Below are 72,089 nucleotides of genomic sequence, written 5' to 3'. Positions count from 1 at the left end.
ATGTCCCATTTTTATGTCTTTTATTTGTCATGTCCCCGGCGTATAGGCGCCTTTACACAGTGTATGAGGAAGCATTGAACAAGCAGCCACGAGGAAAAGTGCATGAAGTCCTTATACGTCACCAAATCTTTCTTCCATCCAGGGCCTGTTCTTTGCTGCCTGTCTCTCCTGTTCTCACAGTCTTTCTGCTGCTGCTTGCTGCTTGTATTATTCATTTGAAAATAAACTAAACATCTTCAAATCTGCAGCAGTACATATGAAAAATATCCCTTCACATTTGCAGAATGCACGTTACCATGGTTTTCTAACACTAATACTATTGTCTGCTCCACCTTTCAGAAAATGTGTGCTCACATAGGCCAATTGGAGAATTGAAAAAAAATGTACTGGTGTATCCCTCACAACCATAAAGGACTATCACAGTGAATATTTTGCTGGCATTCTCTGGAGAGTTGAGACCAGGTTTGGCAGCTCAGACCCAGGATCTTCTCCCATGGTAAATATCCCTCAACCTCCCACAGCCATCTCGTAAACTACAGTGAATTTCACAAAGTTAAATGCCAAGGTATCTTATAAATATAACAAGTAATAGAATTAGTGATTAGTTCACTGCCTGTAGTATCTCCAAGAAATAGATATTCTCAGCTTCTGTGGGCTTGGTTGCACAGTTTCCACAGCAGCACCTGTCCACAAAATAGAGAAAAAAGTTAACATTCACCAAGATATAAAGCTTATGAAATTTAAACACTGAGAGACAGTGGACAAGCCGGGGCAGATACAAAATATTAAACACACATAACATAGGTAATTTATAACACATCACTTGACTGAAAGACTGAGAACAGTGTAGTGAAAACTGTGCACAGACTCGTCTTTTAAATAATTACTGGTGTTGATAGACATAAATATGTTTCTGCTGATGTACAGCAGTTTAGGTTCAACATGATGCAAATATTTCAGAATGTTCAGAAGAGATGTGGCTCATGACAAATGTGTCCAATATTTACTTCAGTGACTATGGGGTGAGAGAATCAACCATAATCTCACGTTCACTTCTCCCATTGGATTCAATGGACTCAAGACCTCCTAAAGGGGCGGGAAAACTGACTCGTCATGGGGCATCTTGTTTCTAGACAATCTCTTTGCTGTAAAGTTAGTGTGACAGTTGAGGGTCCTGTCACTAGCCTCCAACTGATCATGTGCCCTGACTACTTGTCCACAGGGATGTCCCTTTGGTCGAATGGTCAGCATGCATGACTCTTACCTGGGAGACCACGGTTCAAACCCCATCCGGGCCCTTCTTTGTCCTGCCACATTCAATTTTCAATTTTAATTTATTTAAAAGGGACAATGTACAGTTAAAACATAAATGTTGCCATTTGATGCACTATACCAGATTATAGCTTTAAGCTAATTTGCATCTGCAGTCCCTTGGCAGGTCACAAAAATACAACACAGTACAAGACAAATTAAACAGTATACAGGGATAAAACACCACAACAACATGGCTACACACGTCTGCGTGCAACCCCCCCCCCCCCCCCCCCCCCCCCCCTCTCATCCCACCCACGCCCACACCCATACCCACACACACAGAAAAAGAAGTCTAAGGACCAACTTAGTGGTTGCAGAGCTGAGCAGCTTTTAACAGATTTTTTAGGTTAGATTTGAAGACTCTGAGAGAGCTACTGCTCCTGACAGCTTCAGGTAAGGTATTCCACTGGTTTGTGGCTCTTACAGAAAAAGCAGATTGCCCAGCTACAGTGCGGCGAAATGGTATGGTACAATCTCGTATGGAGGATATTCTAGTGGATCTGATGGAATTTGACGAGCGAGCGTGGACAAAAGCACATAATGGCTGTGGGGCCAAACCATTTAAAATTTTATAGACCATACACAAATTGGCGAATAACCTAAAATTCTCAAAGCTCAATAACTCATGTTTCTCAAGTATCCTACAATGATGATAACGAATTGGCTTTTTGTCCAGTGTTTTTAAAGTTTGTTTGTATAAAGACTCCAGAGGTCTCAAAGTAGATTCACCAGCCTGCCCCCAGCAGGTGATACAATATGACATGCGGGACAGAATCATGGCATGCATAAATATCTTGGCTGCATCCAGAGAGAGACAATTTCTGATGTGTTTAAAATTAACTAAATTGTATTTTATGGTTTTAACCATTTTTTTGACATGTTTCTTAAAATTTAAATTTGGGTCCAGAAACACGCCAAGATATTTATATTCAGTAACTATATCAATTCGTTCACCTTTAATGTGAATCTCAACATCAGGGATTTGTACCATGGTTTTAGAAAAAAACATACATTTTGTTTTGTTTACATTTAAACTCAAACATGATTGATCAAGCCAAAGAGTGATTCTTTCCAGTGCAGTTGTTAACTTAGCAGCTGCTAAGTCAGCTGTTCTAGCATGTACATATACAACAGTGTCATCTGCGTACATCTGCAGATCGACATCAGCACACTGTTCAGCAAGATCATTAATATAAAGACTAAATAATAAAGGACCTAATACTGATCCTTGTGGGACTCCCATAGTACATGTCCTGTAACTGGACTGTGCATCACAGACTTTGACACATTGCCTCCTGTTTGATAAATATGACGACATCCAAGCCAGAGCTCTAGGCGAAAAATTAAATTTAGAGAGTTTTGATATTAAGACACTGTGGTTAACTGTATCAAATGCTTTACGCAGGTCTAAAAATACAGCACCAACTACTCCTCCTTTATCGAGCCGTGATTTAATTTGCTCTATTAAATATAAGGAGGCAGTCTCGGTAGAATGGTTCGCTCTGAAACCAAATTGCATACAATGTAGACCAAAATTGCTGGTGTTAAGAAATGAGGTCAGTTGTTCAGTGACAACCTTCTCAGCAATTTTTGAGAATACTGGCAGTATGCTTATAGGTCGATAGTTACTAGCTTCAAGGCGGTCTCCAGATTTAAAAACAGGTGTGACAATGGCACATTTCCAGTCCTCAGGAAAAAGACTACGTTTAAAAGAGAGATTTATTAGATGAGTGACAGGACAGGATAAAATATCCTTATGTGACTTAACAAACTTGGTGTCAAAGTGAAAAGCGTCTCTAGATTTGGAGCTTTTCAGAGAGCTGATGATTTTTTGTACTTGTGACACATTTGTTTCTACCAGTTCGAAGACCGGTGCTGTTATATCTAGTGGAGCAATATCCAGTTTTCTTGTTGGAAATTTTTTCCCAAGTTCACATACAGATTCAATAAAAAAATTATTAAGAGCAGAAGCAACAACATGATTATCTTCGATTAACTCTCCCTGTACTTTTAATATAAGATCTCCTGTAGATTTAGGGTTCCTCCTTGTGAGATTATCTATATTTTCCCATATCAATTTAATGTTGCCTCTTGCCTCATTTAAAATATTGACATAAAAACGGGATTTAGCTGATCTTAGTTCTTGGATAACTTTATTCCTCAAACCTTTATAAACCCGCATATCAGTTTCTCTTCTAGTTTTAATTGCCTTCTTCAGTGCAGCATCTCTAGTTTTCATCAGCTTCCATAAATTCTCATTGAACCAAGGTAGATTATTTTTATTTTTAAATTGTGTCTTAACACTCACACTAAATCTCTCTTTCACAGAATTTATTTTGTTAGTGAAAGTGTTACACCCACAATTCAGATCATCAGAGGATAATACATCATCCCAATTCAAACTGTTAATTTCACTTGCAAATTCTTCTTGTTTAGCTTTCGGTATGCACTTGCAGATTTTTGTCTTATTTGCTGTGTTCCTAAATCTATTTTTAGACAGTTTTCTAGCACACAGAGTTAAATTATGGTCGGATAGGCCGGTAATTAAATTATAACTTTTCGTTATTCTTTCTGCTCTGTTAGTAAATATCAAGTCAATTTGTGTACTTGAGCATTTAGCAATCCTAGTTGGGCCTTTTACTAGTTGTTCTAAGTGGAATTTTTCGGTAATCATCTTTAGTTTTTTCCTTTTGGATTTATCCTCCCAATTCACATTAAAATCACCCATAAGCAGTAGTTCTTTGTTGTGATTGCACTCTTTCAAAACTTCCGCAAGTTGATCATAAAAAGTGTCATCTGCAGAGGGAGGCCTATAGACACCTATAATGTTAAAAGACATTTGTTTAGACAAAATAATTTTTATCCCAACATATTCCAAAGTGTTACCCGCTTTATAAATCTCGCGCTCACATTTAATGCCTTCTCTTACATAAAAAAGCACCCCCCCCCCCCCCCCCCCCCCCCTTCCATCAGGTCTGTCTCGTCTAAAACATTGATATCCAGGCACTGTAAATACACTTGAGGGAGTAGACTGTTTCAACCACGTCTCGGTCAGACAAAGAAAGTCCATATTTGAGTCAGACAGAAGATGAATTAGCTGATTGCTTTTTGGAGTAATGCTCCTGATGTTAAATTGTCCGCCGAATAACCCCCTTGGTTTCAGCTTCGGATCCCACAAAACTTTCGCATGATTGACAGTTTGAAAAGTTTTGAATAACCTCTGTCTCTTCACTGCGGGGTTACAACGCGCAGCGGTATCGTCGGTAGATTTAGTAGGACAGACAGTGGACCTATCAAGGTCTCCACAGTCCAGGGACGATAAGTTATTCATTAAGTCACCATGTCCGAGATTTAAATTATAAGTGGAGAAGCCCGACTCAGGGGGTTCATGCTCACTCACCACCGGTAGCACCGAGTGAATTGCGGACACGGGGACTGCGCCGGAGCACTGCAGCTCTCCAGTAGTCACTGGCCCAGGATTTAGCTGAACATCTCCGGCCAGCAGGAGCAGCGTGAGGAGGAGACCTGCCATTCTCCGGAGCGGTGTAATGGATGAGCGACCCGCTGGGACAGCAATGCGCTCCGGCAGTTGGGCTTGCCCGAGCCGCAGGACAGATGAATAGATCGCATAATATCCCAGTAAATTGCAATGCAAACTCACTGGAGAAACGTCGCTTGGCCACGAACCGGCGCCTGCTCCAGGTTCAGACGCCGGGAGCGCACGGTGGCACAGGTGGATTCCATCAGCGTTGATTGCTCTGGCCAGGTAGATACGCACAGGTGATGCGACAGTGAGTAGCAACAGTAGCCCAAAAAGCACTCCATAAAACACATCCCAGGCCTTTTTGCTGTCAAAAGACTGCTTTGCCCTCAGTACAGCTTTTAATTGGCATGTTCTGCGGCATAAACGGCCTCCTTGATGGAAAAGGACGCGCGGGGTCGTAGGACCTGCCACACCGCAACTCCGCGCTGCCGCCATGATGCACACACCTAGGTTTTGGACTGTTGAGTGCAAACCAAGCAGTACGGATGTTCTCCGGAGCAAGAGTGGAATGAAAAGATTAAGTATTAGCTACTTAGCTACATGTTGAAAAAAAACTAAGGAACCAACTGTAGTAGGGGTGTACAGCCAGTGCACTATTTTACTATCTTTTAGGGCTGTCAAAATTGCTCCAAAATGACGTTTGAATATAAGTTCTAAAAAATAACACATAATTCGAACATATTCGAATATGGTGCAAATGCCACCAGATGCGCATTTCTCCGTGCCGCGCCTCGGCCCCTCAGCTGTGTGTCTATGGGCTGTGTGAATGTGTGTATTAATTTAGTCTAAAAGAATGAATCAGAAGATTTTCTTTGTATTGTTTCCTGTTCTGCAGTAGTTCTGTCTGTCCCTGCATCGCCATGGCATCGCTCTTGGCTAGCTAGAACGGGAATAAAATAATTTAATCGTGTGGCTCTCCTAGACTTTCCAAACGTAATCAGACTGAATGGATCAAATTCTGGTAGTGAAACGAGTCGTTTTGCGGGGGCTGTGACACAAAATGCTAAGTTGTTGAACAGTGACCCTGGAAGTATCGGTGAGCACTTCCTGTCTACTGTAATGATAGATAGATAGATAGATAGTACTTTATTGATCCCTTTGGAGGTTACCCTCAGGGAAATTGAAGTTCCAGCAGCAGCACAGCACCGATCATACATTAAAAAGGCACAGATAGATATAGAATATAAAAGTAAATATAAAAAATATAAAATATAAAGTGCAGTCAGGGCTAGAACAACAGTAATAAATACATATATATAAATACATCAATCTTAATCTAAATCACTCTAAAATTTTCCTAAATGTTTTCCCCACCACCCCTCCCTCTTCCCCCCAGTGCAGAGTTATAGAGCTTGATTGCTCGGGGGACAAAAGAGTCCTTTAGTCTGTTTGTTTTGGTTCTGGGGAGAAGCAGCCTTCCACTGAACCGGCTTCTCTGTGAGCTGATGACAGTGTGCAGAGGGTGGCTGGCATCATCCATGATAGCCAGCAGTTTGTTCAGAGTTCTCCTCTCAGCAACTGTCACCAGGGAGTCCAGTTTGCTGCCGACCACAGAGCCAGCCCGCCAGATCAGCTTTTCCAGCCTGTTGGAATTCCTCTTTGATGCCCCCCCCCCCCAGCACACCACAGCATAGAAGAGAACACTGGCAACCACAGTCTGATAAAACATGCCCAGGAGTTTCCTGCAGATGTTAAAAGAACGCAGCCTTCTCAGAAAGTACAGCTTGCTCTGGCCCCTTTTGTACAGGTGGTCTATGTTGCATGACCAGTCCAGCTTATTGTCCAGCCACACCCCGAGGTACTTGTAGTTGCCTACAATCTCCACCTCGTCGTCCCCGATCGACACTGGACGTGGACGTGGTCTGGACTTCCCAAAGTCTATGACCAGCTCCTTGGTCTTCGAGGTGTTGAGCTGTAGATGGTTTCTTCCGCTCCAGGCAACAAAGTCACTTATCAGGCTCCTGTACTCATCCTCTCCATCATCCCTAATACATCCCACAATGGCCGTGTCGTCGGCAAACTTCTGGATGTGACACAGCTCCGAGCTGTAGCCGAAGTCTGAGGTGTATAGGGTGTAGAGGAGAGGGGCCAGCACTGTCCCCTGTGGTGCTCCTGTGCTGCTGACCACAGTGTCAGATGTGATGTCCTTCAGTCTGACATACTGCGGTCTGTTGGTGAGGTAGTCGGAGATCCAGGATACCAGGCAGGTGTCCACTTGCATCCTTGTCAGCTTGTCCTGCAGCATAAGGGGCTGGATGGTGTTAAAAGCACTTGAGAAATCCAGAAAAAGGATCCTCACTGAGCCACTTCCCTTATCCAGGTGGGAATAGGTGCGGTGTAGAAGATACAGGATGGCATCCTCCACACCAACAGCTGTCCGGTAGGCAAACTGTAAGGGGTCCTGGGCATGCTGCACTTGGGGTCTGAGGAGACTGAGGAGGAGCCGTTCCAGTGTTTTCATCAGCTGTGAAGTGAGTGCTATTGGTCTGTAATCGTTCAGCTCGCTGGGCCGGTTCTTTTTTGGAACTGGAACGATACAGGATGTTTTCCATAATGTAGGCACTTTACCTTGCTGAAGACTGAGGTTGAAGACATGCTGGAGTGGCTCACCCAGTTCAGCAGCACAGGCCTTAAGCAGCCGAGGGGACACCTTGTCTGGGCCTGCAGCTTTCCCTGGGCGAAGCTTCCTCAGTTCCCCCCTGACCTGGTCTGAGGTTATGCAGGGAGAGAGCTGTGGGGAAGGAGGGTGGGGGCAAGGGGGGACAGAAAGCTGTGGAGAAGGAATGGGGGGGGGGGAGGGGACAGCATGGTTGTCGGGGTAAGGGCACATTGGGGGGAGGGGGGGCGGCGGCAGTGAGGGTGGGGGGATCGTGGGCTGGTCAAACCGATTAAAAAAGATGTTAAGTCTGTTTGCCTCCTCCACTGTCCCCCCTGCTGTTGTTACAGACCTCGTCTTGTGGCCCGTGATGGTATTAACACCATCCCAGACCTCCCTCATCTGACCCGCACTCAGCTTCTGCTCCACCTTCCTCCTGTAGATGTCCTTTGCCTCCTTTAGACATTGTTTCACCTCCCGCTGTGCTGTTTTTATTGCCTCCCTGTCCTTGCTCCTAAAAGCCACCTTCTTCCTGTTAAGAACAGCTTTAACCTCTTGAGTAACCCAAGGTTTGTTGTTTGGGTAGCAGTGTACAGTCTTGGCAGGGGCAACCACGTCCAAGCAGAAATTTAAATAATCTGTCAGACAGTGTGTCTGCCCCTCCAGGTCCTCACCGTGAGATTTCAGCAGCACATCCCAGTCCGTGGCTTCAAAGCAGTCTCTCAGGGCGTCTTCCACTTCAGGTGACCACTTCCTGATGGTGCGTGTTGAAGTGGACTGTCTTTGTACCAGGGGAATGTACTGTGGCTGTAGGTGGACCAGGTTATGATCAGACTTCCCAAGAGGAGGGAGAGGGGTGGCTCTGTATGCATCCCTCATGTTGGTGTACAGTAGATCAATCGTCCTGTTGTTCCTCGTGGGACAGTCCACAGCCTGATGGAAAGCAGCCAAGGTGGAGTCCAGGGTCGCATGATTAAAGTCCCCAGAAATGATGATGAACGCCTCTGGGTACTGTGTCTGCAGCCTTGCTGTCACTGTATGGATCTTCTCACAGGCAGTGGGTGCATCGGCGCTTGGGGGGATGTAAACACAGAGCGCAATCACGTGACTGAACTCCCTCGGTAGATAATATGGCCGCAGGCTAACAGCTAACAGTTCCAAATCCTTGCAACACAAGACGTTTTTCACAGTGACATGTCCTGGGCTACACCAGCGGTTGTTGACATAAATGATGAGCCCCCCACCTTTGCGTTTACCGCAAGCGTTTGCGTCTCTGTCGGCTCTTACCGCAGTAAAACCCGGCAAGTCCACGTTAGCGTCCGGTATCAGGTGAGTTAGCCACGTCTCTGTGAAGATGTACAAACAGCTCTCTCGGTAGATCCGCTGGTTGTTGAGTGCAGACAGCTCGTCGATCTTGTTTGGCAGCGAGTTGACATTCCCCATTGTGATGGTGGGGATCGATGGTTTAAACCGCCTCCGGTTGTTCGCTAGCCTAGCCTTTAGCTTAGCACCAGCCTGACAGCCTCTGTACCTCCTCTTCAGTTCTGCCGGTATGTGGAGTCGGACTCCGTCTTTTGCCATTGTCTTTAGAGCCAGCAATTCCTCTCCAGCATAAACAAAACGACGACTTCTTGATGTAAAGTTAGAAATATCCATGTCGAGGAAGGAAAACAATGCAATGCATGCAGGGAGTTGCTGTTTCTTAGCAATCCTAACGTGAACTAGACACAAATGAAACAGGGGCTGTGTTGGAAACCGCATACTTCTCCTACTACTCACACTAACTCTTTGAGTATGTAGTGTGTTTACACTGCGCAGTATGCGATTTAGAGTATGCGAGCAGAAGAGATTAGATTTGATCATAGCACAGGAAGCACATCATATTTTACAGTGCCAGTATTACATCTACACCTTCCAGAAACTTAAAAACAGTATGGGGATGTGGAAGTTGGAGCATTCACAGCTTTGGATAGCCATGACCAGGATGAATAATAACCTTCACAGACAGATTAATAGCAAATGCAATATTAGTTTTAGAAATTGTTTTATTGCACGTTTACCAGAGCCCCGTTAGCCAGCGTGTTTCTAGGTAGACCCAGACAGGCCTTCTTGGTTACTGTATCAGCCAGGATGACTGAACCACCCACCATATTCCGCTCTGTCTGGCAATCCTGTACTTTACCTGTTTCCACCTCTTACGACTTGGACGTGGGGTTGGATTTCTAAGAGGCACTTAACTATGTACAACAGGGTTTAATACAATGATAACATGAACTTGAAACTGAACTCCCTGTGTATTTACAAATTAACAATAGTCATGTTCTTGCAGAACTGTGCCTTCAGTAAAATGGAGCACCACCTGGTCTCGAGGACTCCAAACGCCCACTCCACCACACACCGTGCCCTGGACAGCCTGCCGTTGTACCTCCCCTCCACTGCACTGCGGACAGGCTCCCTGAAGGGCGTCAGCAGGCAGATCGGCTCAGCCAGGCACGGGTATCCGCCAGGCACGGGTATCCGCCATCCCCGATCAGGTACCTTCCAGGAGGTGGGTACAGCTGGTGTACATAGAAGGGGCTGCTCTTCAGGAACCTGGCATCATGGACACAGCCAGGGAAGCCCACCACCACATCCAGGAAACGTCACAGATGGCCTGGAACTGGACAGAGTGGAACAGCTTCCGGTTGAAGTAGTCCGCTGCAAATTGCCCGGGTGGGACAATGCGGACATGGCATGGCTTGGTCATGTTCCACAGGCCAACCAGAACAAAAACACCAGGACCTCAAAGAATTTGCCCAGCCATGGTCCTTGTCTGCCAGGAGCTGGATGAGGCTCTCCAGGGACTCTCTGGACACACGAAAGTCCTTCCTGGTGTCACCTCCATTAAAATAGAGGCGCAACAGTGGGACATGGGGATTAACCCGGCAGTATGGCCCTGTTGAAGCCACCTGTAATATATAAAATGAATGAACAATATGATTTTTACAGACAATTGCCTATATGAAATAATGAATGCTATGAAATAACTATATATATTTTTTAAATTGGATGTATTTAACTTATTTATTTATTAATTATTTATTTAATTAATTTATTAAACTTTGAAATAATTCACAACGACTTTGTTGCTCAATGATGTACATTTTTCCCTCCAATTTTCAGGCAGCAGGGTATGCTATATTATATTGCGTTGTTCCATTAAGTTAGCTCTCTTTAGATTTATAGGGGAAAAAAGTAAACTTACATCTTGAGAGCAATCCCCAGTCGATAGCGAGCATGATGTACCGAAGACGGCGGGCCGATCTTCGTCTCCGAGCTGACAAGACTCTCCGGTAAGGCATTTTGAACGGTCAAATTCCGTTAACGGGACGCGAGCAGTCAAAACGGTGGTTCCAAGCTAGCTACAGCGAGGGTAGGTTCACTTCCTGTTTACAAAGTAAAAGCACCAATTGTATCATAATGGCTTTCCTTACGATAAAAGGCAACGGGTATTTTATTTTGTGAAAATAACCAGAAGTGCGTTGCTCACTACGGCTAGCTTTAGTAACGCCGACTTTGTCGGAACAAATTGTAAACAGCTGGTATTTAGTCAGATTTTCAACACGTTGGGGATCTAAACGACTAATTTCTTGCCTGAAAATGTTTCAAATGTTGCTAAAGTTATATATTTACAGAGTTTAGAGCTTAAGCGAAATCAGCTTCAGGCCGGCTGATTTTGGCTCGGGCAGGAGCGAAATGCATTGTGGGTTATCATAGTATGCGGCAGTGTAAACGCTCTGCATACTGTCTGATCGATGAGTATGGAAGTATATAGTATGTAGTATACGGTTTCGAACACAGCCAGGGTGACTCCCATTGCAGCAGCCTACAGTGTTGCCTCTTCGTGTTTGGCTCTACTCGTGTTGTGCTTCTATGGCGGCGCACCAACGTTAAGGTGCATTAGCGCCACCTACTGTGTTGGAGTGTGAACCAGAACCACCTGGTTATGTGATGTTGCTTTTTCTTTAGAAAAAAAACTCCTGAATAATGAGGAGAAACTTTGGACCGCAAAACTATTCGGGATCAAAGCATTATTTGTGTACTTCCGAATACGGGTTCGGGTACACCCCTAAACTGTAGACACATGGCAATCCAGGATATTCTTTTTCTGAAGTTTATTTTTAATTGCTTATGCTTTTATTTTTTTCCTATGTATAATTATACATTGCCCCCCCAAAAAATGAAATGGTTGAAATGTCTTGCTGGAACAGTAGGGTTTGGAACATTTTTCCAGAATCCAGAGGGGCTCATTTGCATTGAAACCTACAGACACAGGAACAGTCTGTTCTGCTTAGGGCTGAAACAGAGGGGTTTGTAGTCAGGCTAGAACACAGGATACAAGTAGACTTTGGCGAGAAGCTTCAAAGACATGCTTTAGGGACCTCTGAGACTTATTTAAACTTGTTGAAAAATGAGTATAGTATTTGATCTTTAACTGGCCATTATACACTCCTAACTACACTGTTGTTAACATCTCCTGGCTCACCGTCAGGATTGTATAGTTCAGGCACAGGGCACTGCTACGTTCACAGCTACTTTGCTAACTAATTAGCTAACTCTCTCTTGCCAAATACTCACACATGGATCTATTCCTGAATGGAGCAGTTCGACCCTTGTGACAATATTCTGTCTTAAATTTAAGTGTTGAAAATATTCTGTATGATTGATAAATGGCTAGAAGCAAAATAAATGAATAAAATAAAACACCCTCCTAATGCCATGAAACCAGTGATTTACTTGCTGGCTGTCACCTCTCCTGAGATCTGCTCTGAGCTACTCTCCACAGGAAAAAAAAAAAAAAAAAAAGTGGATAAATTTGCATTTTGTCTGTTTAATTAAAGATTTGTCAAGCTCAAACAGAATCATGAAGGTGCATTTGTAATTAAACAGCCGTCTTGTAGATTCTGCAGTGGATGGCAAACAAATACTGTACATGCAAATACTTGGGCAAATGTCATTATTTTCCTCAAGTGGTGTGCTGTTTGACACCTCCCTTCTTTTATTGGCAACAGGATTACTCCCACAGTTGCATTGCATGTGATGTACTGTATACACTGCTGGCCACAGATGGCTTCCCAAGCTGGTGTGGGGAATGGTAATTCTGGAGAGCGACATCCCAGGGGCCAGGCATGTGGGAAAAATGCTTATTTACATATTTTAGTTATGTAATGAAGCGATGCAAAAAAAAAAAAAAAAAAAAAAAAAGCCACTATAAAATATAAACTGATGAGTGGCTACAGGGATGGAAATGACATCCAGAGATTGCAACAACTCCCTCTGATTTAAACAAATACTGATAATACAATGTATATAAAGTATAGTAAACCCAAATTAAATGAAACAGTAGCCTATACATTAAACCTAAACCACACTTAGATATTGATTTTCCGTTTGTTCACCTACACCTTTATCAGTTATTCCATCCATCGATTCAGAATACATCTGCACTCTCAGCTCTCAGTTAGAAGAAAAAGCTAAATTCTCATGTAATACTGTGTTGATTCCATTCAAACTGTTATTTATTCTATTATCTGTTCATCCTTGAGTCCAAGCAAATGCTTGTGCCAACTTTGTAAATGTCCTCTGACGGTGTTACTGAGATATCAAGTTCACAGTTATCGCTCACGTTTATTTTGCCAGTTCAATGTGGAGAAACCTGACTGGTCCCCCACCTGACATGTTTACTTACCACATATGGGCATGCATATACATGAGCCAAGTGGCGTGTTCATCACAACCTGCAGACTGTAATACTGTAGTAAAGATGACAACGACAGCATAAAACACAATTTACTATGGATGACTTTAGTGTGATCCACTAGATAGTGTAATCTACTCTGTGTTTGGTTTGGTTTATTAAGATCCCCAGCAGCTTTTGCAAAGCAGCAGCTTTTCTTCCTGGGGTCTTTCATTTTCATAAGTGACCATACAAACCAACTATAAACGACACATATTTTATAAAAAAAAACCAAAACACATACAAAAGGTACATGCTTAATACATACAAATACACACAAAATATTGAATCATTATCATTACAAAACATTTACTGTGTTTCCTGTCACACATACAGTAAATGCCATGACCCAAAACTGAAACAATTTTGAAGTAATGGTCAAACTTATAATCATTTAATTTTGTTTTAAAACTTACCACATTTCTTTGTTGTGTAACATAATTAGGAAGAGCATTCCATTCCTTCATAGCTCTATATAATACTGTACGTTGAGATAGTGTCCTGGGTAAAATAAAATAACCTCCAACAGCATGTCGAGTTGAGTAATTATGTTTCTCAGAACTAAAAGATAATTTTCCATAAAAAAAAATATGTGGCATCTTTGTCATTATATAAATACCATCAACAAATATGACAATCTGTTCTTAACATCCAGCCAGCAGAGACTGGCTTGCATTTGACAAATGTTTGACCTCATTCCACAAGAAAGTGCAACAAGTGCTGCTTTGTTGTTGATTTTATTTTTGCTCTTTTTTTTTTTCAAGAACAAAGTTACAGTAACAAACTGACACAACATAATCAATTCAGGGGAAAATTCACTGTCCACAAGGTGGCAAAGTAAAAAATTAAATGAACTCACAGTGACAGAAAATTCAGTGTCCACAAGGTGGCAAAGTAAAAATAAAATGAACTCACAGTTACAGGACAATAGAAAGTGGAAAAATAAATAGAAAAAAAAAAAATAATGACAGAAATAAATGAATAAATAAATATAGTGCATTATACGATAATCAAAGATACTGAAAGAGACATGGGGTAGCATCACTATTCATAGTTCATACCAAGTCAAGCTCCAATACAGATATATTAGTCTACCTGGTGTGCTGGTAGATTTTTCATATAAATTAAAAATGGTTGCTATATGTTGTAAAAGGTCTTACTTCTTTTATGCATCCAATAAGTTATTTTCTCTAGGGGCACACAGCTATTTATTTCACCAAGTCACATTTTCAGATTTCCACTTTATTGCTATACATTTCTTAGCAATTGTCAAATGGATTTTTGTAAGTTTTTTTTTGCATAATCTGTTTTAAGATTGGAATTAGTAAAGTGCCCTAGTAAACAAATTTCAGGGTCCGGTGGAAATTTAACCCCATGGATGTTAGAGTTTCACATACCCCCTGCCAAAACCCCTGCAGTTTAGAACCAGGGCCGTTGTATAGGAGAGAAAGGTGATGATAATTGTAAGGGGCCCAACACCCAGTAATGCCCACAAAAAAACCCAGTAGTCTAATCTTAGTATGACTGAATTATTCTGCTTAGACCCCTGACTAATACTTATAGTAATGCTGCATTAGCATCAAAACAAAGTAGGCTAAATCAGAAATGATAATACATACGTAGTCTGAGAAAAAAATTGGAAAATCAGGGGCCCACTTTAGTATTCTTTCAGGGGGCCCAGAATTGACCTTTCGCAAAAGCCCCGCCCCCCTTAGTTACCGTTGCTAGCCCGACAAGCTTCTCGACGCTGCCTGAGTGTCAACAGTGTTTTTATATTGAGCGTCTTGCTCAGAGGCATAATGAGCGCTATATTATGAATATTAATAATCACTAAACATTGTGACACCACTACAAAATTGCGTGGTCACAATGTAAACATAATGGTGATCAAAGTACGGCTTTTATCGATTCATAAATTGCATCATGTAGCGCATCTGCAAGTCTGGTCACTTCCCTGCTGCTTCCCAGAGCTTCTTCTTTTCTTTTTTTCTCCCCACCGAGAGGAGAGCTGTGACACCATTCAATCTGTGGAAGTGCACTATAGTACAGTGTTTCCTCATACGTACAGCTCCTTCTATTTTTTTTTTTAAATTGTCGCAAATACACCGCTGCATGTCTTCCGTTCATTCATCTCCTCATAGCGTTGTTTGTTATTGGCATTCACACACACAGAGAGAGAGAGAGAGAGAAGCGCACATGCTGCAGCAGTGCGTGGTGAAAGTGAAAGTTGTAAGGTCCTAGAGGAAACACTGTAGTAGTGAGCGATTTGGGATACAGCCCTAGTCCTGCTAGCTTACCTTGGAGCAGATGTAGCCTATATATGCTTGTTTATTTTCATGACATTTAGCTGGGAGTGGGGGTGAAGGGTCTGGCTGCGGGGTGGGTGGGAGGTGGGTCTTCCACACGGTTTGACCCATTGTAGGCACCTCTCCTGTTGTGTTTTCAGCTTTGGGAAAGGAAAGAACACGACTCCCCCAGCCAAACTCTTTGGGTAACTACTGTCCGACAATACACTTTGCTTGTCGGAGGTCCGAAGCTTGATGGACCTTGTTTACATAGAGTAGAGTAGAGTAGAGTAGAGTAGAGAATACTTTATTCATCCCTAGGAGGGAAATTCAAATTAGTCCAGTAGCTCACACGACAATGATACAAAAAATAAAGAAAGATGGAGCAGGGCCGCCGGATGGAGCAGGGCCGCCAGATGGAGCAGGACCGCCAGGTGGAGCAGGGCCGCCAGGTGGAGCAGGGCCGCCGGATGGAGCAGGAATCGCCAGGTGGAGCAGGGCCGCCAGGTGGAGCAGGAATCGCCAGGTGGAGCAGGGCCGCCAGGTGGAGCAGGAATCGCCAGGTGGAGCAGGGCCGCCGGATGGAGCAGGACCGATGGTGAAGGGGCAGCTGGGTGGATCAGGATCATTGGTGGAGGGGCCAAATCATTTTGCTTATCTGCCCCACTACTACATTCCTCCATCTTGCAGCACGGAGAGAGGAGCCGTCCACCACCGCTGCTTTCCTGGTCAGTCAAGGTGCCATGAAGTGGATGATCCAGGCCGTCCAGAATGGCCTCCTCCTTCTTCAGTGCTCTAGTGCCTCAGGACGTTTAGTCTGTATCCTAGCAACAACTTCATGGAGAACTTCAGATGGAACTTAAGCAGCTGCCATTGGGTGGGATGTACACAAGTGTTGCTAGGATTCGAAAAAATAAAAGAAATGTCTACTTTCTGAGTCTTCACCAATATCTCCAGCTCTTCATCACTCTTGTTGGGCAGAGAGTTGATATTTCCAATGATGACTGACCTCAGAAAGGACTGATAGGACATCTCCACCTCCCAGCCTATTATTTTGCACCAGCAGTAGCAGCATGACAACCACCACAAAAGCACCTCTTCATCTCATCTGGGACATGATGGTGTCCTCCAGATCTGTCCATTTTCAATGAAAGAAGCTCATCTCTGAAGAATCTCTTCTCTCCACAGAAGCATCCATCAGTAGATGACAAAAAACACAACAAAAATAAAGCAAATGTTGAGTAAAAACTCATAAACTCAGAGCTACCAGACCTTGCTGCTCCCAGTTGAAGCGCATGTTCATAGTTACATTCTATGTAACATTCATTGTTACATAGTAACGGTTGCTAGGATGTCTGATTGGACAATGACCGTTCTGGGGCGGGGTTTTGCGAAAGGTCAATTCCTAGCAACGGCCCTGTTTAGAACACTGCATCAGTCTGTGCCAAGCATTTACGTGCTGCTTTGTTTTGTGTAAGTTCTTTATTCATACATTTTTATGGGTCCATGCCTTATGTTCCCACAGTTCTAGGGGTGTAACGGTACACAAAAGTCACGGTTCGGTACGTACCTCGGTTCAGGGGTCACGGTTCGGTACGGTTTCGGTACAACAGACGCTATTGAATGTAAAACTAAAATCTGTCTTGTGTTATGTAAGTAAAAAAAAAAAAAAAAGAATATAAAATTAAACAAGTGCATTAGGAGTGTTATCATGCCATTCATTAATTCTAGAGGAAAAAAACTTGCACTTGACAACTGACAGCTATTATTTAAACAAACAAACAAGAAACTAACATGTTGGTATATACAGTTAAAGCAGAAGTAAGTGATATATTTGTGTTAATATAAGGGGCCGTTTACACGGAGACGCTTGCGAGTAAAGACGATAAAATAGTTTATCGGAAGTGCCTTTCGTTTATATGGTGACGGCGTTTTTGGGGCTTGAAGACGCAAAAATCTCAAACCACCCCTGAAAGTGGAAAAGTTGAATACGCTCCAGCGCAGCGTCTCCGTCTAAACAGGCCAAGACGCAAAACTGGCTCAGATCTGCTGTACTACTCACGTCAAGTCGGCGTGTTGACGTCAGGTCGGCGTGTTGACGTCAAGTTGGCGTGTTGACGTCACGATACAACCAAACATGTCGGATTACATCCACCCTTCAGAGAGAGTGGTCTGGAGCAATAGCTCGACCTCTTCATCGGACAGTTCTTCTTGTTGTTAGCTGTAGCCATGTTTTCCTTTACTGATTTCCCGGCACAGTGACGAGAAGAAGGAAGGTTCTACGGATGCGCGTAGGCATCGCGGCGTTTGTGACAGCACCACCTAGTGGTCTGGCGTGCATTAGCAATGGATTTGTACACACTTTTGCGTCCCCGTATGCACACAGATTTCCTCCCGAGAACGCCCGTGTAGACGCAAAATAAAAAGTGAAGACGCGACGCCACTTTTGCGTCTTCTGTTCACACCGTCTTCGTGTAAACCTGGCCTAAGTCTTAAATAGTTATATCTTCCGACAGCAATCACTTACATAGAGTGTTTGGTCTGAAACACGGGTCTGTCAGTCCCTCTGCTCTGCTCTGAGCCCAGGAGAAAACATTTATCGTATCCTACAGTTTTTATCCAATGAGGAGAGAGAACGGCATGCAGGGCTGTGTGTGCAGCCAAGGAACGCCGTGAATGTGGTGACGTAGCGACGAGGACTGTTATGGTGCGTTCAAGGAAACTCGTATTTTTCCGACCGTGAAGTGGTACCAGTTCGATCTGGTACGAGTTCACCGGTCGGAAGTTACGAGTGGCCGTTATAGTGACTTTCACCGGTAAAACAGGTCGGAAAAACACGAGTGGGTTGCCTGAAACGCTACAAAGTCGTAAGTTGTGACTTGAAGCTGTAATTTACGATTTCAAAAGCCTGCCTGGAACGCAGCATTAGCGAAAACGACCGGACCACTTACTTCTGCTTTAATTTAGACTAGATGCCAGTTGCTTTGGTGATGTTTCTGGTCCTGTCTGTGTTCATGTCAAGAGGCTTAAAAGCAGCCGGAGAAGTTGTTACACACCACTTCTCTTTTCTTGCACCAGTGATTGACATGTGGGAGGGGGGGGGGGGGGGGGTGAACATGCGCTACGTGTGTGATGCGTTTCTAGCGACGCTGGACCGGTCGCGAGCTGCTTACACAGTCTATGGTCGCGAGCCGTTGCCGCCGCCGTTGTGTTTCACTGAGAAGCCACATGGTGACATGAATGAAGCAGGCAGCTCTCCTCCTCTAACTTAACACTCTCATCACGTCTCTTCTTCGTCTGTTATGACGGTTGCTGCAGCTTCGAGGCTCATTACCGCCACCTGGATTGGAGTGAGGACTCGACTTTTTTTTTTTTTTTTAATATTCATTCAGACGTATTCGTCGTGTGACTGTGTGCACCGAACCGTGACCCCCGTACCGTGACAGCACGGGCAGATACATATACCGTTACACCCCTACACAGTTCTAAGATTTTTCTCAAAATTAGGCCCTATGTTCCCTCTGGACTCTCTCTACCTATCTGGACTCTGTCTATCTGGCCTGTCTAGCCTCTACCTGGTCTTTTTACTAAACTTAACCAACTCCTTTCTTCATTGCCTAAACCCAACCAATGGTGGGACCAAAGGGCTGTGGGAATATAGGGCCTAATTTTCAGTGACAACAAAAGTTAGAAATGTGGGAACATAAGGCTGTGGGAACATAGGGCTGTGGGAACATAGGAATGACCCCCATTTTTATATGTTACACACAAAGCAAGGATGTTTTTCGGTGGAGCAAGTTATGGTAGAAAATAAATATGAGGGAGGAACAGCATCATATATTGTAAGGGTGAAATGTTCCTCCCCCTGTCTCTCATCAGTTACAGTCCACACTGGCACATGTTGTGATACATTAGCCTATTAGAGATATAATTGCTCTGCTGATTCTGAACCTCCTGCTTCTTTCCTATGAGCTCAGAGTACAGCACGATTGTCCTCTCTGTCCTCTTCCTTCACCTCTCTACTATTAGTCAAATGTATGAAGTTGCCAACTACTCATCTGGACATTAGCACTAATTGGTCATAATGATCTCAATAACTTCCCTTTTAGTAATACGCTAATGGACATCAGTCTCTTTGTGGAGGGATCAGCGCTCATTATTCCATAAAGGAGGTCAATTCATTTGGATTGCAGGTGACTGTAATCTACGACGCTCTTTCTTCCTCTCTAACGCTGGGTAATTGTCTCCTACCAGGCGCTAATGAACAGAGAGTTATTTTTTAGGAGCAGGAGTGTTAATGTGTTAAGTGAGACACAGACACGTTTCTGCATGTGCGCGTGCGCGTCGGTCTGAGCGCCACGGTCCAGATGAAAAATGAGCAAACATGGCTGCAGGTGTTGTCTCTGTAACAGTGTCATGTCGGTGCAGACACAGCTCAGTCTGCAGGATTTCATTAGCGCTCATTAATTGGATAACAGGAGCTAATTAAGCTATTAATCATTAGCTTATGTAGACATGCAGCCCACCGTCGGCTCTGCTTTCTCTTTCATGCTGCCTCCTCTCCCACTTTTGCACATTATCTTTCTTCTTTTGCATTTATGAAAACGGGGAAATTTAACTGCAATTATATCATTTCCCTCACTTCCTCCCACTCTACTTTTATGTTTTTGCAGACCTCTCTTCACTTCTCTCTTGCATCTTGTCCCTTTTTTCTCTCTCTCCCTCTACCGCATTATTTCACTGAAGCCTGCTACAAATGTGAAAACACTCATGGGACCAATTCTGGAATTTGTATAGGAGATGTTAAAAACTATTTCACCGAATTGTCCAGATACTTCCAGGACCAGAAATTATTTTTACATCCATTCCATCTCTTCCTACCTTTTTTTTTTTATTGAAATGTTCTAATATTCTGAAAATCAGACTGTGGTGCATTCACGGGCAGTAGGACATTTCTAGAAACAACATGCAGTAAAACTAAAAACACATGGGTAAATCAAATTATTAACACACAATCATGAATAAAAACACACAAGAATGAAACTCTAAAAATATGGGCGCATGACGTCTGTCCGACTACCCATTTCTCCGACCATACATTTCTTTATTTTTGCATCCATTAGTCCGACCTCCCACTTCTCCGACTTAAGTAGCCCTAACCCTTTTATTATTATTATTATAACCTTTATTTAACCAGGTTTGTCCCATTGAGATCCAAGATCTCTTTTGCAAGAGAGACCTGGCCAAGAATGACAGCACAGTTTCAACACATAGTCACATTAATTAAAAACATAAAACAAACAAACAAAACAAAAAACAAAATTGAATTAAAAAAAAAAATTAGTTAAAATAATTTACAAGATTAGTCAAACATTTGCACTCAATTAAAACATTTGCACTCCTGAAGCCTGGATGTGATGGAATTTATCATGGACTTGAATACATTCAGAGATACCAGACTTTGGAGTTTGAGCTCTGACTGCAAACTGTTCCATGTACTCGGAGCAGAGAATCTAAAAGCTTTCTTCCCCATTTCTGTTCTCACCTTAGGAACAGTAAAATGACAATGACAAAATGACAATGACCCTTAACCTTACCCTAAACCTAACCTTAACACTGTAGAATGGGTAGTCGGAGAAATGAGCCGTCGGACTTTTGGGCAGTCGGACTGATGTATGCTCCCCTAAAAATATACCACAATAAAACCAGTCCTACTGCCGTGAGACATCTATCTTTGTGATTTGTGTAACCTTATTTTATTCTTCTTGTGCAAAATAAACCATTAAACCATAAAGTCACTGAAGGCTTTAATCAGATCTCTATATCCGGATTCCTGTCCGTTCCTTATACACGCCACAATTAGTTTAGTTTAGTTTATTTATTTCATTCATTTATCGAGCATATAAACAAAAAGATAAAACTCTTGAATGAAAGGGGGCAGAAAGAAGCTAACTTATTTTGTCTACCCCTTGTTACAAAGAATTAATTCACAAATTAGATAATAGCCTATAGAAAGAAGAAATGGAAGTAGAAGAAGAAAAACATAAACAAACAACAACGTCTACAACAAAAAGTGGCATAAAATAAGTTGAAGTAACGGCTGCAGCCCAGACATATACTCATCATCTTAGTACATTTCTAGGTACGAAGTGTTGACATGATACCTGCCGTATACACACATATAAATGTACCATCACATGTGCACATTTACACATATAAATACATAAACACCTATATCTGTATATAAACCCATACAAACGTCCCCGGATAGCTCTGCAGATTTCCTGAGTCCCTTGAACCCTAAAATTCAATCCGCTGTTAACACCTTGGTGTTGTCTTCGACAGCCAATTCAAACTAGCCAAACAGGTCAGTGCTGTCGTTAAAACTAGCTTCTTCCAGCTGCGTCTTTTAGCCAAGACCAAGTCTTATTTCTCTGCCGCAGACGTTGAAAGGGTGATCCACGCCTTCATAACTAGACTAGATTACTGTAATTCACTGTATGTTGGTCTGGATCAGTCCTCCCTCAATCGTCTGCAGCTTGTCCAGAACGCCGCCGCCCGCCTTCTCACTGGCAAGAAAGAACGAGACCACATCACGCCAGTCCTAGCTTCCCTCCACTGGCTCCCGGTCCGTTTCGTATCGATTCTAAACTTCTTTTAACTCATTGAGTGCCAACCACGTCATTTCTCGTTTTTCGTTCCCATGCGTTGAGTGCCAAAAACGAGATTTCTCGTTTTTTTGGAGTTGGCGCCCCCCCGCCCCCGCTGGTGGTTTTGTGAATAGAACAACAATTGTTGTATATACAGGTAATACTCAGAAAATTAGAATATCGTGAAAACGTTCATTCATTTAAGTAATTCAACTTAAAAGGTGAAATGAATATATTATTTAGACTCATAACAGGCATTGCAAGATATTTCAAGCTTTTATTTGTTAGAATTTTGATTATTATGGCTTACAGCTTATGAAAACCCCAAAATCAGAATCTCAAAAAATTTGAATATCGTGAAAAAGTTCAATGTCGTAGCTCAAATTGTCAGCCAATTAATCCAAAACACCTGCAAAGGGTTCCTGAGCCTTTAAAAGCTCTCTGTCTGGTTCAGTACAGTTCGCAATCATGGGGAAGTGAATGAACTTTTTCACGATATTCTAATTTTCTGAGTATTACCTGTATTTATCTTACACGAGCCCTTTGATCCAGAAATGCGAGTGTGGTGAAACCCAGCCATGTTTAGCTTGAGTTTTCTCAGGAACAGAGGCACGTAGAAACAAACGGTTTGTGGTCATTTGAAGCATTAAGGTAAACCTTTCAATTGAGCTACAGTATGTGTTGGTGGCAATAATATAGAATACACTATGGCTCTACATAAAAAGTCAAAAATGGTCTAAATTGCCGGTACACTTGACTAAAACTTTGGAAAGGAGCGCGGCACTCAATGAGTTAATTGTCTTTAAAGCACTTAACAGTCTGGCCCCACTGTACCTCTCCGAGCTCCTTGTGCGCCACACCCCAACCAGAACCCTAAGGTCGTCTGACCAGCTACTTCTGGTGGTGCCAAAAACCAGACTTCAGGTTTTTCTCTCCTTTTTATCTTTTTATCTGTTTCATGATTACCTGCACTGTTTGCCTTGTCGTACTTTGTTTTACATCTATTGTATTAGTTGCTATTGATGTTATTAACCTATTATTGTTGCTGCTGCACTAACTTATTATTGCTGTTTTATTTAACTGTTTACCCTCCTATGTGCAGCACTTTGGTCGACTGCTGTCGTTTTAAATGTGCTATACAAATAAATGCTGACTTGACTTGACTTGACAAACAAGTAGCAGTGTCATCCGAGTATTTCTGGATGTGGCAGGACTCAGAGTTGTGTTTCAAGTCTGCTGTATACAAAGTGAACAGGAATGGAGCCAGGACAGTCCCCTGTGGAGCCCCTGTGCTGCTCATTAACGTCCCAGAAACAATATTCTCTCATAGGGGGGAAATAAATCCCATGGTTCACAGTTTGATGTGTTTCAATTTGTGTCTTTGACATGCAAAAGGTTTGACTGCTAATTGTCAAAGTAACAATGGTTTAACTCTCAACTGGGGAATGATTAAGAATGAACTGTGCACTGTGCTGCTAATTCCAATGAGCAACATCCAATTAAATATAAATATGAATGATGACTAGAGTCATTTAAATTGCCAAAATCAAAATGTATGTATGCTAAGTCTTTAATTAGCTATTTTTAGATTCCACCCTCCTGTTGTCCTCCTGGGTCAAGGAAGAAAGGAAGGACGAATGGAAAGAAAGAAGGAAGGAAGGAAGGAAGGAAGGAAGGAAGGAAGGAAGGAAGGAAGGAAGGAAGGAAGGAAGGAAGGAAGGAAGGAAGGAAGGAAGGAAGGAAGGAAGGAATGATGAAGGGAAAGAGAGGAGGAGGGAGGGAACAGACTGGGTCAATTGGGTCAAAAAAGGAAGGGAGGGGAAAATGATTGTGGAAAGAAGGAAGGGGAAAAGGAAGGTAAGAAAGATGGAGGGAGGGAACAGATTCATTCAAGGAAGGAAAAGGGGAGGAAAGAAAGATGGAGGGAGGGAACAGATTAATTCAAGGAAGGAAGAAGAAGGAAGGAAAAGGGAAGGAAAGAAAGATGGGGGGATAGGGAACAGAGCAGGTCAATTGGATCAAAAAAGGAAGGAAGGAAAGAAGGAAGGGGAAAGGATTGTGGAAAGAAGGAAGGGGGAAAGGAAGGATGGAGGAAGGGAACAGATTTGCTGACCCAGAAGGACAACAGGAGGGTTACAGAAAATTATATTCCAAATGTCCAAATGTCTCATTCATTAGATTTTCTTTTCTTTCAATTTTCTTGGTAAAGTGAGCAAACACTGTATGAATTTAGCAGGTTTTTGACCAGATGTTTGGGCCTCACGACTCATTTCAGAATCAGGCTGAATTTCCTCTGGAGCTGTTTGTTGTGCAGCGTTACAGGGGGGAGTGAGGACCAATCATCTGCTCCCAAAACGTCAGACAGTTGGATGAATTAATGACATGTCAGACATTTGGGTCGGTCAGCCGGCGTCAGGCTCTCGCACAACTGATGCAGAGCCACAAGCCAATTACATCATGTCAGCTCCTCTTTCTTTTTGTCAATTTTTTTCTCTCACTGCAGCTGCTGAAGGGACAAACATGACATCTGAAAATGCCATGATGGCACGGACGGAAATATGGAGACCAAGTTGGTGGAGCCGTGGCAACAGCATGCGTCCAGCTTCTCCAATCAGTGGTGGACGCTTTTTTTTTTTTCTCTCACACAGGACTGCACAAACGGTCCAGGCAGTAGCTTCTTATCCATGTTTTTAGCATTGCTGTTAAAGGGATAGTTCAACATTTTCTGCAAATTGGCCCATTGCCATAATCCCTATAGTCATAGCAGTAGGTTCGTTACCTTTAATTGTCGGTGCAAGCTATTTTTAGAACGGCGGAGCAGAGCCGTGAGCTGCTCAGAGCTACGCTACGGAGGCTCATTATGGGATTTCTTGGTTTCCCTCATCAAACTCATCAAATACACAATCCAACAACTCCACAACGCTCTGGTGGACAAGTTGTGACCTGCACATTCACCACGCTATGAGATAATAACACAACGTTACGAAACGGAGCCGTTTTCAAGGTAAATACAGAGTCTTCTTGCTGAAAAACTGTCCCTGAAGGCAACGTGCATCAGTGGTTTTGCATGAATTTCCCTCTAAAACAACTCTGTGTGGTAACGTTGTGTTATTATCTCATAGCGTGGTGAATGTGCAGCTCACAACTTGTCCACCAGAGCGTTGAGGAGTTGTTGGATTGTGTATTTGATGAGTTTGATGAGGGAAACCAAGAAATCCCATAATGAGCCTCCGTAGTGTAGCTCTGAGCAGCTCACGGCTCTGCTCCACCGTTCTAAAAACAGCTTGCACCGACAATTAAAGGTAACAAACTTACTGCTATGACTATAGGGATTATGGCAATGGGCCAATTTGCCAAAATGTTGAAATATCCCTTTAAAGAAATGTTTTATTGTTAACTGTCAATAACTGATTTATGACTTTGTCTGTATAGTTGATTAAAATGAATCAAATTCAATAAATCCTAAACCCTTGGTTGTTATATGTACGACTACATGGACACATGGTTGTAAATAATGGTGCACACAGCCTCCTTGACATCACCCACAGGTTTATGAAGAGCAGCTTTGAAGCTCACAGTTAGGCCTGTCACAATTATTATATAATTGCCTGATACCCCACACATTATTTTACATAATGGTTAAAATGGTTCCCATTCATCTGTATAAAAACAGCTGGATGAAACTAACAGAAATGTCCTATTTCATTACCATCTCCTCCTGATTTTCTACCATTTGAGGTTTGACTGGTCTAGTATATTTTTGGGGCTTTTTGCCTTTAATTGATAGTACAGTCGAGAGAGACAGGAAAAGGGGAGGCAGAGGGAGGGGGAATGACACGCAGCAAAGGGCCACCCGAGTCGGGATTCGATCTGGAGCCGACTGCAGCGAGGACTGTAGCCTCTGCATATGGGACACTTCTCTACTCAGTACTCACTGAGCTAAATGGTGGCCAACTGGTCTTCTTTATATGACATCATCACATTGCGCCCCCTTCTTACTGTATGCTGTGGTTTAATGACACATAAGTGGAGCGCCACAAACTGTTTATCTCGAGGAGCTTCATTTTTAATATTCAACGACCACATTTCGATGAGCATCTATCGACATTAGCATCATGGATTTAGTTGCAAAGCCAATAAATGTCACTTATTCTTCATAAGGTGTCTGTGAATGAATGAATGAATGAATTTATATTTATTTACGTGTCGTGCACCAATTAAGGCGCCCAGCCTAAGGGCACATTATCATCATATTTAGACACCAAACAAAATCATCAGAGCACAGACAAAACCAAACAAAAACAAAAACCACATGGAATTCACATAAATAATTCACTTTTTCTTTTTGACCAGGCACTTTTTATGAAAGTAGCTCTAGTAAAGACTTATTTTCTTTCCTGAAGAACCATTCCAACTTTACCTCGTCATCAACCCAAAACAACTCAGGTTTCACATTTTGCATTTACTGAAACAAAAACTGCCTGTTCTGGCTTCGTCATATAACGGACAATGAAACACAAAATGCAGTTCATCCTCAATTACATTTAGATTACATAATGTGCATAGTCTTTCATCCTCAGGTACTGAGTTAAACCTACCAACTTCTATGTATGTCTGTGTATTGTTAAACTAAGTTTAGGCTTATACTATAATAGTGGCATAAAATGGTAAGAAAAAGACAATTACATTTTTAATCGTAATTACTTGTCTGGCAATTAATCATCAACTAAACATTAATGATTGTGCCAGCCCTACTCCTGACATAGAGGTGGAGGTGGGGGAGGTGGGGTCAACCACGGAGACTTTGGTGTGTGCTGCCTTTGATTGGTTTCAGTTCCTTTTCCTTCTTCATCACTTTGTAAACCTACATACATTTTGAGTAATATTTAATATTGTATTCTATAGAGTTATTACAGATATGGAAAGCCGCAGGTGCTAGCTCAGGTGGTATTCAATTTAGCTCAATGTAGCCAGCTAATAGCTCCCAGTTTTTGGACTGACCTATGCTTGTAGCTGCATTGTGTGTTATTAACACCGAAAGGCCGTTTGTCCTGTTTGTCCCGCCTCCTTCCACGAGTTTCCGCATGAGTTTACACGAGCAAGGAAAACTAATTTGATTGGCCGTTATTGAGCGGGCGGGATATTCAGTGTTTGGGGCGGGACTGGGCGGGACACAGTGTTTCGAAGGAATTTGATTGGATGTTGTCCAGCTCGGTGTGTGTATGTGTGTGTGCACGTGCGAGTGTGTTTAGCTAATGTAGCTAACTGTTAGCTACTAGGCTAGCTACGTTATAGCTTGCAAACTTAGCTAGCTAGGCTAATTGTTGCACCTGCTCCTACTCGCTGTCAAAGCTTCCTGTTCTTTCTCAGACATTTGATTGACAGATGACAGATGACAGATCCTGATATCATTGGCTGATGAATCGTGAGCAATGTGACGCATAATTTGTGCTCCTGCATTACCCTATGCGGGGAAAAAAAAAACACCCCACTTTCACGCCGGATTTACCCCAAAAATAGAATTTTGCACAAAGTCTGGGCTACATCGTCTGATAGATGCGTGATTACACTAATTTTAAGACCCATAGTGGGATCAGATTCTTTTCTTTTTTCTGAACACCTTTAATGTTGGTAATGTGTTGCTCCTGTCCGTCCTCTGCAGCCTCAAAACAGCCTGAATAGCTTTTATTTATGGATTTCTAAACACTTTGTTTTATTATTAAATGACTGTGACTCATTCATATAGGTGGGGGTTTCATAAGTCTTTTTTTTCTCTTCACCTGTCTGTTTACATATAAACACCTGAAGTGAGAAATGTAGGCTAATTCCAAGGTTGGAGGGAAGGGAGCAGCAGTCAGCTGTGCTCTGGTCTGCAGGCTCCTTTTACTGTTTACAGGGTGTGACATTACCAGCAGCCACTTCTGATAAAGTCAGATCACAGAGAATAAGTCTGACTGCTGTAACATAAAGTCAGCACCGGTTCCATCCACAGCATTCAAGACTGTTACCATAGCAGGCTGCACAACAGTGTCACACTGACTCAGTCTGGCTACTCATTTAATGCTTTTCTGCAAACCACAACAGGATCACTTTAGGTTTACAGCAGATAATTATACTAAATTCAGTTTAAGTCATTGGCTGCTATTAATGAGTCCATTTTAAATGGGGGGCATGGCTCATTCATTTACATATAGTTTGTCATAACAGTCAGATTAACGGTCACGATCAAATTTGAATTTTCAACACTGGAATTATACTTTTGAACCGGCCCCCAGAGAAGAAGCAGCTTGTGTAACTACGACCCTGTATTCAGAGTCCTATTAGTGAATTGTTGGTTATTTGGCAGCTTCTCCTGGTGTGACTGATGTTTACTAATTGCATTAGTGGACAGAGGTGCACCATTTGTTTGATTCCCTGCTCCTCTGGGGAGAGCAGTGGTCAAACTAACAACTGGCCCCTAACAGTAGTGCAGGCCTCAGTGAGCAGAAGCCTGCACTAACCAGGAAGCCACTAGACTGTTGATGCCAAACTGAGATGCTGTTTATGCGAGGACTGTGTGCTAGTGTATGCTCAATGCACTGATGCCAGTGCACCTTTTATTTATTTATTCATTTTTATTTTCATGGTAACCGTGTAAGCTTTGAATAGCTTCATCAAACATTTAAAGGAACTTCTTAAAGGATCAAGAAATAAGACTCATTAGTGACACGATGGCTGTTGTGGCTGTTAGGGTAACTGCAGCCATCAGCCAAGCAATCAAAACACATCACCGTCAAAACGTAGTTGCCCCCGCGGCGATTTTTTTCCAGCCGGGTTTAGTAGAGATTTATCTCCAATTAGACGGACCAGGTCAGGTCCAGGTTTTAATGTTCAGGTTTCTAACTGTAGCAGCAGCAGCAGAGAGATGGAGCAGCTCCTGTATGGGGAGCCTGGCTCTGACTTAGCTCCTGTCCAGCTGAACAGCGGAGTGATAATGTCTGTAAAAAGTCGCAGTGCTGTTATACTGTATATCAGCACTCATGGAACGTCTCTTGTCCAATCAAATTGCTCGGTTGGGACCGGTCGGAACTAACTGTTGTATAATGCAGCATGTAGTATGCAGAATGCAAACAAAAGCACAATCTGCAGTATGCCAAAAATTCCCGGATGTTGTACTGACTCTGAAAAAACCATCAATGTGCATCTGACCAGTCTACATTGTGTAATCTATCCCACAATGCAATGCCTCCCTGACCTCTAACCCTAACCAAAGATGGTTTAGATTAGTGAAATATCTTTGCCGTGTACTGTAACCATATTCTATTACTTAATAAAATAAAATGTAATGTAGACTGATCGGTTCATTGTCCAACATTTATTTATTGATTGATGTAAATGTTTCTGTACCTAGGCTACAGAGCCCTGAGGCAGCACTGCTCTTGTGTCTAATGCAACTGCCAGTTGTTAGATTTCATCAATGAGACCAACATTTATCTCCTGAAAAGAATTTAACCAACCTCTAAAAACCTGGGGATAAGTTACTTGGCCCGTTTTTCCCCCGGGATGATAACGCAGGTTGACCGGCTGATGAGCTCAGCAGACCGGCTGCTGCCTCTGTGACGAGTCGCTGGTCCTGGTCGCTGCTCTAGGCGTTATTTGGATAAACTGATGGCAAATTAGGAATCTAATTATCCCTTTCCCACTGGCCAAAAAAACCCGTTTAAACCCGCTAACAATCGGCTTTTGGCGACAGTGGGAAAGGCGCACCGACCCGCGTCAAACGACTCGGCAAGCGACCCGGGTTAAAATCGCCTTCAATCGGCTCAGCTCGAGTTATGTCTGTCCCTCTGTCTGTCTGTCTGTCTGTCCCTCATTTTGGTCAATTGTTAACGGGTCGACCCGCATTTAAAAAACCTGCATCGACCCGCTCATTTTAGTGGGAAAACAGCTTTAGATTAATGACCAAATATCTGTCATCTGTATTTACCGCGAGCAGCAAACATGCTAAACGAGGATGGTGAACAAGGTGAACATATTCATCCTGTTAGCTTTCTGTGCTCTGGGCCCATCCTGGCTGTGCTGTGGTTCTCTATTCTTCATTACCTCTTCAATCAAGTGGAAAAAAGCCCTCTGCCCCCCCGAGAGCAGATGTGGGAGAAAGTGGTCTTAAATGGTGAAACTTTGCAACACGTTCTCTGTCACATTCCTCTCTCCACAGTAAACAATGATAAAAGGAAAGCAACACTTTAAGGGGAAGTTCCCAGTGGACACAGCCTGACTTATCTTGTTGCCGCTTTCTTGGCCAGCTCTCCTTTCAAAGGAGTGAGTCTTAATCTCAGCGGAGCCCACTGGCTAAATAAGTAAATAAATGTCATTTCTCTTGTCTGTCCCCTTTTCTTCTAACCCCATCCCCGTCCTAAGTGTTTCTGTTCTGTCTTTACTTTTCCTTAAATCCATTGTTACTTCCCATTTCTTAGCCTATTATTTACCATTTTTGTACATTATTGTGCTGTCACAATTATTCAATGCGTGCCCTTAAATTGGGCACAGAAGCCAGGCAGGCAAAAAAAAAGAAGAAAAAAAAGATTTTAGAGGAGGAAAAGGACGGCAACAGCAGCAACAACAACAAGACCCACGGTGTCAATATAAAAACAAGCAGATTTCAGGAGAGGCAGCTCTGCACCCAGCCATCCAGGCCACAGCTGTGAAACTCACATGTCATTACTTTTACATTGGCACTGTTATGACAAAACCTGAGAGCTTTGTTGTTTGAGAGTTTTCACAGCAATAGAATATGTATGATATACACAATAGGGGTGTACCCGAACCCGAACACGTATTCGGAAGTACACGAATAAAGCTTTGATCCCGAATAGTTTTGCTGTCCGAAGTTTCTCCTCATTATTCGGGAGTTTTTTTCTAAAGAAAAAGCAACATCACATAACCAGGTGATTCTGGTTCACACTCCAACACAGTAGGTGGCGCTACTGCACCTTAACGTTGGTGCGCCGCCATAGAAGCACAACACGAGTAGAGCCAAACACCAGCAGGCAACACTTCAATTTCAACTTGAACTTGTATTCATTATGTCCCCCGGGGAGGCAATTTGTTTTGCACTGCCGGCTGCCACGACGGGAGTCAGCCTGTTTCATTTGTGTCTAGTTCACGTTAGGGTTGCTAAGAAACAGCAACTCCCTGCATGCATTGCATTGCAGTAGACAGGAAGTGCTCACCGATACTTCCAGGGTCTCCGTTCAACAACTTAGCATTTTTCTCATAGACAATAATGGGAAAAGAAGCTAGCGGCTATAAAACGATGGATAATTTTTTGAGTGTCACAACCCCCGAGAAACGACTCGTTTCACTACCAGAATTTGATCCATTCAGTCCGATTACGTTTGAAAAGTCTAGAAGAGCCACATGATTAAATTATTTTATTCCCGTTCTAGTTAGCCCAGAGCTAAAGCGGAAGTTAGCCGGCCAGCTCGGCGTAGAACTAGCTCGGCTGAAGTCAGTGCGCCCACTTCCAGTTTCTTCCCGAATACGAATCTGAAGTTTTTTTAAAAGCCCGAATCCAAATACCAAAAGTGCACTGGCTGTACACCCCTAATACACAATATCAGGGTTTTTTTTTAAATGCATTTATCACATATTGTGTCTCCTTCACCATTGATGTCTTTTTTTAATGCAATTCATCCTTTTTTTACATTTCATTTCTGTTTTTTTAAACACAACAATGACAAACATTTAAAAAAAATTATAATAATGACAATGACAGTGACAACAAAATAGATAAAAACACAATCTACAGAGCCATACATAAACCTCCACCCCCCCCAAAACTATATCATTAAATTACACTGCAGAGATTAGATCTGGTGGACAAACATAATAATATTTTCTGCTGTGCACCATGGATGCAAGACACAGACATCTCGAAATGTAGCTAGTCCACTTCTAAGGTCACTAAGGTTGTAGGATAGAATCTGTGGGGCCTTCCATCATGCGTGATAACAAGGTGCAGACATTTTAGATAAGCATTTACAAATGTATGATACATTTCTCATCTCAAATCAGGTTCAAGTCTCTAATGTATTTTTTTAAATTTTAATAAAAACACTCGTATGCATTGAAAAAGGTTTAGATGACTTTTGACATCTTCTTTTAAACTTTTTGTTTCAGACATTTTACAGGCATCAACAGACGACACTGCCATGGTGCTTTTGGGGACAGGTGGAATATGCCTGAAATCAATGCATGGGTTTGTTGTTTGTGACATGTGTAGCTGTAGGAATGTCTTCTCACGTCAGCCAGTGTCGCCCACAACACGACTGTGACAAATTCCATTTTCGTCTCAATGTCTGACAGTGAAGGCTGCCTGTAACATTTCTTGCTAATCTACACAGGAATGCAAGAATGCAATGGATGATGGTGCAATTCCGACATCCCACCAGTCCGACATAGGCCTCTACTGTAATTGTCTAAATGGCAACACTTAATTTTCTGTCATTCTGGCAATTCTTGCCTCCTATGGTCGGAATGACGGTGTTTTTTTTCTTTTTTTAAACATCCTGCTTTTCCGACAATTCCTTTGTCTGTCTATGGCTGAGGTGTATTGGTTTTTTTTTGTCATTGTGGCCATCAAGGCATTTATGGCGCAGCTACAGTGTCCAAGACAAATTTTCCTGAATGGGACAATAAAGTTTATCGTATCATATCGTATCCTTTAATAGCGTATTTTTTTCCCCAAAAAACATTTACCACTGGTTGGCAGGGCCGTTGCTAGGAATTCTGGGCCCCCTTAAAGAATACTAAAGTGGGCCCCTCCCCCTAACTTTTCCTTTTTTTTTCTTAGACTACATATGTATTATCGTTTTTTATTTAGCCTTCTTTGTTTTGATGCTAATGCAGCATTACACTGCAAAAACTCAAGTATCTTAGCAAGAATATTTGTCTTATTTCTAGTCAAAATGTCATTTCTAGTCAAAACAAATCTCATTCTACTTAAAATAAGACTCATCATATTAAAAGCAACTTGTTTTTAGACACTTTTTACTTCTTTCAAGCAGATTTTCACTTGGAATAAGTAGAAAAAATCTGATAGTGGAGCAAGTTTTTCTTCCTTATTACAAGCACAAAAAACTTACTTTCACGGGCAGATTTTTCTATTTATTGTGAATTTAATTGAAAATGATCTAAAAACAAGTTAATTTTTAGGTAATGAGTCTTATTTTAAGTGGAAAGAGATTAGTTTTGACTAGAAATGAGACATTTGGACAAGAAATAAGACAAATATTCTTGGAAAGATGTTGCGTTTTTACAGCGTACTATGAGTATTAGTCAGGGTCTTAGGCAGAATAAATCAGTCATACAAAGATTAGACTACTGGGGTTTTTTATGGGCCCCACTGGGCGCTGGGCCCCTAGAGTTATCATCACCTTTCTCCCCTATACAACGGCCCTGCTGGTTGGGTTTAGGCAATGATGAAAGGAGTTGGTTAAGTTTAGTAAAAAGAGCAGGTAGAGGCTAGACAGGTCAGATAGATAAAGAGAGTCCAGAAGTAGAGAGGGAGTCACCTGCTGAGTAACACACATTTCCTTTTATTGAAAGCCTTGTCGGAATTGTGGGACGATTGCATGTCGGAATACCAATATGTCGTAATGTTGGTTATGTCGTAATGACAGCATGTAACCACGATTGAGAAGGTCATGAGGAAGTCTTGGAATGTGAAATGTTTTTCTGTTGTCTTTATTTTTCCTGTGCTGGAAATTCGGAACATTATATTCCATTGTCCATCATCAAGCCAGTTATTCTACCTGAGTGACAAAATCAGGTTGTTGTTCAGTGAGGTTTAAAAATCCTACTGCGAGTCACGGTTACAGTGTGTCACAATATTAAGTTCTCACATGTGGAAAAAATGGAAAGCAGTGTGATTACAAAAAAGGAGAAAAGGAGGTAAATGGTTGCTGTTTACAAAATGTGAGACTTTGACTCATTTTTGCCTGAACCTGAACAGAATGAAAAAATAAAATAAAATGCATGATGATACTGAGACAGTCACCTACTTCAGATCTTGTCATCTCCAGCTCTCTGGGTGTTTTCATGGCAAACACAAACATTTCACTCAGTGGAAGTCTGTTCCTTCTAACTGCAGTAGCTGCTGATCATCAACAAAGCAGCTGCCAAATCCACTAAAGAGGAAGAAAACAGCTGCAACTTTCTTCCAAGTATTTCCTCCAAATAGCATCTGTTTATTCCCTAAGCAGGAGCGTGACAGGCGGCAGCACCCTGATATTTTGTGATTTTTCAAAATGGTGAAATTTGTTTTCTTTGCATCCAAGCATGACCAATTTCTACTTCTCCAAAAAAAAAAAAAAAGTTTGCAAAAATAAATTTGACATCCCAGTCGGTGATTAGTTTTAGGCGGGGTTCAGAAGAGGAGAGTCATGAGGGCCAGGGTCACCATCATTAGATTACTGCAGGGAGTTAACCGTTAGGTCATGCAGAGTCAATGTTAAAGCCCCAGTGTGTAACTTATTTGGCTTTTTATTAGCAAAAATCAAATATGTCTTTCATAAATACGTATTTCACTGAAGTGGAATCACACCCACATACAAATGAAAGGCAACCATCGCTGGTAAACCAACCGGATGTCAGTTTACTCCACCAGAGAAAGACGGTAAAACGTGGGTCAGGTAAACAATACCACATCACCATGACAACATGTTGTCAGGCCTGTATTGTTTTGCCTCGTGCTGGCGAACCACTTGTTTATCCTGTTACATGCAGCGTCTGTTGTCTGTCTGACGTCTGCCCCATTTCACGTGAATGCAACATCAAGAATACGTTCTGATATGCAACCGCACCGCTAGATGGGGGGAATTCCTACATATTATACCTTTAAAGTAACATTCCGTAATCAAAAAATAGCAAAAGAAAATAATTCCTGAAAATGAAAGTCACTGCTGTCACCACTAACGAAATCAGCCCACGAAATGAATACAAATCATACAAATGTCCCACAGACTTAAAGCAGATATCAGTGGAATGTTTTTGTTAATATAAGTCCTAAATAGTCCTATTTTCCGTCAGCAATCACTTACATGAAGTATTTCAGCCTAAACACGAGTCTCTCCGTCACTCTGCTCTGCTGTAACCCGAGGAGAAATTTTTCCTTGTGGGATACAAGTGTTATCCAATGAGGAGAGAGAACGGCATGAAGGGCTGTGTGTGCAGCCAAGGGATGCGCGTGAATGTGGTGACGTAGCACGAGGACCAATTGATGCCTGACAAGGGCGGGGGCTGCTAACTCATGGTGCGTTCAAAGAAACTCGTACTTTGTGTTTTTCCTTCCTGTGAACTCATACCAGTTCGATCTGGTACGAGTTCACGGGTCGGAAGTTACGAGTGGCCGTTATAGGGAACTTTCACAGACAACAGGATGGTAAAAACACGAGCTACGGGTTACCTGGAACGCTACCAAGTCGTAGTTGTGACTTGAAGCTGTAACTTACGGTTTCAAAAGCCTGCCTTGAACGCAGCATTAGCCGAAACGGCCGTGAAGCTGATATCTGCTTTAATAGGAAACAGAACATCTAATTCAGTTGCTTGTTTGTTGTGTTTATGAAAAAGCCTTCCAATAACTTCCCACAAATATAATATGAAAAGGAAAAATGATCTTTGTTTGTCTATTTATACACCTGCCAATGGGTTCAAGTCAGCTCATCAGAAAAAATCACAGGTTGTCGCGAGCGAAAACATGAAGATGTTTCAAAGCAACGCTGAGGAAGTTATAAATACCCAACATTACATGAGGCAGAGGGAAGTTAGTAGGTTCATTCAGCTCCATGGCAGGTCGATGTAACAGTTACAACATTTGCTGTAGATGATGATGTTACTTGTACAGTAGGCTTAGCAAGTGGGGGATAATTACATTAAAGGGATAGTTCAACATTTTGGCAAATTGGCCCATTGCCATAATCGCTATAGTCATAGCAGTAGGTTCGTTACCTTTAATTGTCGGTGCAAGCTGTTTTTAGAACGGTGGAGCAGAGCCGTGAGCTGCTCAGGGCTATGCTATGGAGGCTAAGGGAATTTCTTGGTTTCCCTCATCAAACTCATCAAATACACAACCCAACAACTCCACAACGCTCTGGTGGACAAGTTGTGACCTGCACATTCACCACGCTATGAGATAATAACACAACATTACGAGACAGAGTCGTTTTAGAGGGAAATTCATGCAAAACCGCTGATGCGTGTTGCGTTCAGGGACAGTTTTTCAGCAAGCAGATTCTGTATTTACCCTGTATTTACTTCGAAAACGGCTCCGTTTCGTAACGTTCCATTATTATCTCATAGCGTGGTGAATGTGCAGGTCACAACTTGTCCACCAGAGCGTTTTGGAGTTTTGGGATTTTGTATTTGATGAGTTTGATGAGGGAAACCAAGAAATCCCATAATGAGCCTCCGTAGCGTAGCTCTGAGCAGCTCACGGCTCTGCTCCGCCGTTCTAGAAACAGCTTGCACCGACAATTAAAGGTAACGAACCTACTGCTATGACTATAGGGATTATGGCAATGGGCCAATTTGCCAAAATGTTGAACTATCCCTTTAAAGACGTTTGTGCATGTTTAGGTGTACAGTCGCTTCTGCATGGCTCAGTTCCTTCTGCCCTTCATCTCTGGACAGTGTTGTGATGTAATTTGTGTGGACTCTCTGGAAGGCTCTCTGGTCGCCAAAAAGGTTCTTTTTTTTTTTACCAAATGGACGGAAGTGTGCGTTATATGGGAAATTACTGTAGGGGGTTGTTGTTTTTTTATCCTGATACTGTATATACACATTTGTGTCATTGTTTTCTCTTTTTCCTTAGATGTTTTTTTTTTTCTAAAATGAAAAATGTAATAAAGATATTCTTACAGTTTTTCTCAGTTGGTTTGGCTCATTTCTCTAAACATAAATTACATTCTCAAAACTCTAAGATCATTTGGCAAAACAGTCTTACAGTTCAGCACAACATCATAGATCACTTGCAAAAGTGCACTTCTCAAAACAGTTCACTCATGTGTCAAAACTAGATTTCCTTCTCATATAAATAGTCAGTTTCCCCCAAATGCATCGTCCCTTTGGCATCCTGTGAGCACTGCAGCTCAACATGTTTAGATGCTTTATCACTGTGGCAGAGGACCATTGAAATATCCCTCATGTCCACCACTCAGTCTGAGCCCAGTCCTTCACTGACAATACTTACTGTACTAGTCTTTTATGTTTTGTTTTGTCCAGCTAACAGAATACAACTGTGTATAAAACTGAAGAAGAAAAAAACTGGATTTTAGGGTAAGAGTAGTCTATAAGGTTTGACATCAAACATTGCACTCATACTATCAAGGAAAGGTATTCACACGTAAAGTAACTTCCATTCATCAGAGTAAAAGGAAAATGTATACAATATACAGTATACTGTAATATAAACACATAAACAAAAACAAGGACAATTATAAGTAGCACATAGTGCTGTAAATACAGTAAATAAATGGTATTCATGGTATTATGTTCTTGACTCATTTTGACAGTTGAACAGACTATTGTGCATGTGATGACTTGATGGCTGACATGTTTTGGAGAGAACAACCAGTAGACTGAGAATCAACAATCACTTTAGATGAATAAGATCTGCAGCTACCTGTACTAACTGTAATCATATGCAAAGATGTACAAAGACATTTGCAATTTGATGAAATTAATGAGAAATTCAAATCTGTTGTGAACATTTTCCAACTGGTTTGGAGGTTTGTCCATGTTGTTTTGAGAATGTAATTTCTGTTTTGAAAAATGAGCCAAACCAATGGAGACTGTAAACTGTAAAAAAAAAAAAAAAAAAAAAAAAAAAAAAAAATATATATATATATATATATATATATATATATATATATATATATATATATATATATATATATATATATAAAGGTGCAAATTTATATAACGTTTGCTTTTTCCTACTTGACATTGAAGTTTTTAAGTAGAACGCAGACAGTAACACTTTAGAAACTGGCACTTTATACCAGGCACTTTACAGATCACATGCACTTTATGTCTAGGTATGAATGTGTATATGATTGTGAACCACTGTATAATTCATGTGTATTTCTGTCTGTTTGTTTATTACCTGCAAAGGGACTACGGATGCAAATGAGGAAGTTGCTAACTCTGACGCATTTACATTTGTGCAGCCGTACGAATGTTCATTAATGTGTACTGTCCCTTTTAAATAAATAAATAAATAAAATAAAATAACAGTGTTATGATTGTAGGCCTGAGCAACCAAATCAAGAAGTGCAGAGCTCCATCTCTCCTCCTTCAGTGTCTGCAGGTTGGAGGCAGGCTGATTGTGCTCCATTCATTATCGCCCCATAAGTCAGCGAGACAGCGAGACAGCGAGAGCTAGTGGAGCGTCGGTACACGAATCAGCCAAGAGTCAACTTCTATTCACTTGAGGCATTGAAAGTGAACTCCTCGACTCTGTGTGTGTGTGTGTGTGTGTGTGTGTGTGTGTGTGTGTGTGTGTGTGTGTGTGTGTGTGTGTGTGTGTGTGTGTGTGTGTGTGTGTGTGTGATTGTGTACTTATATCTCTGTGAGGACTGTGAGTGTTAAACCGTAAGCGTGAATGCATTTTTTTGGAAAGTGAGGACATTTTTGTTTGGTCGTCTTCACTTCTTACTAATGAATGTGTTTCATGGGAATATTGTACGGTGGCCCTGAGGTGCAAATCAGAAAACACAACAACTAAAGAGAAAACACAACAGCAAATCAGAAAACACGACGTTGTGTTTAGTAATTTGTCGTTGTGTTTTCTGATTTGCTGTTGTGATTTGCACCTCAGGGCCACCGTAATATAGTTTTTGCCCGTCCTCAATCCTTTAGAATGGAGCTTTGGCAAAATTATCACTTTTTTGTACAGAGAGGGGAAATCTTCACACCGCCTGACTTCCTCAGATGGATGGATGGAAAGATAGACTTTACTGTCATTGTCATACAGTGTCAAACAGTTTAGCAACAACTCATGGCAGTGTAAAAACATCAAGCATCCAGGATAAATTACTGTAAATGATTAACGATTATGAATGAATGAATGGATTTATTTATTTAAAACAGGGACAATGCACAAAAACATTAATCTTGTCAAACAAGAAGAGATGCTTTGAGCCAGGTTAGAGCAACAATTGCTAATTTCCGCCTGTAGTCCCTGGGCAGGTAAAGTGGGAACAGATACAATATTAAGATTAAAGCAGATATCAGTGGAATGTTTTTGTTAATATAAGTCCTAAATAGTCCTATTTTCCGTCAGCAATCACTTACATGAAGTATTTCAGCCTAAACACGAGTCTCTCCGTCACTCTGCTCTGCTGTAACCCGAGGAGAAAATTTTCCTTGTGGGATACAAGTGTTATCCAATGAGGAGAGAGAACGGCATGAAGGGCTGTGTGTGCAGCCAAGGGATGCGCGTGAATGTGGTGACGTAGCACGAGGACCAATTGATGCCTGACAAGGGCGGGGGCTGCTAACTCATGGTGCGTTCAAAGAAACTCGTACTTTGTGTTTTTCCTTCCTGTGAAGTCATACCAGTTCGATCTGGTACGAGTTCACGGGTCGGAAGTTACGAGTGGCCGTTATAGGGAACTTTCACAGACAACAGGATGGTAAAAACACGAGCTACGGGTTACCTGGAACGCTACCAAGTCGTTGTTGTGACTTGAAGCTGTAACTTACGGTTTCAAAAGCCTGCCTTGAACGCAGCATTAGCCGAAACGGCCGTGAAGCTGATATCTGCTTTAATTGAAATAGGACATAAGTGACATACAGTAATAACCATAATATATTTTTTTTTTTAAATTGACAGAATGCACTAATAAAAGCAGGGAAACAGGAGCGCCAAATCATAGTAAAAAAGAAAAAACAAACGAAAATATTATGATATGATCTGCACACTACCTACTGCTGTAACATGTTATGTCAAATGTCATAAGTAAAAGAATGTTATATCAAAATGTAAAAAAGCAAAAACTAAAGAAAAAGATTATGATATGATCTGATTATGAAAAAGATTTTATTCTGTGGGTAATGGGGGCGGGACTAGATAAGCTTTTGCTTCTCCCGCTTTTCCTTTCGGCCATGTGTATTGTATTACTCGAACTAAGATGAAGTGTGATGATGATGATTTAAATTGACATGCCCGAAATAAACAAATTGATTGATTGATTGATAAAGTGCACAATAGGGACTAACAGCACATGTGGTTTTGTAACTGTTTTACATGCCTGAGACCAGGATGTAACACAGTACAAAAAATGGGGCTTAATCATTGCATTTAGATATGTACTTGAGAGAATTCCTTGTGTGTCTGTAATTAGCTGTAATTAACATGAAAGATCAAGGGATAAAGGTGCAGTGCTCATCAGTGTTCACAAACAAATGCAGAAAATGACATTTCTGCAAATGTGTTGAGAGGACAGTGGAGCAGGAGGAGCAGGCCAGTGGCATTATGTTGGACAGCCAGGACATCGGGCCGGTTGGGCCTATAACCTGTTCAAAGGGGAATGTTTTGGAGAGATAAGGTATGCTCTTTTTCTTTTTGGAGAGTAAAAATACGTCTTGGCAGGGCATGAATTCTTCAAAGGACATTTTTGAGAAGTGAGGGTAGCGTGCACATAATTCAAACAATGGATCTGGGAGAGTCAGAGGACGTCTTGGCTTCAAAAGACATTTTCTGGAGAGGTGTGGACGACGGTGGTGGTTCACAGAGTAGAATGTGTTATTTCAGTGAGAGGCGTCGCAGGCGTAGAAGTACAGATGTGATGTGTGTGATACAAACATCTGGTGGTGTCTGGGACCGGTGGGGGGTGACGTAAAGATTTGTTTGTTCTGAGGAAATCTTGAGCGCGCTCACCATCCCCTGCAAAAAATAGTCATTGTCTGGCGTCATCTGTAATAACGAATTAAATATTCATAAAATGAAAAATGCTTATTGTCTTACAGTAATAGAGCTTTACTGGACTTTACTTTTATGCAATATTGCCACATCATCCCTTTGTATTATTTATTTATTAGATGATTTTATTTATCTTTATTTTATCCTATGCCATTTACTTACTTTTATCCACTGAAAATTGCAAATTGTGGATGTCAGATAGCGTTTGTATTAATTCCTCAATGTTTTCATTTTACTTGTCATGTCATTTTTTGTTTATTATTTCATCATGTAAAGCACTTTGGGCTGTTTTTCTTTTATATTAAAAGTGCTCTAGAAATAAAGTTTGATTGATTGATAATAAATTGTATTTATAATGCATTTTACATTTAAAAGCAAACATCAAAGTGCTGCAGGAAAAAAAGAGCATAGAAAAGGGAATAAACGCAGTGATTAAAGGTTAAACACATTCAAAACAATTAGCCGTAGGCTTTAGTAAAAAGGTGGGTGTTGAGACAGCATTTTAAACAGTCCACATTATATTATAAGTCTGTAATACTTCTGTGACTTTAAACAATATTAATGATTTGCAAAGGTCAGTCATGTTCAGATATGTTGAGGACATGCAGAACTCAAAAACAAACAGAAGACGAACCAGGGAGGAAACGGGGTGAATCGCTCCAAAAATGTAGAAAACCACAGAGTCGCAGCTTTAATCTGCAATGTTACCCAGATGTAGCCTATAGCCTGAAACCGCTGCACTGATGATAAACAACTTGAGACTCCTCTTGTGAAGTCTGCAGAGTGTGTTTTCATTTACACACTCAACCAGTCTGGGTTGCTATAGGCTCCCAAGCAGAAAGGGAGCGCTTGTTGTCAGGGAATGGTGCTGGATGTTCACCCAGCCTCCCCCCTTTTTTAATCCCATTTCCCTATTTTGTTTCATTTAGCCTCTATGAATAATGCAGATATGCTTTGACTTTTTAATAAGGCACACTTTATAAAGGATTTATAAGTTGAAACTTGCAGCTTTCTAGTTAATAAAACATGTGATAATACATTATGGTATTAATAAGGACAGCGTTTGGGGTTGCCAGGGTTGTCTAACATCTACTGATGACACAACAGATGACCCAGAGACATGACATGTCGTTTCCTCTCCCCCTCAGCAAGAATATACCTTGCTGACAATCCCATGCATTGAGAAAGTAACTGGTCTATATTCAATTTATATCTAAACAGCCACAATTACACTTAGAAGGTGGTAAGTGCATTTATCTAGGTTAAATGTGAAGTAAAGCTCGCCTGGAACATTTTATATAGAACCTGCATTGTCCAAAATATATTTCACAGTGGATTATTCTGTATGTGTAGCCTATACTAAATAATATATCACTGGCTGTCCCATTGTTTAGCTTTTTCCTGTTCCTGTGTGTGTGTGAGTCCCAGTAGAGGTGTGGTCTGGACAGAAGATCACCACCACACCTGCACTCTATTACTCACTGTCTGCAACACATCCACCCCACTCATTCATCCATTCATGGACAGACTGCTCCACTCTGCACCGGGGCAGTTACTCTCAGCTGCTTTCAACACTTTCTGTGACTTATAGAGTGAACTAATGTTTCAGTGAACTCCCTGGGCCCAGTTGTTCAAAAGGTTTAATCTGGATCAAAATGAGAAAACTCCTGCACACTGTCAGCACTTGCATCAGATTTATTGAGGTTCAATCAATCAGTTTATTATTTAAAGTGCCAAATCACCATGGTACATGGTCTCAATACACCTTACAATAAAAACAAGTATAGTAATAACAAACAAATAATAAAAAATAATAAAAATGTCTCAAAGGGCTTTACATGGCATCTTAGTGGGCTACGTGGGCCTATCAGAACACAACTCAAGATGACATCATAGAAACACGTAACAATATACAAAAAATACAACATGACCCTTGGTAAGCTTCGTGAATAAACAGTGAGTCCATCAATATATCTATCAATATAGGACATGTATATTTACAAAGCAAATAAGCTACAAAAGCAGGAGTAAGGAAGTTATTTTTTAAGATAAGACCCTGAGACAAACCCAAGGAGAGGGAGAGTAAGCTAAATAACAAGAACACATAGAAAAAAATCTCAATAACTACAATATAACTCAAAGCAGACAGTATGACAGATAACATATCACAACCAAACATTAAAGCAGATATCAGTGGAATGTTTTTGTTAATATAAGTCCTAAATAGTCCTATTTTCCGTCAGCAATCACTTACATGAAGTATTTCAGCCTAAACACGAGTCTCTCCGTCACTCTGCTCTGCTGTAACCCGAGGAGAAAATTTTCCTTGTGGGATACAAGTGTTATCCAATGAGGAGAGAGAACGGCATGAAGGGCTGTGTGTGCAGCCAAGGGATGCGCGTGAATGTGGTGACGTAGCACGAGGACCAATTGATGCCTGACAAGGGCGGGGGCTGCTAACTCATGGTGCGTTCAAAGAAACTCGTACTTTGTGTTTTTCCTTCCTGTGAAGTCATACCAGTTCGATCTGGTACGAGTTCACGGGTCGGAAGTTACGAGTGGCCGTTATAGGGAACTTTCACAGACAACAGGATGGTAAAAACACGAGCTACGGGTTACCTGGAACGCTACCAAGTCGTAGTTGTGACTTGAAGCTGTAACTTACGGTTTCAAAAGCCTGCCTTGAACGCAGCATTAGCCGAAACGGCCGTGAAGCTGATATCTGCTTTAAGAGGGAGTTCATTAAGACATTTTGATGCCAAAGTCTGCAAAGTTAAGATTCAGAGGGGTGCAGAGCAGCGCAGTCTCCGCCCACCACCCAGAGTCGCATTGCTAATGAGCTGCTGGTGCTGTGCAGAAGAAGAGCGCTGGGAAATGGCACAGGTTTTGTGATTTTGGCTAAAAACTTCATAATCACAATTTAAAGACCACAAAGAATGCTTTAAAATAACCAAAAAGGATCGTTGGAGGGAGACTTTAAAAACAAATGCACATGACCAGGAGGAGTGTTTGCAAAACAGTGGAAAAGTGACCGGACTTGCATAATTCCTCTTTAAATGTCCAGTAGTTGGGGGAAAAAAACATTGAAAGTTCTTTATTTTAGGAATTTAACTTTATTTACTTTATCACTGTAATGGTTTAAAAACCAGGTGCAAAGTATAAATTAATGTCACATCATTTGACCAGTTATAATTTAATTTAATTTAAATTACATTTTGTTCCTGAAATCCGCCCTGAATCCACCTGACTGCTGGAATCAGAATAATCCTGATTCTTTGGATCAGAGTTATCCTGATCCCACCTCAACATTTTGAACAGAACAACAAACTGAGGGTTGAATCCAAATAAAACCCAAGAGGGTTACACAATCTAGTCAGGTTTCACAATCCGCTTTTAGTTTTGAACAACCCATTTTTCAAGATTTGATCCAATCCATTATCCAAAATCCAATCAGATTACTTGTGAAGACCTGGGTCCCCGGGTCTCTCCTGTATTAACCCTTGGTTCAGTCACTAACCTTGGCCGGTCCATGCAGCGCCATGTTAATAATAAAGTGTCTGTCAACAGTTTCACAGAGGCATGATTTCCCATAACTGAACTGTGAACATGTTTTTATTGCAGGTTTGATAACAAAGAAAGTCCTTGGTAATGTGTATGTTGCTGTACAACCAGAACACCATGGAGCATCCAGGGTTATGGAGGAGGTGGGTTTACTGTATAGATGGGTCCTTGAAGCAGGGAAGCTATATTGTTTACCTGCTCCTACCGACTTCAGCATTTTTCCTGAACCTTAAACTGGTGAATTCTGTTTGTCTGAGGTGCGAGCGCGTCAGGTAATTATCTACAGTCGGTGCATCACCTGCAGACCGGGATCAGCACAGTCAGTTTGGAGCAGGAGTGGCACACGAGTGGATTGATGTGCTGTTGTAGACAGGGTCAGCGGAAAAAAAAAACATGTCCGGTTGTCGCAGTCATAGTCACTGCAGGAAAACCAGTTTAAAGGGATAGTTCACCCAAAATTGAAATTTCACTCATTATCTACTCACTCTCATGTGGACTAAGGGCTGGGAGAAGTTTCAGAGTCCTCCGTGGCTTCTCTGAGTTACAGGGGGTCTCGGCGTGGCAGTGCATGTCCATATGACGGTTGCAAATGGATACCAACTGTCTTCGTAACAAAAAGACACACCAAAAAACATCCAAATACCTCCATGCTGCTCGTATGTAATGTTCGTCTTGTATTGAAGCCCCGAAATGCGAAATTGTCCTGAAAGAAATTAAATAAGTCTATATTTCAAGCTTGTTTGTAAGGGAAGCTTCTTGAAGCTCCTCTTCCTGGTCCGTCCTCTTCCCGGTTTGTCAGAATTGTACAAACCAGGAAGAGGAGCTTCCGCTACAAACAAGCTTGAAATATAGACTTATTTAATTTTCTTCTGAACAATTTTGCATTTCGGGGCTTCAATACAAGACGGACATTACATACGAGCAGCATGGAGGTATCTGGATGTTTTTTGGTGTGTCTTTTTGTTACGAAGACAGTTGGTATCCATTTGCAACCGTTATATGGACATGCACTGCTACGCCGAGACCCCCTGTAACTCAGAGAAGCCACGGAGGACTCTGAAACTTCTCCCAGCCCTTAGTCCACATGAGGGGGCGGAGATAATGAGTGAAATTTCAATTTTGGGTCAACTATCCCTTTAATTATGCATATGACAGAGGAATGGTAACACACAGCCATCATGGATGCAGCCGGCGATAACACAGCCTCCCCCAAACTGTAGAACAGCCTTCCAGTTGAAATAAGACAGGCCAGTAAAAACTTCTTTAAAACTTCTCTGAAAACTTTCTTTCATCGACAAGCCTTCGTAAATGTTTGATGCATATGTGTGTTTGATGTATCCACTCTGTAGTCTCCTCCTATGATCCCTGTTGCATTTGTTTGCTTTGCTTTTTTTAAAAGCACTTTGTAACTTTGTTTAGAAAAGTGCTATATACATAAAGTTTATTATTATTATACCATATATTTATTACCTTTCAATTGCTCTTATTATCTCAATCCTTTTTATTTTTTCATCCTAGATTTATGCTTGTCCTGTGATCCTGTGGAGTTTTCTTTGGTCATCGATGTTGATTGCAACAAGGAACTATTAGAGTGTCAAACTTAGGCTTTGTAATAAGGAATCTACAATTTTTTTTCTTTTATTTGGTTTGGGCAACTTTTCGTCTATATATCATCTTGTGTCCATTCATTTTGTATGTATTAGATTTTTATTAGTGCCTAATGATTATTATCTTACCAGGGTTTAGAGGTTGAACCACGCAATGTTGTTCATTCAAGTTAAATTAATAGTTGATTACTGAGCATGGACAGTATTTAGTCGATGAATTACTCTGGACAACTGACCAGCAGGGACACCGGCTGCAGAAGCGCCGAGAAGCTGGGCCAGTCTCCTTTTGGCGTCGATGTTAAAGGGACAACGAGGAGTTTCTATTTGGTTATAAAAAAGTCTGATATTAATGTGGATGAATCTACGTTACCACTTGTTAATGGTCCATTTTAGATAAATCTATGGTTTTGTCTCTATGGTTATTTTGTTATTATTAGTGGTGGTGGAAATGCTGGGCGAGCCGACCAGCGTTTCTTTACTTTCGGTTTCGTGGCGAGTCATGAGAATAACACCGCCGAATCTCCGTTTATGGTGGGAACTACGACGGTATGTGATCGTCTTCCAACCTCTGACTTTAATTCTTGATGAATGAAAACATGAGTCTGTCTTGCACCGGTCAAAGAATTTCACGGTGCGGAGGCTCATAAATGTAGTGTGAAAACACTTCACTTTTACAAAACTCCTTGTTGTCCCTTTAACTCTTGCTTCAAACAAAGAAACAACGAGAGAATCCCGTAAATGTTCATAATAAAACAATTTTCTAAATAAAACACAGTGTGCATTTATATATTGGTCAATAATATCTAAACAGAGCGTGAGAGAGATGAACACACAGCTGAGGGGCAGAAGCGCGGAGAAATGCGCATCTGATGTGAACGGAGGGGCTCCGGCTTGCACACGATGTTCATTGTGCGGCGCTTCACAGCCGTGTGTTCCTGGTGTAACCCAGCACATCTCTGTTTCTTTACCTTCCTCCTGTCAGCTCTCTCTCTCTCCTGCCTCTGATTTTCAAAGTCTCTGTACAACAGGGTCCCTGACCTTGAGCAGTGCCAATAACAAGCCTTTGAAACTGAAACTGCAAAGATCACACGTTCCCCTGCACCTCTCTCCCTCTCTTTACACCCCCCACTGCTGTGCTGGCACTCAGATCTCCGCCACTCTGCTGTCAGTCTGCAGCGTGCAGAGGCTGCTGCCTTCGTTCAAACTCACCAGCTTTTTACCAAACTGCTGCTCAGAGAAGCTCAGAGCCGTAGCGGGAGTTTCACATTTCATGACAGTGAGTCCGCTGAGTTGTTGTCACCTTCACATCAAGGCAACGGCCTTGTGATGTTTGGCTGCAGTTAAAGCTTGTTTGGGTTATAGTGGAGTCTTTTGGCCACTTCCCTTATTTTAAGTTTCTTTGATTTTGGGGGAAAAAGAAGACAAACTAGAATGTCTTAGAACAAGTCTGCTCACACTGTGATGACTTTGTTGCTTGTCTCACCCCAGAGCTTACAGCTGGCAGGTAGCAAGGCAGAGCTGTACAAGAACAACTCTCAGAGACAAGTAGAGTTTGGGAGTTTGTGGCAATCAGACATGAGCTTTTGTTCACTTGTGCTTGTACTTTGGAAATACCACTATGAATTCTTGATACTTTGGGGTCTGTGGTGGCAGGAATGTAGCAGACATGCCAGTTTTGGTATCAGCCCCCAACTCTTAAAACAGTTCTTAGTCAGGGCAAACAGAATTATGCATGCATAATTGGCTTCTTTTTTTCCCCATCAATCTGAACTACAAAGAGTTTTGGAAAGCGAAGTGTTTTCACACACTACATTTCCCATGAGCATGTCACACCCGTGAGGATAGCTCGTTACAATTTCTTTAAAAACTATTAAAAACTCTACTGGGGAGATTTACCAACTCAAACAGCACACAGACACCAATTTACAAGAGACACGTTATATTTTAAAAGAGAACAAATAAATAACAAAAAGGAGTAAAAAATATAACATAAAACAAAATTAAAACCAGTCCAATGGGGTGAACAATGTCCCAGGGTCCAATATGCAAGGTGCCTAACCCCTTGGATGCACTGCACACGGAAGCTGGGCGCGCGGCTTCTCGGGCGCTTGGGTGGTCGCACTGGGAGCTACTTCTCCTCCTCTCTCCGCGCCGGTCAGACATCGACTGCAGTCGTTCATACTCGTATTCACTCTGTTTTTCACCAAGGGGGCAGTTGTCGGTCTGAGAAGTGAAGATCACTTCCGCGTTCAAAAAGCTGCAATCCCCCCGGCTGTCGCTGGGGGCTGGCTCCAGAAGGGAGCAACTCCCGTTGAGCCCCATGTTAAAATAGCCGATTTTACAGCTTTAAAAAACATATTTACAGCCTGGTACATTTCATTTTTTTGGTCTCAATCGATAGTTTCTACCCCCGCACACACTCTGAGGGGGGTGAATTTTTTTTAAACTCTACAGTTTTACTGTTATTAGGTTTAAAGTTCTGGCCAATTAGGGCGCAGAACCGTTGAGTGACAGGTCCGGCGACCGCTGCTACGAGGCCAGTGGGCGGGCTCTCGGCCGGCCAACGGCCGCACCGCTCCAAATATGGCAAGTAGAATCCAACATGGCGCGGCTCAAACCCCCGTAGTAGAGGCACAAAACAGACTCCTCCAAACCAATGGGTGACGTCACGGACGCTACGTCCATTCTTTTTACAGTCTATGTTTTTCACACACACGTCATTTTAAACATGAGTCTGTGTGTCTCATGTGCAGACGCAACGGTCAAATATGTTTAGATGGACAAGCAACAACTTAATTAATCATCATTTAATTATTTTATTTTGAAAATTGACCGGATTCTCTCGCCTTTTCTGTGCCCGACTTCCTGTCTGGTACGACCACGTCTGTCCAGCTTGACAGACGGCGCTCTCGGCGCGCGCGGCTCGCGTGAAAAATAGAAATGAACCGAACTGAAGCGCTCCAGGGGCGCGCACTGCGCTCCACGGCGCGAGATGTGCGGCCAGGCAGACCTGTTAACATGTGCGCCGAACTGAAACTCCCTCCGCTCCAGGGCGCTGCGCTTCGGTTCCGCGTCTAGTGCGTCCAAGCTGTAAAAGTCCAATCTGGCGTGGCTGTTACTCCTGTGGGCCTGGGGCCTCATTTATCATTGTGGATACATGTTTTTTTTTTACACCATTTTACCCCCGTTTTGTGCGTACGCACTTTTCTCCGCCAAATTTGGGATCTATCAAGCCAAAACCTGACGGGGAAAAGTGCGGACATTTACACCCATTTTGACCCTGGCGTACCGTGATTTACACCTTTTTTGAGGAACAGGAGGAATTGGCGACACCGAGTCAGAGAACTGCAGTGTGAGAGGGAGAGAGGAGCGGAGTACATTTAGAAGAGCACAGTGTTTCCCCTAGGATTTTTTGAAGTAAGTAGGCTAGTGGTTGATGCTGGCAATCCAACCCGCTCTATAATAACACTAGGCTTTATGTTAATTGATAAACAGAGCGGATTGAGGATTTTGCTTTTTTGATTAGGCTATGTGTGACGTCCGACAAGGATCAAACCATCCAAGTTTAAAAACACACCGGCAGCAGCGCACACTGATCTGCAGCTACTGAGACTGTTATTATTCTGTCACCTGAGTTAACGAGGTGCACGTGTGTTTGGAGCTGACGAGAGGAGAGAATAAAGAGTGAGACAACGCGGCCCTGAGGAGGAACTGTGAAGGACTCAGCTGTAATGGAAAATGACCTAAACCAAGTCCAGTAGAGCTGTAACTGTGTAGAAAGGCCTGCAAAGTAATGGTAACTATCGTGGAAATCCTGCTTTACATTGTTTTAACATAGGTAAAAGAAGAAAAAAAAAGATTTTTTGGGATAAAGGGGCAGATAACATAAGATTCTTCTTCTTTCTGCTCCTTTTTGTTGAGATTTGGGAGGTTTTTGTTTTTATTGTAGCTTATTAAAATGCAAGATCATTTTTCTGACTGATTTATTGCCCGATATCGCCGTGTATCTGCTTTCGGAGAAGTTCTGCTTCTTTCCCCCACCCTCCGCCCGTTGTCTTTGTTGTAACTTTGTAGCCGCTCCACCTAGCGCACATGGCTAATTAATATGCACGTGCTGACCATATATAGTTGTATATAGGCGTTCCGGGGGCGGAATATGAGGTGTGTTCACGTGAGCACCATTCTTGGGTCTAGTGTGATTTATCAAAGAGAAATTGCGGAGAGTTGTGCACGCACAGTTTGATAGATCAGAAAAAGGTGTAAATATTTTGGGTGTACGCTATTTTCGTATTTTTGCCGTACGCACAAATTTAGTAGCAGTTTTACACCCTCTTTGATAAATGAGGCCCCTGGCGTCTGCCACGTGCAGCGTCTGGCTCTAGCGGGCACAAGAGAGTAAGGAGAGAGAGAACCAAATCAACAGACTCTTCCGTCCTTGCTCATTCGTCTTCAGGTGTGTTTACAGAATGAACTAATTCCATCTACTTAGGGTGGCCAACTAGTGAAACCAAAAGAAATCAAATACTTGAAATAATAAATCACAATAGAATTAAACAATTGGGCAAAAAGCAATAGAAAACCGTCGCACAAACTTAGGCAAATTAATGAGGAAAATCACAAATAAAGTACACCAAAATAAACATGCAGATAACTAGTGGCCTTCCCTTATAAGTTTCAGTACGGTGCGTAAATCCTTGCGACACGATCAGCAGTTCAGTGAGTTGAACGTAATCAGTGGTAGACCATAGAATGAATAAAGAGGGAGACTTAAAGTGATAGTTCACCCAAAATTCAAATTGCACTCATTATCTCCTCCTCCCCCTCATGTGGACTAAGGGCTGGGGGAAGTTTCAGAGTCCTCCGTGGCTTCTCTGAGTTACAGGGGGTCTCGGCGTAGCAGTGCATGTCCTTTGTCCATATAACGGTTGCAAATGGATACCAACTGTCTTCATAACAAATCGGCGTCAGTAATCGGCGCAAATTGCGTGAGATTTGGACCAACCAGGAAGAGGAGCTTCCGCTACAAACAAGCTTGAAATATAGACTTATTTGATTTTTTTCTGAACAATTTCGCATTTTGGGGCTTCAATACAAGACGGACATTACATACGAGCAGCATGGAGGTATTTGGGTGTTTTTTGGTGTGTCTTTTTGTTACGAAGACAGTTGGTATCCATTGGCAACCGTTATATGGACATGCACTGCTACGCCGAGACCCCCTGTAACTCAGAGAAGCCACGGAGGACTCTGAAACTTCTCCCAGCCCTTAGTCCACATGAGGGGGAGTAGATAATGAGTGCAATTTGAATTTTGGGTGAACTATCCCTTTAACTGGAGGAGGGGTGAAGCGTACATTCACCCCTCCGCTTTCCCACGTAGCGTGTCTCCCTCTCCATAGCAGCCGGACACCTATGGTCGCCTTGTGCTGCTGCTTCCTGGTGCGGTATTGAGTTGTTGTTGACCCGATCAAATGTAAACTGCTGCATGATTCCCTCTCATGGCTGATGGTAGATAACAGGTTAGCATCGAGCACTGCAGTAATGTTTCAGTCAGTCTTGATCAGTAAAGCACCTGACTTTTTATTTACTCAAATAGTTTTTAGAAACACTGTGCACAACTACAGCACTAGAGGGTCCAGCAGTGGTCAGCTGGAAGTGCCTCACCCAAGAACTAAGGCCTTGTCACCATCTTTTATCTATAGAGCAATAACTCTGTGGAATAATCTACCTCACTACCTCTGTTGTATTGAAAGGAAACAGGTATTTTAAAAAGAAATTATGAGCTGTGTACGAGTAAGAGTGGTTCCACTTGGTTATCTAAGAAAAACTCTGTTTAAGATGTGTGGAAATTTTTAAACGTTTGCTTTAACTTTTTAACATTTAGGTTATTGTGAATGACTGTAAATGTAAATGTAAATGTATGATATGTTGTGTATATATATTTTGTGTGGACCCCAGGAAGACTAGCTGGCTACTGGCCTTGCTGGCCTTGCCTTGCCTTACTAAGGTACCAGCTAATGGGGATCCTTAATAAACAATTCTAAACAATTCCTCCTGCACACCTGGCTCGCATTCCCTCAATCACCTGGATGGCCAATCAGCGTCTCCCTGTGACCCACACACAGACACACTACACCCTGTGACAAGCACAGTGAAATTCTTGGACGCAGACGATCAGATACGGTGGTAGTTTATATGGTCATCTAACCAGATGGACAGTCGCAGCACATTTCATTTCTGATGGAATGGCGACTGCATTCATTCGTGCTGGAAACTAAAGTGTTGGAGGTGAGCCACACAGCTGCTAACATAGCAGAGCGACTCAGCGAGGTAATGGCGGACTTTAAGATCCCTGCAGAAAAAAGGGCCGCTATCGTACACGACAATGCCGCGAACATGGTGTTGTGCGCGGATCAGTTAATCTCATAACCCGTCCTGGGGTAATGTCCAGGGAGTTTGTTGTGCAGGGCACACTTTGCAGCTGTGCATCAATGCGGCTCTTAAAAAAAGATCCGATCTGCCGAGTCATTGCAGCTGCCAGACGTCTCGTTGGACATTTTAAGAAAAGTGCCAAGGCTACAGCAGCTCTGACCGACAAACAAAAACAACAGAAAGCTGTTGAACACAAACTCAGCCAGGATGTCTCCACGCGATGGAACTCAACTAATGTTGTTGCTGCCAATTTAGCAATTTAATGTGTCACTATACTCCCAAGCTTTTTACAGTTTCCAGTGATAGTGACCAACACTCATCCAGGGTCCTCATCCCCTGACACACCTCCCTGGTGCTGCTGTGCTGCTGCTTCCTCTCTTATCTCTTGCAGTCTTGCATCACTTCAGCTTCTGATGCTCATGAGCTTCTCTCTGTCTCAACCCCTGAAGGCCTCCTTCTTCTGGTTCAGGAGGATCTTGAAGTTAGTGGCTTAGGGGGTTTGTTGTTCACATTCACATTCAAAACAGTCCTTAATCCTCCTGTTGTCCTCCTGGGTCAAGGAAGGAAGGAAGGAAGGAAGGAGAGAAAGAAAGATGGAGGAATCAGATTGGATCAGGGAAGGAAGAAGAACGGAGGGAAAGAAGGGAGTGAAAAGGATGGTGGGAAGAAGGAAGGGAGAAAGGAAGGAAAGAAGGACGGACAAAGGGAACCGATTGGGTCAAGGAAGGAAGAGGAAGGAAGGATGGAGGGAAAGAAGGGAGGGATAAAAGAAAGAAAGGGAACCGATTGGGTCAAGGAATGAAGGAAGAAGAAGGGAGGATGAAGGGAAAGAAGGGATGGAGAAAAGAAAGCAAGAATTGTTGTTGTTGAGGACCGAACGTGAACAGAGAGTAAAGAGACGAAACGGCAGCAATGAGCAGCGTGACGGTGGAAGGACCAGAGAGGCCCAGTGTGAGGACACGAAGCCAACGCCACGATGGGTCGCAGCCGCCGAGAAGGAGAGAGAAAGAGAGGGAGGCGCCTTGTGAGACACGGGAGAGGTGGAAGTGCGCTTCACCTCTCCGTCCAGCTAAGTGCCCCTCTCATACTCCATATTTATTTCACTTGCCTTGTCCCGGGTCTAAATGAACGTTATTCTTCGCCCTGGTCATGTTTATTTGTTTGATTTGAACTATTTCTTGGACTTGGATTCCTTTAGTTTTGTTTTGCAGTATGCATGTTTAATGGGCTCTTTGCACAACTCCAATACTTCCTGAACTTAGTGCTGCTCCTTCATTTCCTGTCTTACATTATTGGACAACCTGATTAATCCAGGTGTGTCTGACCATTGTGACTACTTAGACACACCTGGATTAATCAGGTTGTCCAGGAAGTAGTGGAGCTGTGCAAAGAGCCCATTGACCAGAGGCAGAAACTAGCTGATAGACCAACAAGGGACAGTGAGACTTGATCCCTCTAACGGCACGCCGCTCTCTCTACCTTTAGACACCTTGGTTCAGCTACGCCACCATCTACAACAAGACGTCGACCGGAGTTGATGGACTGTACCACCTGTCAAGGTTGGGGAAGCAGGAGGACCCAAATGCAGGAACAAACACAGGGAGGTACTTGCAATAGGACGTTTAATACTTAACAGGCAGGAACAGAACCCCGTGACATCAAACAATAATCCAACACGGAACTGAAAGAAACACGAGACTAAATACAACAGAACTAATCAAACCAACAAGCAACAGGTGAGGAGACAGGAGGGCAAAGAAACCTGATTGGTGGAGACACACAGGAGCAGGGCTGACGATGTGAAACGCAGGACAGGTGTGCAAGGAGACTGAGGAGGGAAAACACAGGAAGACAAGACAAGGACTTCAAAATAAAACAGGAAACTAAACTAAACAGGGGAACACAGAAACTAGGAGTCCAATAACAAAACAGAACAGAAAACCGAGCCACTAAATGGCGGAAGACCAAGGGCCATGACACCACCCTGCTGTTCTCTTCCTAAACAAAGACTATTTTAGTTTGGACTCTTTGGAATCATTTTAATAAATTGTACAGTTTGTTCTTCCAAATATCTGACTTGTTTTTTTTTTTTTTTTTTTTACATACGGGGATCTACCAGGGAACAGATTGGGTCAAGGAAGGCAGGGAAATGATGGTGGGAAGAGACAGTAGGAAGGGAGAAAAGGACCATTCAGAAGTGGGTCAGTTTGACCCAGGAGGAGGACAGAAGGTTAACAGAGTCTCTGGTCTCTTGGGTCCAGTTCTTGAATATGCTGGTGGTGACAGCCTGCTTCAGAGCAGAGGCAGTTTGTAGGAAGGCTGAAACACACACACACACACACACACACACACACACACACACACACACACACACACACACACACACACACACACACACACACACACACACACACACACACACACACACACACACACACACACACACACACACACACACACACACAAGAATAAACAGATTATGATCTGATGTGTCAAGTGGTGGCAGAGCTGGAGCAGTGAAAGCCTCCTTGATGTTTTCATACAACAGATCAAATGTATCTCCCCAACTCCCACCATCTCTGTCAGCTCACACTGCAGTGAAGCCAGGTTAACCCACAGAGCAGTGTGCAGCGTAGTCTCTGTGAAACACATGAGACTAAGCTCCTGATGTACTCACTGCTTCTTCATACGCGCCTTCACTCCACCTGTAGCTTAGCCACCGTTATGCATCCGCAATGTGGCTTCTTCAGCTCAGCCAGTATGGGATGTTTAACTTGCTCTGAAGGACAACGCTGCACCTTCGGAGGCAGCACAGAACACAACATTAGAGTATGTGACAGCACTAACCACTTCATTGAGTGTGGAGCTATAATGACTGACTGTATTTCTGCGATATATTATTCAGTACCTTCCTTGATCGGTTGCTGGGATAAAGATCAAATCAGAATCAAGTAGTCCACTATTTCTTATGTAGCCGTGTTTGACTTATGAAGGACAGGTTGGGGAACATAGAACCCTCTTTTTGAAAATGGGTCCTATGTTCCCCGTTTTTACCAAAAAGGGTCCTATGTTCCCCGGTTGCAATACATACTGGGGAACATAGGACCCTTTTTCTGAAAAAAGGTCGTATGTTCCCCACTGTTACCGGGGAACATAGTACCTTTTTTCAAAAATAGGTCCTATGTTCCCCATTGTTGCTGGTCGAAGGACTTTCTCTATCTATCTGGCCTGTCTACACTCTACCTGGTCTTTTTACTAAACTTAACCAACTCCTTTCTTCATTGCCTAAACCCAACCAATGGGACAATTAGCCTACACTCACTCACTCTCACTCAAAAATAGGCAAAAATATGCCAAGTCACTCACAACTCCACTCCCAGGTATGGGTACAAAAATTGCATTGTACTTCCTTTTGGGGAAAAGTGGGGAACATAGGACCCTTTTTTAGAAAAAAGGTTCTATGTTCCCCAGTCCCATACAAATTGGGGAACATAGGACCCGGGGAACATAGGGATGATCCCCTTTGGCAATAATGAAGCAGCATTAAGTTTGACCTGATTTTGAACCCTGGCCTGCCTGCGCGTATGAGCCCGGTGACGTGCACCGTCATGAGCTCAACAATCCTCCAGTGCTGATGTATGTTTCAAAATAGCTGTCAATCAAAAAGGGTTTCAGCCTGTAGACAGATCCTCCAATCATCATGCAGAAGCCCAGCATCCAGGCCCCGCCCACTGCTCCATCCACTCACAGAGACACCGACAACATCACAGCATTTATCCAATGACCGTCTTGTTTCACTGCAGTAAAAAAAAAAAAAAAAAAAAAAATCTTCAACAGGTTTAATGCACTGAGGAATGTAGAAGAAAATCACATCAGTCGACCTGCGATAAGAAGCTGATTCTGAACACACTCGTCTTAGAGTTGAATGTGTCTTAACTCATTTTTCGTCAATGAAATGTAAACACAACGGTTCATATCTGAGCATTTATTTTGTGACATTTTAGAGGTGAGCTTCCCTTGCAGTCTTAGAGCAATCACTTCTGCTGAGGAGTATAGATGCAGACAGAAGTACAGTATGTATTAGCTACCTGTCAGACTGTTCAGTATGTGGCAACACAGTGTTTCACTCAGTCTCAGAAGTACTTTGAACAGAGGAGGACCAGGTCAAGGTTAAAACTTCATGAACGAATCCAAACCAGGAGAAGATGATGGCAATGGTGGGGAAGACAACAACTCCCATGGTCCCATGCCATTAATAACAAATGCTGTTGTCTGTTATTGTGTTTTTTATTGCTGCTGTTTTTCCCCATACAAAATTCATTCATTCTTAATGACATTTTAATGTTTGTTTGTTTGTTTTTTTGTGAAGGAATTCAACTCATGCTCTGATATATCCACCCATTTTTTGTTCACTCCTGCTAGCAACCTCCTGACTGGTCAACAGATGGGAGAAGCTATAGGGTTACATTAATGCTAGCTAACATCCATACAGTAGAAACGATGTCAGTTAGCAGTGGGGAGGGCTTTCATTTTAAATCAATGTGTCTGCTGGCTGGTTTGTTCATTACTTCATACTGGCACACTGGGTGGTGAGAAAGCTCCTTCCTGAATCAGTCACCTTGGAGATGAAGCCTATGGGTGAACAGATTGGAATTATCAAATGACTTCATTTCAAACAGGCTTAACATTAACTCCAATGGTGGGGACAATTATGTCATTTTAAAGGGATAGTTCACCCAAAATTCAAGTTACGGGGGGGGTCCGTGCAGCAGTATTTGTCCATATAATGGTTGTGAATGGGCCTCACTTTTCTTCGTCCAAAAAGACACACCAAAAAACATCCAAATACCTCCATAGTGCTCGTCTGTAATGTCCCTCTTGTATTGAAGCCCCGACATGAGAAATTGTTCCGGAAAAAATGAAATGAGTCTATATTTTAAGCTTGTTTGTAGCGGAAGCTCCCAGTGTCTCAGTTCACTGCTCTTCCTGTGTCAGTGCACCGGCGGAACAATTTCTCATGTCGGGGCTTCAATATTCGGACACTGCGAGCTTGGACCTCCCGGATCAGAACATCAGTTTCCACCCGTCTCACTGCTGCCTCCTTCTTCCATGGTGAAATGAAACTTGCACTGTGCCTCGCCCGCGGTGGATTTAAAGGCGAGGAGAGGAGCTCATTTGATTGGTGAAGAACGGACTTGGCTGTGTTAAACCCACTCCACGCCCTCTCTCCTCCTTTGCCACTTGCGCCGGTGGAAGAGAAGGAGGCGGGATTGCGCCGCGCAGTGCACGAATATCGCAAACTGCGCCTGGACACACCCCGTTGGCGCCGCGCCTGCGCCTAGTCTACGGATTTAGAGCCCATGGTGTCAATGGGGGCAAATGCTGAATGTTAGGAGCCGTGAGTGAGTGGATTCATTAGAACTTTATAGACAAGACTTATGACACCCTGCAACAACGTGTATCACAATGAAAATGATGCAAAGTAAACACCATGGGAACATTTTTCCATTCAGTGCTGCCACTGAGTTTACAATCTACGTTATTTGCAACCATTACTGTTTTGTCACTAAAGGCCCCTAAATGTCAGAGAGGTGTAGTTGTTGGCAGCCCATCAGCTACTGAGGAAATGGCCTACACACACTGGTGGTTATAACTTTTCTCAATATTGTTTATATGGACTTCTTAATGACTCAATATAAATGTGGTTTAAAATGCCTGTCTGTCAGCAGCTGAGGCAATTAAAGGCCTATTGTGAGTTCTGTATTTCTCACGATGTCCTGTCTGCTACACACTTGACCCCCATCATCCTCTCCCATCTAATGGATCCATATAAACTCTTCTACGTGAATTATGTTTACGTCCTTTTTTGTTAAAGTGGTAAATAAAAACATTTGATAACAAAAAGAATAGACACAGATGGTGTAATTGTGTCTTCCCAGCCAACCTGCAGACATTTCTCTCTTCCTATTAACCTTCTTCACACAGAGTTGTCAAAATGCAAAATGTGCTTTGTAGAGACACGGCGGTCGAGTCTGCTACGTTTTCTTGTTCTGTAAAGGCACAGATCCTCTCATATTTCTTGCATCAATATAAGAGGAGTTTTATCTATCCTTGAGGGTAAACTCAAGCAATGACTGGAAGAGCAGAAGGATAATATTATGTTAATAATATTGTTTAAATCCTTTTTTAATTTTGAAGACAGATTCTCTCCTGTTTCCGCATTTCCACTGGAACCATCAGGAGCATTGAAATTCACAGCTAAAAAGGCAAATAACCAGACGCCCCAGTAAAAGGTGGACATGTCCGGCTATAAGAGAACTCTTGGTACCTAAGTTAAAACTGTACTTTAAAATGCACTAACTTACCTGTGTTCTTCATTGTATAATGAAAATAAATTATTAGGTGGGTATCAGGTGTTGATTAAATAGGTAATGAAAACACACAAAATAACATTCTGTTGCGCCTTTTATTCAACAATATTTGCCATCGATCTGTGACACCGCCACAGTAAGAGGGGAGGGGTGGGGTCTTAATCAAAGGCAGGGGCATTGACTGTTGACCACGGTTAATGATGTTTTGGGATGGGCAGAAATTATATAGGAGGGAAGACTTTGTTTGGGGGAAGAACAAAAGAGAAAAGATATAGCGCCAGGCACCTGAGAGGTCTGCGGCTTTATCGGGACTATCGAACGGCCTTTGTCAAGTGTCATAAGTCTGAAGAGTCATGGAACCAGACAGCACAGACTGGGGACGTAGTAACGCTGGGAGGAAGCGGAGGATTCCCCGAGCGAAAGGCAGCTAACACAACCCGTGTTGTTGTCATGGTGAAATGCCGTACTCCTTTTGGGGACGCAAAACAGTTAGTTTTTTCCTGTCCTGACAGTGGCGGCAGCCTGAGCGTGGAGCCTGCACCGGAAGCAGCCTGACGGTGGAGGTCTGCAGCAAGACGCCTCTCAAAAGACCTCATGTCCGCGAGTGTCCGACCTTCCGTCAGCGAGTTATGGGCAAAAAACACGTTGAATTGGCTTCCACCGGATGTAAGTGGGCTGCACATGCACAAGTTCATATCTCTGGCTAGGAATGTGCTAGAGACATGGGATAAAGTTCTAAGGAAAGCTACGGACCTCAGCTATACAGAAACATCAAGTCCACTAGCACGTTCTATATGTCCGCTAGTAGTTTTTTGAAGGTAAGTGATAAAAGGTAAGTATCTGGACTCATCTTCTGGGTTCTCAGTCTGTTTGGAGTTGAGACTGGGGTCGGGGATGATACTGCTGGTGTGGGCCTGGATATCTGGATTGGGGATATGAATTATACTGAGGGGGAGGTGGACCTGCCTGTGGGGTAGGTAGGAGTGATCATCACACCAACTAATCTCTCAGTTGACCTTGTATTCTGCTCGAGGAGTCTGCTCAGCAGGTTCTCCTCTTGCTGCTGGAGAATCCTTTCCCTCTGCTCTCGGTGCTCCTGTTGCTCCTCAGCCCATCGGTTTTGTCTGTCCTGCATTCCTTGTATCATCACCACATGCTCTTCAGACCAGGATTGCAGAGCCCGCTCATACCCAGATTTAGCTTTGGGCACCTTTCTTTCTATATAAAACGATCGTTTACACAATTGTCAGTATAACTCATGTTCTATAAGTGTAGAAAAATTACATAATGATGGAAGAAGCTGTGATTAAAGGTTTTTGGGTTGTTGTTTTTTTTTTACAATCTGGATCATTTACTCAACCAGATAACTTTACAGATAACAGATAACGCTTACTTTTTGTTCCTCTGAGCTGACTTCCTGCAGCATCCTCTGTTTCTGTGAGTTGAGAATCACCATCACCAGCCAGGGACGTACCAGGCCTCTCAACCTGATCTGAATCAGATCTCTCGCCAACAGCCTGACCAGGAAACAAACAGGTCTATCACAGGTCTCATCGAGAGTATATACATAAATAAAAAGATTTGATCAAAAAACCTGTCTGTCTATCACCACCAACCTGGCCGGTGAGATGGGTGGATGAACAACTGGAATCACTTATCAGCCCGCTCATCACACTAGCTTCTCGATGAGGTAGTTCCTCCCCAGAGCCCTCATCTTCATCTGAAACACAAGGAATAGCAGACATGTTTACATATGTGATCTCGCCACATCTTCCAACAAAACTCTAAAGATATAAAGAAAATTCACTTTAGCTACATTTGTTAATGCACACACACAAACACACACAGTTGCAGTACTAATAGTAAAAGTAGTGGCAGAAGCAGCAGAAGTAACGATAGTACAATCCCAAAAAATACTCGTCTAGTAATGATTCCTTAAGTAATACTAGCTAGTAGGGGTGTAACGGTACACAAAAGTCACGGTTCGGTACGTACCTCGGTTCAGGGGTCACGGTTCTGTACGGTTTCGGTACAACAGACACTAATTGAATGTAAAACTAAAATCTGTCTTGTGTTATAAAAGTTAAAAGAAAAAAAGAATACAAAATAAAACAAGTGCATTAGGAGTGTTATAATGCCATTCAATAATTCTAGAGGAAAAAAAACGTGCACTTGACAACTGGCAACTATTATTCAAATTATTAAATTATTATTATTAAAAAATATTATTAAAAAAACAAAACAATAAACTGACATCAATGTTGGTTTACACAGTTAAATTAGACTAGCAGTTACTTTGGTGATGTTTCTGGTCCTGCCTGTGTTCATAAAACATATTAGGCAGCTACACGCACATCCCCCAAAAAAACTGAAGACTCTGTGCTGGACCACCAAGAAAGACACAGGTAAGGAAAAAAGGAGACCACACACTAGTTAAAAGCTCCCGTGACAGTTTAATGTCACTCACACGTTTCGGGCGTCAGCCCTTCATCAGACAATGTGTCTGATTATTTATAGTGTGCGTCTCCTTTTCTCCTCACCTGTCTGTGTTCATGTCAAGAGGCTTAAAAGCTGCGGGATAAGTTGTTGCACACAACTAGTCCTTTTACTTGAATGAATGAATGAATGAATGAATGTATTTTATTTTCGAACATGTATAAAAATAAAAATGAAAGAAATTGTATGTAACTATTGTACATACAATAGATAGAAAAAAAGAGAAAAAAACCAAACAAAATATTAAAATAAAGAGCTAAGACATAACAAAACACCGCACAGTCTTTTTACTTGCACCAGTGATTGACATATCGGGTTGAACATGCGCTACGTGTTTGATGCGTTTCTAGCGACGCAGCGCGCATCTGTGAAACATCGCCGACGGACTTTGTCCGGTGGACCAGTCGCGAGCATGGATGTATTATGGTCGCGAGCCGCCGCCGTTTGTTTCATTGAGAAGCCACAGTGACATGAATGAAGCAGCAGCTCTCCTCCTCTAACTTCACTCTCTCATCACTTCTCTTCTTCGTCTGCTATGACGGCTGCAGGCAGCTTCGAGGCTCATTACCGCCACCTGGATTCGATTGAGGACTCGACTTTTTATTTTTTTATTTTTTTAATATTCATTCAGACGTATTCGTCGTGTGACTGTGTGCACCGAACCGTGACCCCCGTACCGTGACGGCACGGGACGAATACATATACCGTTACACCCCTACTAGCTAGTACTTGTAGCTACTAGAAACACTGGGCTAACAGTAACAGTAGGCTGGTTGCACGGGCGGCGGTAATAGATGAAGTAGTGAGGTAGGGGTGGTAACGTTAACGTTAAGAGTAAAGCTTGGACTAAAGAGAAGGGTTCGCTAACCTGATATGTTTTCGTCGGACATCACTGATGTACTGGATTCTTCAAATCCCATTTCGATGCCATGGTGGTCGGCATTCGCCAACGGTCGTCCGCCGAGGACTCTGTCCACCTCCTCATAAAATGGGAAGCTAGAGGGGTCTGAGCCGCTTCGGTTGTTGTGTGCCTTCGCTTTGTTGTACTCCTGCTTTCACAGTTTCCACTTGTTCTTTATCTGTGTAGCGTCTCTGTCCGTGTACCCTCCTTGTTGAAATTTTTCCGCAACCGCTTTGAAAATGTTGTTGTTTTTGTGTTTTCTTCCGTCCACCCTTTTCATTATTTGCAGTTCTTCAAGCGTACTAATTAAATAAATAACTTCCGCTCGGGACCAACGTCTGCTCCGGGCCGCCATCTTGCTGTGCGTGGAATATGTGCGTCATCGCGACAGAAGGGCACCGCAAGGAGCATGCACAGAACGACCGGAATTAATTTTAAAAAGAATAAACGTTTACATGATCGAGGAATTAATTAATTCCGAATTAAAATAGGAATAAAACACCCACTTAATTCGGAATTAAGTTTAATTCCGAATTATATTTTCACTCGGAATTAAGTGTTTACATGATCTTTTTAAAGCGGAATTAACTTAATTAATTAATTAAGAAATGTTTTTGGCTCGTGGCCTTCAATTTGGCCCTTAGGTGATTGAGGTACCTGATGACCAAACAATGGAATTTATGAGCACCATAAATATGGAAATGAATGCTATGACTTGGATTTGGCGAGGACAATGCAGAGCTATGTACACATTCAGTCTGACCATGTTGTTAAGAAACAGCAGGGCCCCCCCCCCCCCCCCAGGACATATAGACCAGGGGTCTCATTTATAAAACTGTGCGTGGGATCGTTACTAAAAGTTACCAAAAAGTGTGCACAACTGAATCCGGAGCTGTGGGCTCGGCCTGTTAAAACTGTCACCACTGTGTAGTGTGAGGAAGGACGGAGGCACTGGTGTTGCATTCAGGTGCAGTCAGGCAGACGGCCGTCGGCAAACCAACCGGATGTCATTTTACTCCACCAGAGAAAGACGGTAAAACGTGGGTCAGGTAAACAATACGACATCACCATGACAACATATTGTCACGCCTGTATTGTTTTGCCTCGTGCTGGCAGACCACTTGTTTACATAGACGCTTGTTTATCCTGTTACATGCAGCGTCTGATGTCTGCCCGATTTCACATGAATGCAACATCAAGAATACATTCAGATGTATTCCACAGTGAAACAATTAAAAATAGGTAAAGAAATCAGACTATTAAAATGGGTTGCATTTGATGACAAATTTGCACCAAAAAAATGTTATGAGACATTTAAACATTGGGCAGAAAAGGGAATTACAGCCATATGCACAACTTTAAAAAAGGGTGTAATGAAAAGCTTTCAGGAACTAAAAAATGAACATAATCTAACTAATCAGGATTTATTTAGATACCTGCAATTAAGGGATTATTATATAAAAAATATCAAAACAAATGAGGATAAAGTTCATCCTATCATAAAATAACTGGTTAAGGCATATAGTCATCCTATCCCAAAAGCAGTATCTGTTTTATATGGCTGCTTAATGGAATCTAAAATAGAGTCAACATTATATGTTAAAGCCAAGTGGGAAAGGGAGCTGGGTGAGGAGATTCCAGAAGGGACATGGCATGATTTGTGGAAAGCACACCAAACTACTACACAGTCACTGAGATGGAGAGAATTTAATTGGAAAAATCTAATTCGATATTTTATCACACCTAGAATCAAAAGCAAACAGTTGGGTACTCACCAGCCATGCTGGAGACTGTGTAACGACATAGATTGAGATCACACACACATCTTTTGGAAATGCACAAATGCACAGCCCTTCTGGGGGAATGTTCACTCAGTTCTCTACAATGTGCTGGGATATTGTTATTATATAAGGAGAGACTTGATTTTATATAATTGTATACAGGCTCTGTTCTTGACGATTGTATTTTATGTTTTGTTTTTTTTTTTCTGTTTTTATTGTTCTCTATAATCCAGAGGGGATTGTATTGCAATGTATTGTTAACATTGATAACTAAAACAAATAAAAATTGTTTAAAAAAAAAAACATTCAGGTGGCCGCATTTCTTTATTTAGGTGTGTGACACTAGTTATTACTGTATGTGTAGCAGTTTTTCTTTCCTGTGCTCAGTCAGAGAAGGTGAGTAAGTTCGTTCCTGTCAGATTTCATCGTCTTAGGGAAATCTTTGTACAGTGAGTTACACAAGAGAAAACTGTTGTCCCGTGTCAGGTGTGATGTTGTTTGATGTGCAAATGATTTGCCCTTGTGGTTGATGTAAGCCAGGGCTATTCAACTTCAATAGCAAGTGGGCCAAATATGAAAATCACTGGGGGTTCGTGGGCCGCACAGAATATTTGTAAACTAATGGCTAAAAAATAACTCTTGATAATAGAGAACGAATGACACATACAGTATCCACTTTTTCCCCCACTTTAATACTTTCACAAAAGGGCTTTTATAACCAAGGTCCATATTTATATGAATGCTACATTCAAGATTAACAAAGCAAAGCCATCTGACCATAGATGGGACTGTTCACAACATAGATAGAGATAAACAATTTCAAACATAGCATTCCATACTCACAGTTAAAATTTGAGCTGGACAGTAAAACAGACAAAATAATTAACATAAAACTGAACTGTTTTCACAGAGACTGATATTGTTTAACATGTTTTGACCAAAAGTTCTCCCTCAGACTGCAATTTTTTAACACAAAGTAATTGCACATTCATCATTTAAGTCTGAGAGATGCTGTCATAGAAGACATTACCATTAGCATCACACTGCTGTCATTCTGAGCCTTTTCAGGTTAATGTGAAAAATTGCACTGCCTTGACCTTGCTATTTCAACATAGTTTGGCTCATATGTAGTCAGGGCAATCCTCAGACACTCATGCAACTTTTCATTTGTCATGAGCAACGTGCCCTTGTTTTTATGGCATTCATATGAGAAAAACTAGACTCGCATGTATAAGTGGATCCAAACATTGTCAGTATTAGCAAGGCCACTTTCCTCATTGTGGGGTACTGGTATTGGTTCACATGGTTAGACCAAAAGCTCTCTGCACCCTCAGACTGCAAGTACTGTTTTGAAGCAAAGGAGGATTGCACATCAACCATTTCCAACTGAAAGATGCTCTCATCAATAGAAGACATTACCTCTTTTACTTTTGCACAAAAGTCTGCCTCAGGTTTGATAGAAAAGGGGTCACGAGCAAAGTGCAATACCTCAATGGGAATGTTGAACCCTTGGAATCTCTCAGTAAAGTTCTCAGTCAGTTTTGTCATGAAATCTGTCATGACGGGCGTTATCCGTGCCTCAGGTGCTGTGTTCATGAATCCACGCAGTCGTGGAAAGTGCAGCAGTCCTGTTGCTGATAAGTCTGTTGTGAAAATGGTTAGCTTTGTTTTGAAAGCACAAAGCTTCTCAACCAAATCAGCAATAGACTTTTCTCGTCCCTGCAGTTCAAGATTCAGGGTGTTCAAGTGTTTGAAAATGTCACACAGAAAGTACACTTCTGCCATGAACTGTTCATCCAGCATGCGCTCCAGGAGGTTTGCTGCCCGTTTGTGTTTACACATGCGAAGGAAAGACACAATCTCCTGGTGGAGCTCACAGAAACGGTCCAAAACATTCCCCTTGCTAAGCCACCTGACATCGTTATGAACAAGCAAGTCCGTGTGTTCCGCAAACATGTCGGCAAGCATCATACGGAAAAGGCGGTGTTGTAGGCTGGAGGTTGAGCGGATGAAATTCACAATATTCATGACAGTGTCCATGGTGTTTTTCAGATCACCGCTCAACTTTGCACACAACACAGACTGATGAATGATGCAGTGTAAAAACTGCATGTGTGGAGCTATGGTTGATAGCCTCGCTGTCAGCCCTTGTAATCTACCAATCATTGCTGGAGCGCCATCGGTGACCAAAAGGCAAACTTTCTGTAAATCCAGTTCACGCTCGTCAAAAAATGCGACAATCTTTTGAAATATCGCCTCACCTGTGGTATGTCTCTCCATCGGAATAAGCCCCACAAGTTCTTCTCTAAAGCGCACTCCATCATGAAATCTGACATAAATGCATAGCTGAGCCATGTCAGTACAGTCGGTTGATTCATCCACAGCGATGCTCATAACATCAGTTTTTTTTAGTGTGGCGAGGTGGAGTGGTGAGTAGTGGTGAGTGGTTGCCAACAACGCCACCTGGGGAGTTTCGCCCCAGGAAATAGTTACTGTTTTTTATAAAAATGAAAAAGGTCACGCAGGCTCGAATCACCACAGGGGAGAGTTCAGGTATAAAAAGAATAATAATTTATTGTCACAATATTGTTTCTATAAAACTTCAATAGTTGCCAAAATATTTCACATTCACAAAAGACTGGGCCAAAGAAAGGGGAATGGACAGGGCTGGGCCAGCCACGGCGACCTTAAACCAAACCAAGGGGAAGGAGAAACAAACCAAGAAAAATAATATCACCCGTGACACTGCATACACACGCAATGGAGAAGTGAAGAAGCCACCACCAGGGATTGGGCCGCCGCGCTGGACTACAGCACCTGTCCACAGGGAGAGAGGGAAAAATTAAGATGGCCGCAGTCTAGCTGACCTCCTCACACACACACACCAAGAACAATTAGATATTATTTATAATACAAAACCAACATAATGAAGTCTTCTTAAAATATTCAAATACAAATTAGAGGAGAACAATTAAACAATTATCAAACCCGCCCCCCCCCACAAAAGAAAAAGGAAACCAGGAAAGAAAATAAATAAATTGTTAAAGGGACAACGAGGAGTTTCTATTCGGTTATAAAAAAGTCTCACGTTAATGTGGATGAATCTCCGCTACCCACACTTGTTAATGGGCCCATTTTCGATAAATATATCGTTCTGTCTCTATCGTTATTTTGTTATTATTAGTGGTGGCGGAAGTGCTGGTCGAGCCGACCAGCGTTTCCTTCGTTGCGAATCATGAGGATAACGCAGCCGCATCGCCGTTTATGGTCGGAACTACGGTGGTATGTGAACCTCTTTGAACCTCTGACTTTAATTATTGATGAATGTAAACACGAGTCCGTCTTGCGCCGGTCAAAGAAATGTACGGTGTGCGCGGAGGCTCATAAATGTAGTGTGAAAACGCTTCGCTTTTCCAAAACTCCTCGTTGTCCCTTTAAATGTCTCCGAGGTCACTATCGTCGGCAACAACAATCATTTAATCAAAACCATGTAATCGAGCCAAACAAAACAGCAGCAAACATCATGGTGGCCGATGACCGGAACACACCAGGACGCAGGATAGTGTGCAGAACTAGGAGAGTGGGGGCCGCTGGTTACAGCGCCCCGCTGTAAAGCAAGAGAGACAGTGTCACAACTAGTGCAATGATGTAAAACTGCAACAGCAGACAATTAGAGCAGCCTACCTCTGAGCTCCACTGCACCCAACACACGCCCACCAGAACCGCTCGCTCCCTCCGGCTCACCGCCGCTCCGAGCACTGCAACGGAGCGGGAGGATGAAGCCCCAGGGCCAATAAAAGTAAAACACCAAACAATAACTAACACGGCATGCTTACCTTAGTGATATGACGGGGAGACTCGGGCATGCACGCCAGCCCGCTCACCGAACACGCCGCACAGCAGAGGCAGAGAGGGAGAACAGCGACCAAACACACCTGTCCCAATCACACACACAGCGTCGCTCCACCAGCTCGCCGTTGCTCCAACACTGCAACGGAGCAAAGGGATGAGGCCTCAGGCCCAATAACAGCAAACACAAACCAGCAAATACGCAGAATTCCTACCTTAATGGTACGACGGGAGGACACAAACAAGCACGCCGGCCAGCTCACTGGACGCACCGCACAGCAGAAGCAGAGAGGGAAAATGTCGACCAACACAGCTGTTTTAATCACCTAACAGTGCCGTCCCCCCATTAACCTGCGCCAGGCTGACAACAGCGCCATGCAGTGACCAGGAGGGAGATGACTCACCCGGTCACATTAGGTTATCCAAAAGCTGCCTTGATACATCCTTTGCGAGTAATTCCACTCTGCGAAGAGTTGATGTATCCGAGAGAGGCACTTTTTTAATGGATGAGGTGACGCTTTCCCTCACTTTTTCATCAACAACCACTTCATCAATGACAGCCAGCATACAATCTTTAACCGTCTCCGCCTCGGTAAAAGGCCTCTTCTGTCTGGTTAGTGTCCAGGCTACACGAAGGGATGCTATCATAGCCCTCTCCTGCTCCGTGCAAAAGCGACCAAGGGCGGCCTGACCGTGTTGAAATGATGCTAGCAGACGCTGTATTTTGCTTCGCCGTTCATCCGAGCCCTCCGGGAAACGAGCCGAAAACGAGCCGTGGTTTGACTTGTAGTGCCGCTTCAAGTTGTATTCTTTCATCACAGACATGCATTCGTTGCACAGTAAACAGACCGGTTTCGTACTGGTCACGGCAGGCAAAATAAATAAATATTTGTCCGTCCATTCGCTCTGGAACTGGCGGTTTTCCGAGTCAATTTTCCGTTTCTTCGGTTTAGAGAGCGCCATGCTGGTGCCGACCCCTGTCACCCATGAGCTCAGGCAACTGCAGAGCAGCGCTGTGATTGGTGCGATTGGCTGCATTTGGCTGCGTGATTGGCTACGCATCACACGCCTAGTTCACGTGCGTGACATAGATGTTTATGAGTTAGATCCGGTTAGATCCAGATCAGAGCCGTTGTTGATGTAATAATTTTCATCACTGTTATTTACTGGCAGTCTCGCGGGCCAGAAAAAATTTCAAACGGGCCGTATCCGGCCCGCGGGCCGCTAGTCGAATAGGCCTGATGTAAGCTAATGACTAACAACGCTCTGTGGGAAATACATGAACATGATTTCATACATACTGTACTGTCTTTACAGTAACATCACAAATGTTATCATTACTTCAAAGCTGCAGCACAGACCAAAAATAGTTGGACTGAATTTTATTGTACTTTGATGCAAACATTGGGTCCATGCTCTCCTGTCTGAATGACTGTATTATGGATACAACGGTATAGTGACTGAGGTTGGGCTGGACTCTCTGCTCAGTGTCAGGCCCTGACTTATGACCACTGCTCAGGAAAGTGTCCTGGAGTTCAATTCTCAACACATACAGAAATATGACAAGTAATATATACAGTGCAAGGAGAGGCAATAAACCAAAAGTGCTAATTTTAATTCTCACCTGATAAATATTCAAGCAGTACTGCCAAAACAAATATAAAAAAACTAAATGCTGTGTAGCTATAGATGTGTGTGTAAGTAGAACTAGTTTTTTTTCACTAGCTAGGACCACGCTGACACACGAGGGTTAAGTTTCAAAGTTTTATTAACAAAATGATTAAGGCAAACATAGGTCGCACTTGAGACGTCGTCGCCCAAGCGGTGGAGACTCTGTGTGGGGGTACTGTCTCCGGCGGTCCGTGCGCCTGGGCTGAGGTTAACCCCCAAAGAGTCACAAAGAAGTGAGACACAATCGCGAGTGTGCTTGATGCAAATCGCTCAGGTTGCTGCGGATGTAGGTGTGGTAGGCTTGGGAAGACCATCGTCCTAGGATCTGTATGGTGTGGTCAGAGAGTAGAGAGTAGTGCTCCGAGGTTATGCTGGAAGTGCGTAGGACTTGTTGGAGGTGTTTTTGGGACCAGAACCGAGTGGCCATCTTCCCGTTTTCGGTGAGGAAGAGTGGATCGTGAGGTGATGCCTGTGACGCGAACCTGGAGCTAATATATTTGGTCAGTGGTTCGTATGGGCTGAGATAAGAATGGAGGCGGAAGATGTAGATGGGATAGGAAACTTGGAGTTGATCGGTTTTACTTGTACGGAGAGTGTAGATTAGGGAGTCAGAGGTGTGGATGACGAGGTCTGCTAGCCGGGGATGTTGGGAAGGACGGAAAACGGACGTGGTTGGGGCGAATTCGGAGCACCGGAGGAAGCCGAAGAAGGCGAGCAGGAACATGGATTCCAGTGTGGAATCGATGGCGGGAGATAAGTACCCGGAACGGAGGGTGTGGATGCAGCGGGTAAGTAAATCGGAGGTGAGAGGCAGGCACCTTGTGGGACCGACTGGATCTTGCTTGCTGCTTGCTTGAGCAACATGGTTATTTGGGGATGCGTGATTGCGGGGTAGTGGAGACCGGATATGAGTTTGATCAGGAAATTGATTCCTGATAGATAAGTGTGAATGGTGGCGGTCTGGATGTTCCGACTGCTGTGTACGTGCGTGATGAAGTTGCATATGGATACGACGTCCAAGGATGGGAAAGGTAGTTGAAGTGAGGTGTGATAGGCTTTGAAGCAATTCCAGCCGGTCATGTAGGTGGACAGAGTACTCGGTGAGATGCTGCTGATGATTGCTTCGCGGGAGGCTTGTGAGAGGAGCATTAGCTGCGGACTCAGCTGAAGATTGTTGCTGAAAACGGTGGGACTGGCGTTGGGTGAAGATCTGATTTGGGGGCCGCATGCCTGAATCTCTGAAAGCGGAAACGAGACAAAGCGTCAGCTATATCATTGCTGTAACCGGGGATATGAGCTGCCCTGAGAATGAACTGATGCTGAGCTGAGATCAAAGTGAGTCTGCGCAGGAACGGCATGATTGTTAGAGACTGAGATCGGCCTTTGTTGATGATCTCGACTACTGCTGTGTTGTCGGTGTATATGAGAATAGATCTTCTAGCCCATTCGTGCCCCCCAAAGAATGGCCGCGATGACGACGGGATAGAGCTCGTGGAGGGCAGACGAGGGCGACCGCGAGCCGGAGTCAAGAGCTGAGAACTCGGGAGGCCAGGGTGAGGCAAACCACCTCCCCCGTCATAGCCGCCGAAACCCACGGAGGGTGCGGCGTCCGTGAAGAGCTGGATGTCTTCCGGGTACGTCAGGAAGTCATAGAAAAAAGAGACGCCGTTCCAGGATGACAAGAAATGCCGCCACACTTGCATTTCCATCTTGCAGGCGTCGTCCAAGACGACCCTGTCGTGCAAGGAGAGGACGGCCGCGGCCTTCGAGAGGAGATGAGAGAGAAAAGACTTTGCCTGGGGGATGATACGGATGGCGTAGTTGAGATGACCCAGAAGAGCCAACAGCTGGCGTTTGGTGCACCTGACTGCAAGGAGATAGTTAGAGAGGAGTAACGTGATGCGCTGCACCTTCTCCTGGGGCAGAGACGCCTGGAAGGAGACGGAGTCCAGGGTAATGCCCAGGAACTCGGGCATGGTGCACAAAGAAGCCGGGTGCGAGGGGGCCCCGCACAGTTCACAGGAAAGGGAGGTGCGGGCAGCGAAGATGCGGCAGTACAGTTAGGAGTCGAGAGAACCCCAGTTAAGTGCTCTGATTAAACTGCTGGATGCGGCCGGCGGCTTGGTTAGCGAACTGCACGTGGTGAAGAGGAAAGGATGTCAGGGGGAAGGGATGCAAGTGCAAGGGGATTTTGTGCAGCCTGCGAACACAGGGATGAGAGGAGAGCCGTAATGGCCTGGGAGAAGACAGACACGGGGGGAGCAGGCACGGGGGCTGATACGACCTGACCGC

This window comes from Trachurus trachurus (genome assembly GCF_905171665.1).
Source record: "Trachurus trachurus genome assembly, chromosome: 13".
NCBI classification, from domain to species: Eukaryota; Metazoa; Chordata; class Actinopteri; order Carangiformes; family Carangidae; genus Trachurus; species Trachurus trachurus.
This window is presented reverse-complemented; position numbering follows the sequence as displayed.